Genomic DNA, 72,089 nt, shown 5'->3' on the forward strand with positions numbered 1-72,089 from the left:
TGAGGAAGAATCAGGACAAGATTCTCTTCTTCAGCGTTTCCTGTTAGTCTCATGAGGATGTACACATCTTGGACAGGGAGGAATGCTGGTTTAAGCGCGGAGTCTTTCTCTTTTCACATTTACGTGAAAAGGGAAAGACCATCTCTGATTCGAGGAGGGGGTCTAAGGGTACATCTGTCACCATCTTACAATGCTGTGATTGCAGCCATTCCACCAACTCTCTGTGAATGGGACTCATGACCATCAATCAATGATCAGTGGTTGCTGATCAATAGCCAAGACAATTTGCATATTAATGATCATAAAGTGAGCTCACAGCTCCCTGTTCCTTCAGTGCACTGGTTTCAGTCATCATGCAAATGTGCTGTTTATAAGGTTGGAACCTGCAGTCAGCTGAGACTGAAGGAGTCACAACATGTTGTTTCAGCTGACTAACATAGCGCTGCTCCTCTGAAGGGGATAGAGCAGGGCTGCCCAATCCCAGTCCTCGAGAGCTACTATCCTGCAGCTTTGAGATGCAGCCCTACTCCAACACAGCTGAATCAAATGGTTTGATTACCTCTTCAGCATGCCATCATGTTTGGCAAAGGCCTGATAACAAGCCATTCATTTGATTCGGGTGTGTGGGAACAAGGATGCATCTAAAAGCTGCAGGACGGTAGCTCTCGAGGACCGGGATTGGGCACCCCTGGGATAGAGTGTCTGCACACAGGCTTTATGTTTAGGAAGACAGCGCCCCCTGGAGAAACCTCTTCACACCCACAATTTAAACAAAACAAAAAACAATCATTCAATCCTCTTTGTTTGTCTTTGAGCTGGTCAAAGCTGAAGGTGAGGTCACCTGTAGAAGTGCAGAACACACCATTACTATAAACATGAACATTAAATGAAAAACCTGAAAACACTTCAGTTAAAGTGTCAGTTTAGTTAGTTTATTAGGGACAGCTGTGCTCGGCAGGTATATAACAACAAACTTTAACGTCCTGGTGTATTTTAATGAGTGGCCAAAATAATGCAAACACCTTTAAATACACCTGCATCTGTAAACTGATGCAGCAGAGGCGGAGGCAGACATTTGATACACCCAGGGCTTGGCCCTAAAGGATAGTATGCATGTGGGATTGTGGCTGAAAGATTAATAGCCTCTGTTTTGAGTTTTGTTCAAAAAAGAATGACTTCATATAGGGAAAAATATATATCACTTATGCAGGACACCTTAAATTAGTTTTTTAATTAAGCAGCAAGTCGGGCTGTATCAAGACACGAGGACTAAACCCAAATTCAACCAGACCCAGAACTGATCCGGAATTAAAACAGGACTACAACAGTTTAAAATCAGGACTACTTACGACGTAACCAAGACAGAACCAGAATCAGAACTAGATGATAGTAGCACTAAAAATCATCATAGACCTGCACTACAATAATTTTTTAATTCTACCAAAGTCCAATATTTAGATTGAGAAAAGTTTATATAATTATTTAGCCTTGTTGTGCAAACAAGCTGCATAACTTAATAAATATAGAATTTGAAAAATAACAAACCTAAAAAGAAACACTAGGTACGAGATACATGAGTACCTATGATACGGTGATACTTTTGGTAAACAACCATTTGACTAACATGTGTGTCTCACCTGCTCTTGTTCCTTCTCTGTTCCTCCCTCTCTCTCTCTCTGTTCCTCCCTCTCTCTCTCTCTGTTCCTCTCTCTCTCTCTGTTCCTCTCTCTGTTCCTCCCTCTCTCTCTCTCTGTTCCTCTCTCTCTCTCTGTTCCTCTCTCTGTTCCTCCCTCTCTCTCTCTCTGTTCCTCTCTCTCTCTCTGTTCCTCTCTCTCTGTTCCTCCCTCTCTCTCTGTTCCTCTCTCTCTCTCTCTGTTCCTCCCTCTCTCTCTCTCTGTTCCTCTCTCTCCTCTGTTCCTCTCTCTGTTCCTCCCTCTCTCTCTCTATTCCTCCCTCTCTCGCTCTCTGATCCTCTCTCTCTCTCTCTGTTCCTCTCTCTCTCTCTCTGTTCCTCCCTCTCTCTCTCTCTGTTCCTCTCTCTCTCTCTGTTCCTCCCTCTCTCTCTCTGTTCCTCTCTCTCTCTCTCTCTCTGTTCCTCCCTCTCTCTCTCTGTTCCTCTCTCTCTCTCTGTTCCTCCTCTCTCTCTCTCTCTCTCTGTTCCTCCCTCTCTCTCTCTGTTCCTCCCTCTCTCTCTCTCTGTTCCTCTCTCTCTCTCTGTTCCTCTCTCTGTTCCTCCCTCTCTCTCTCTGTTCCTCCCTCTCTCTCTCTCTGTTCCTCTCTCTCTCTCTCTGTTCCTCCCTCTCTCTCTCTGTTCCTCTCTCTCTCTCTCTGTTCCTCCCTCTCTCTCTCTCTCTGTTCCTCTCTCTCTCTCTGTTCCTCCCTCTCTCTCTCTCTCTCTGTTCCTCTCTCTCTCTCTGTTCCTCCCTCTCTCTCTCTCTGTTCCTCTCTCTCTGTTCCTCCTCTCTCTCTCTCTCTGTTCCTCTCTCTCTCTCTCTCTCTGTTCCTCCTCTCTCTCTCTGTTCCTCTCTCTCTCTGTTCCTCCCTCTCTCTCTCTCTGTTCCTCTCTCTCTCTCTCTCTGTTCCTCTCTCTCTCTGTTCCTCCCTCTCTCTCTCTCTGTTCCTCTCTCTGTTCCTCTCTCTGTTCCTCCCTCTCTCTCTCTGTTCCTCCCTCTCTCTCTCTGTTCCTCTCTCTCTCTCTCTGTTCCTCTCTCTGTTCCTCTCTCTGTTCCTCCCTCTCTCTCTCTGTTCCTCTCTCTCTCTCTGTTCCTCTCTCTCTCTCTCTGTTCCTCTCTCTCTGTTCCTCCCTCTCTCTCTCTCTGTTCCTCTCTCTCTCTCTGTTCCTCCCTCTCTCTCTCTGTTCCTCTCTCTCTCTGTTCCTCCCTCTCTCTCTCTGTTCCTCTCTCTCTCTCTGTCTCCTCTCTCTCTCTGTTCCTCCCTCTCTCTCTCTGTTCCTCCCTCTCCTCTCTCTAACAGGCCCTGTGTCTTCAAAGTACAGGGCCATGTACCATTAAAATCTTGGACCAGAACCTCGTCCCCTCAGCCTGAATGCTGAAGATTGGTTGTGGGTGGGTTTTCCAGGAAGACCTTAAACATAGCACTAAGAGAACAAAGGACCGGCTAAAGACGAAGATCCAGAATGAGGTATTATGCACCGTCCTCACCAGTCTCCTGTCCTCAGGTCGATGAAAAGTCTGTGGTGAGAGTTGAAGCTTCGAGTTAATGCAGAATAGTTTGTCTCCTTTGAAATGAACCAGAAACCATTTCTTTCTTTGTGGGAAAACTTTCATCACATAATGATTTCTTTCACTGTAATTTCCCCAAAGACTTGTTAGACTGAGTCAGTGGTGGTACGATGTCATCGGCACTTGGGTTTGATTATAATAAATGATGTTGTGTTTTCAGTCATTCTGTAGGTTGGACTGGCTTCCAATCTGAAAAATGTTGATTAATACGAACTGAGAAGAATTCGGCTGGTTTACATGCCACCTGTAGGAAAAAAAAATCTTGATGGTTGTTTAGCTGAGTGTGACTTTTAGCTCATCGAGACGAATGAACGATGACCTCGTGCAGCGTTGAGGTACCAGCATTGTCTCTCCACTCCTTCACAGTTCATCTTCACTGTCGGTCAGTGAAAATGAGATTAATTTACCCTCAGACTATTTGCAGAGTTACTCTAATCCTCTATTTAATGGATTATAATTCCCATTGTTAGTTTGTGCAAAACAGCCAACGAGTGACAACAAACCTTCTTCCTCTACTTGACTGGTTACAGTACCAGTGAACCCTGATGATTGCTAATCCTGGTTATATCACCCCTGAAGGTGTTCAACGCCTCAAATTCAACACAAATGTTCACACAGACTCGGGAAAGGTTTTTCCACCAAGACTCAACAAATATTTTTCAGGCTATAACCGAAAGGAGCTTCATGCCCCAAAATGTCAAGGACAAGTCTAAACGGACGAGGCTGGTTGGCTGATAGGCAGATTAAACAGATCTGTGATGGTGGCAGTCGGATGCATATCTAACCTGGCCTGGACAGACCAACATGCTCTTACTTTTGAGAAGTTAAACAGTATTCGTCTGAATAAATGTGGACGTTAACACTGTACCACGAAGCATCCAGCAAAAGACAGACTACTTAAACAAAGAGCAGAGGCCTCGTGCTGTTTTTCTAAATGCTGCTGGTGTTTGGAAGTGTGTTGACGGGTAGGATGAAGAGTGGTGGGGAAACAGAGCTGAGAAGGATTCTGTTGTGTTTGTTGTGGAAACACCGGTGAGCTCTTCCCATACATGAGCATGAAGAGAGACAGAGAAAACAGATATAACATATGTACAAATGAATCTTTTCACAAGTCTATTTTTGTCAAGAGAACATAATTGGTGCTCAGTGGAAACCGTCTGAGATTATAGATTTCAGGGAGCTGGTTCATTATTTTCTGTGTTTGTGGAAACTTTATTGAGTTGTACTCTTGGCTCCTGTTGTGCTCTAAGAACTGTTTATTAGAAAGTGTCTGACCTTAACCCAGCAGCAGAGAAGTTGTGTCCTGGACTCCAAAGAATTCCCCTCGTTCTGGACACGACACTGAGGATCAGGATTTTGTCACAGTCATTCAAACCAGGCAGCAGCAGATTAGTGACTGACCTCGAGCTGTGGACGGACACGTTTGTGTCATTTTAAGCTTCTTCCTGTCCTACAATGGTGTTTGTCTCCATCCTTCACCCAGCGTGATCGTTACTGGGAACAGTTTAACCCTTACCCTCCTGCTTCCTGTGCTGATGATTTTATATTAGCTCTGTAGCTAACCGTGAACTAAAGTTCTATATATCCTGACTTCCTGGACTAAAATCTGAAACTCCAGTCAGCGATAACGGGTATCGTGATTACCAGCCTTCTCTGTTAAGCCGGGCTCTTTGCTTCAGGCTCACATAAAAAAGGTATTTGACACGTCACGTCAGTCTTGTTTCTTATCAAATGATCCCTGTGAGCACCCCCTGCTCAGATGCTTTATCAGATGAGGATAAATAAAAATACAACACCTCTGAAAAAGACAAAATCTAAAAGTAAAATATTTATTTTTTAACAGATTTTTATTTTTTAATTTATTGTCTATTAATTGTAGTTGTTGTAAAATGTATTTATTTTGATTGTAAGCCCAACAAGGGACAATTGTTGAAAATTAGCAATAGCTATAAACTTATGTGCGTTACATCAGTTTCATGTTTTGTACTTGGACTATGTTAAACTGCACTGTCCCTTTTTAGATAAATAAATTAAAATAATCTGACAGCAGCAGAAACTGGTTCATCTAAAGATTTGAATTATTTTGTGTCTGAACGCGCTCAGTGCTGTTTGTTTTTAAGCTGTGAGACTTTAGACTGTATCCATGGAAACATCAAAGCTTCCTGTCACACAGCCTGATTTGTCACAGATCAAAGCGAAGTCTGTGACTTTACCACAAAGTCAGATATACGTGTTAGTGATCTGTGGCGAGCGTAGACCCTCAAGTTCATCATCACATCAGCTGGACCGACTTCACCAACCCTGCAAACACCGTTAGGTTTTCCTCTTCATCGAGGCCGAAGGTTAGAAAGAAATCCTACCATCAGAACACGGGAAACCAGCGAGCTAGCACCCTGACATGGTTAATGAAATCTGTGTGTGCAAGCCACTGCAACCCCCTCTGGCCTCTGCTCCGTAGCTGCTGGGTGACCTCTCGTTTGGGGCTCTACTCAGCTCTTCCCAGGAGGGTGGCACGGTTCCCCCCCCTTTAGTGGTCCTCCTCGGGTCCTCGTACTCTGGGGCCTCTGGATGTCTGGGGCCTGGATCTCCTCCATACCTGCTTCATACCCTGGTGGATGGGGCTGTGGCTCCCCACACTCCCTAGCAGATCGTTACATGGAGAAACCTTCGGAATACAAGCATGCTGATGCACACAGGTGTGCACACAGGTGTACACACGGGTATTCACAGACGCGGACTACAGCTTTCTTGGCTGCTGCCTCAAAGCACATTGTGCGCTGTCTATCTTGCGTGCTGCACAATATCGTTTAATATTTAGTATCTACTGATATCTATTGTTAGCTAGTTTATTGTGATGGTGCTGTTTTTATTATGTTGCTCTTTGTTGTTTGCTTTCTTGTTTTTTTTTTCTCCATACAGGTGACCCAGGTGTTTTGTTTGTTTTTCTTTCTTTCTTCCCCCTTTCTCACAGTCTCTTCTCTCCTCTATTTTTCTTTCTCTCCCTCTTTCTTTCATTCTTTCTCCCTGTCCTATCCCACAGTCATGTCTGTCCCGACTTTAAAAAATGAAAATAAAATAAATTCATAATTATAAAGGTCAATCAAATGGACCAATATGGCAAGGCCATGATGATCCACTTGGTAAAATAAATTCGCTTGGCATCTTTCTTGGCCTTAAGACAACAATTCTGATGGCTAAAGATCCAAACGGGACACACAAAAAAAAGAGTGTGTCGGTGCTGGTCAGTTATCATAATAACAGCGTTTTAGCCTGGGAGATTTTATTGATTCAGTCCTTGGTGTTAACACAGGTGTGAACACTGTCTGACCTCTCAGGTCATTTCTGTCACAAAACAAGCAGCCTCTCGTTGGATCTTCAGTTTTCTCTTTATATTTGTACAATTAAAATCACAGTTTTAACAAAATAGAAAATAAATAACATCAACAATACGAAGAGAAATGCATCGTGTGACTGGTCTGCTGAAGAGGGAGGCATCTCCTGTTTGGAACCTGTGGCCTCCGCCTCCATCTACCAGCGTTCCCATGAAGCAGTGCAGGAAGCGTCCGACTCACAACATGGGCTGCTTTTTTGCACCTGGGATTTCCTCCCGCCCCCCTTCCTGAATGGACCAACCACAGATGAGCCCGGTGGCCTCCTGCAGCTAATCAGGAGCCACAGACAGTGATGAGGTCAAAAGTGAGAGGTCGCAGAGGTCAGCAGCAGCAGCAGCGCCCAGGTAGGCAGCCCCGGTGTGTGTCTGTGTGTGTGTGTGATACTATACTTACAGGGCCTGTTATAAATTTGTAAGAAAACAGATGTGGCGACCATAAACATTCACGTAATGGCAGCGTACGTCTGACTTAAAGAAGATAAAATTCCAACTTCACCTGCGCGTTATTCTTGGTCGTAAACAGTGAAGCGTTCTCCACCCGCACAAACAAAACCTCCTCTGTGTCACTTTTAACAGGTCCTTCTTCTTATGGTCTCTGCGACACGAGGCAGACACAATGTTCATTTATTACAACACAAACGTCCGCCTGCAGCTTTGCACTCTTTACATTTCATCTCTCAGTGATAGTAGTTTTTGGTTGCAGACTAGTTATGAACAATAATCATTATTACTGATTATCCATTCATTTTAAAGACACAGCGGTCACAGCAGCTTCGTTTACTCCGAAACTCAAATCTGTGTCTTTCTGACCATTAATGGAAGGAAAGTATTGATTATTGAACGGTCCGTGTAAGTAAAGTAGCACTGATTCTGTGTGTGTTTTCTAAACTCCAGTGTTTTTATTGCTCTGTGTGTGTGTGTCGGGTGTAATCAGTCTCATTGGGTCATCCTCTTCTGGAAAAACCAGGACGAGGAGAGACCACGGCAAACAAAAGTAGGTGAAATGTTCCACGTTCAGTTCTGTGATATAAAATATTCACGTAGTCGTTTGTTAATCAGTAGTTGGAGGAAGCGGCGCCCCCCTGTGGTCAGGAGTAAAGTCATCGATCCAGCGAACTACCAAAGATGAAGCGTCTCAGGAAGCGTCATGTTTCCAGTTCAAAAACAGAGAAAGGGAACGACGCAGCATTCATCTTTTTCTTTGAACCGCATCATTCCTGAAGTGCGAGGTGGAGTCAGCTGGCTCTGTGAAAGGAGATGCTAAGGAGCAAGGCTGGTAAAAATCCACAAAGAGCTGATGGCACATGTGAATATTTTTCCCACTGAAAACACAATCACCCCAGTAAAACTTCAGTGTCATTCGCTGGTGCCCTCAGGAGCAGGTGGGAAACATGAACCAAAGCAGAGGTGAACCGTGAGGAGGAGGAAGGCAGGGATGGATCAGGGATCAGCTTAGTCTGATTTCAGTGACGTAAAACTCATAAATCACCTAAAATCAATAAGTTCACTGCTATTAAAATTCATCTGTTTGAGCTGAAACTGTTGGCCAGGAGTTTGTCTTAATATTTAACTGCTAGTTTTTAATCACTGCACTGCACTAACCCTGCACATAACAAGGTCTAACTGACGTCAAAGGCCTGATTAAGATTTCAAATTCGAGAAAAATATATATATTTTTATAAACATTGTAAATCTGTTTCCAGGGTTTTTTTTCTTGTTTTCAAAATGATTATCTCCATATTAAGAGAAGGTGACTACAAAAGAAGAAAGAAGTGAGCAGGAGTGTGACTAAAAGGAAGAAAACATGAAGTGGAGAGACGATGAAGATGAGTACGTGGGAAGAGCTGAGGATGGAGTGATGACTGCTTGAAAGATTTGGATGGAGGCAGAGCGCAGGTTGGATGAAGATGTTTAGGAGTAGGACTCGGAGGGCGTACGGGAGCCGCCATGAACCAGCGCCTTGTAGATGTTGGAGGCAAGGAATCGTGGGTAGGAGTCCCTGTGCATCAGCGTGTAGATCTGCAGCTGGGCGTCTTCAAAGGTGTGTGGCGTCGGATCCTGCATCTTCCTGTTGATCACCTCTCGAACCCGAGCATCCAGACTCACCTGGAGGGAAAAACACACTTTGATGCAACAAAGCAGTTCAGGTTTCACTACATAAAGAAACAGTGTGACTAATGAGCCAGCCAACCTGGAGCTGGAGACGTGACTGATAGGAGCTCACGAGAGACTCTTAACCAGGCACACTGCATTGAACAGCTGCTGCTAAACCCAACTCAGGCTACTGTGTCGTCTCCACATGTCTTTAACATGGAAATAACATTTCACTAACTGAGCCCACGTCCTCATTTTAGGTTTGACAGCATTTTAGTAGGTAAAAGTGATGCTTTGGCATGAATTGAGCTGCGGTTTGGGGAAGGCCTCGAAGGAGACTGGCGATGGCTCCCGGGCCTGGCAGATCCCAATGCACTAAATAGAAGTGAAGAAGTTGAAGAATGGAGAAGAAAGAGAGAGGGAGGGTGAGGCACGTAAACGAGAATGATCGGCTTGCAGAACTGGGGGAACCTCTGTAGATGACAGCCGGAAGGAGCGTTTGGAGGCGTGGTCCTGCTCCTGAAATCCCGATACATAATCTCCAATAAAAATGTTGGATGTCTTGATGCTCAGTCATCCAGGTAAGTAAATCCCAAAAGGCTGATTCTGTTCATCTGGACGTTTTCGGTGGGAGAAACGTTTCATCACTCAAGGAACCGACCTCACAGCCCATTGTTCATTCAGTGGGCTGGATTCAGTCATTGTGCAAATGTGCTCTTTATAAGGTTGAAACCTGCAGTCAGCTGAGACTGAAGGAGTCACTTAGACGATCGTGAAACGTTTCTCCCACTGAAAACGTCCAGATGAACAGAATCAGCCTTTTGGGAAAAATGTTGGATGTTGTCTTCAGGAGCTGCGTACCCAAAAGTATAGTGAGAGTGACCTGTGAGAGTCTGTCACAGGCAGAAGACTTTCTACAGAACTGCAGGCGAGGATCTGAATGGATCACGATCCAGAGTTGTGCCTGTGGAGTGGTCGGTGGGTGTTGTGGTGGTGATCCCTGAAGCAGACAGGCCTAAGAAGAGGCCTATGGAGCTTGGTTTACTTGTGGACTCTGGAGGCTGCAGAGCGGTAACAATGGGCAGAACGCATCTCTGGTCATGGTTGAATGAACCAAACCTCTGCTGTGAGAGTTAGGGGAAGCCTTGAGCAAGACTTTTGTTCAGTCTTAAAGAAATTCTGGCAAATGATCAGGCAACTCTGGGGGGAAGCAGATTTATGGTTGAGCAGTGTTTGCTGCCTATAGGCTGCAGACTACCCATCTGCCTGCAGAGAGCTCTGCTGCCAGAGGGAGGCAGTGTACAGAGTCTGTGGTTCAACCATCTGAGAGCCACTCTTGCTCATGTTGTTGTTGATCTTACATACAAAAAGTAGAAATTGAGTATTGACTCCTGTTCCCGGTGAACTCTGCTATCGCTCCCTTCTCTATTCCAGCCCACTTATCAACCAATCAACAATGCAGATACTTACATAATCTACACCCAGAGGCGCTCAGTCAGGATCGAGAAGAGTGCACGGAAATAAAAAAACAAACACGTCGCCCCCTCTGTCCCTTCAAAGGTATCGAGTATCGTCCCTTTGTATGGAGCTATCTGTTCTCTGAGTGTATAACTACAGTCAGAGCCTTGTCTTTGCCTGCAGAAAGTCAGACTGGTTCTTTGTCTTCGTTTATTCCCTTTGTCAACAATTCTGTTTATTATTTTTATGGATGATGGTGGAGAGCCCACAGAGACCAGTTACTGGCCCAAATGGACGAGTTTAACCCTGTAAACCAGGACCTGTCGCTGGCACCAGACAGGTGTTTTCAAATGGTTTTAAAAATCATATTACTCCAGTTCTGACCTCCTTACGCTGGCTTCCATTTGAATTTGGGATCTATTTTAAATCCTTTTACTGGTTTTTAAATCCTTAAATGGTATATTTGCCTTATACGGTTCACTCCGGTCAGCTGAGCAGCTGAAACTTAGAGGAGACCCTGAAGCTCTTCCTCTAGTAGGCGGTCGACTTCAGACGTGGTTTTTAAAAACTCATTTTTATACACTGGCCTTTGACTCAGTGGGTAACTGACACTGTTATTCTATTGTTAGTTATTTATTGTACTTTTTGTTCTTCTGCTGTACAGCACTTGGGCCAGCTATGTGTTCTAAGTGCTACATAAAGGAATTATGGTATGGGAACTGTAACTCCCATGACTGCTTACCAATTTGTTCAATTAAAAGAATCGCAAGTTTCTGACAGCCGCGAGTACAACAATGGACTGCACCAAAATGCTTATGGGTGCATTCCCACCTACATGATACAGGAAGTGAATTTTGTTATTGAAAAATCTGCTAACTTTACACGGGTCTCGCTCTGGGCCCGGGATTCTCTGGGATCTGTGTTTTGGGCCAATCACGGGCCTTTACCTGGCTGAGCAGGTGTCTAGTATAACCAGCTTCCCCTGGCTGAGTGATGTTTGAGGCTGGTGAAGAGGACTGGCTATTTAGATTTGTGTCGTTTGCAGCTTTAACACAATCGCTGTGTGTGCGCGCGTCTGCTCGTTGCATTAAAGACTAACAGGCTATGTTGGGACCAACGCAGGAGCATTAGGACCGTTACACTCCTCGTCCCCTTCATAGACCACGGTACTACTTCTGTTTACATTATACATGCTTCCCTTAGGCAGTATCATTAGAAGACATAGCATACATTTACATTGCCATGCAGATGACACCCAGCTCTATCTGTCCATGAAGCCAGATAACACACACCAATGAGTTAAACTGCAGGAATGTCTTAAAGACATAAAGACCTGGATGGCCGCTAACTTTCTGCTTCTTAATTCAGATCAAACTGAGATTATTGTACTCGGCCCTGAAAAGCTTAGAAATATGGTATCTAACCAGATTCTTACTCTGGATGGCATTACCTTGGCCTCCAGTAACACTGTGAGGAACCTTGGAGTCATTTTTGACCAGGACATGTCCTTCAACTCACATATTAAACAAATATGTAAGACTGCGTTCTTCCATTTGTGCAACATCTCTAAAGTTAGAAATATCCTGTCTCAGAGTGACGCTGAAAAACTAGTTCATGCATTTATTACTTCCAGGCTGGACGACTGTAATTCATTATTATCAGGAAGTCCTAAAAACTCCCTGAAAGGCCTTCAGCTAATCCAAAATGCTGCAGCAAGAGTCCTGACAGGGACTAGAAAGAGAGAGCAGATTTCTCCTGTTTTGGCTTCCCTTCATTGGCTTCATGTTAAATCCAGAATTGAATTCAAAATCCTGCTCCTCACATACAAGGTCTTAAATAATCAGGCCCCATCTTATCTTAATGACCTTGTAGTACCATATCACCCTATTAGAGCACTTCGCTCTCGCTCTGCAGGCCTACTTGTTGTTCCTAGAGTATTTAAAAGTAGAATGGGAGGCAGAGCCTTCAGTTTTCAGGCCCCTCTTCTGTGGAACCAGCTTCCAGTTTGGATTCAGGAGACAGACACTATCTCTACTTTCAAGATTAGGCTTAAAACTTTCCTTTTTGCTAAAGCATATAGTTAGGGCTGGACCAGGTGACCCTGAATCCTCCCTTAGTTATGCTGCAATAGACGTAGGCTGCCGGGAATTCCCATGATGCATTGAGTTTTTCCTTTCCAGTCACCTTTCTCACTCACTATGTGTTAACAGACCTCTCTGCATTGAATCATATCTGTTATTAACCTCTGTCTCTCTTCCACAGCATGTCTTTTATCCTGTCTTCCTTCTCTCACCCCAACCGGTCGCAGCAGATGGCCCCGCCCCTCCCTGAGCCTGGCTCTGCCGGAGGTTTCTTCCTGTTAAAAGGGAGTTTTTCCTTCCCACTGTTGCCAAAGTGCTTGCTCATAGGGGGTCATATGATTGTTGGATTTTTCTCTGTATCTATGAAGCACCTTGAGGCGACTTATGTTGTGATTTGGCGCTATATAAATAAAATTGAATTGAATTGAATTGGATGGATGAGCACCAGGGTACATCCATGCAGCCCCAGCAGGTCCCCGAGGCCATCTGCTGGCTGTGCAGCAAACAAGATCTAAAGGAGTCGGAGCTTTTCCATCAGTGGCCAAACTGTGGCGCTGTCTCCCCCTGAGTCTGACATCTCATTGGGTTCCTTCTCAAAGCAGCTAAAAACCTTTTAAACCTGCTTTTGGGAACTTTTCTGTTTTTCTCTCTGATGCTATCTGGAAAGATTCTATGGAAATACAGTTTGACTCATTTTGAACTGTCAGAAGCAAAAATGATAACTGAAGACACATTTCTGCTCCCCACAGCTTACATCCACTGGTGTGGCTCGACCGACAGATCAGCTGACTCAGAACCCACGGAGCAGACGCTCCTCCACAGCCAGAGGTTGGAGAGAAGTCTCCAGAAGCATGGCCTCAGCTTTGGTGGTGCTGTCCAGCGTGCTGTAACTTGTCATTTCAACTGCTGAAATCAATTAAATATTTTCTTTACCTCCTTAAAGAAAGAAAACCCGAACACTGAGAGTGCCAGTGCTGAAAATCCAAGACGTACGGCTGTAAGGTGCACCTGTAAACACCTGGATTTTAGAAGCTAATGTGGGAGAAATACGCACTCTTTCTGTAGCGTTTGGGATTAAATGAAGAATTTTTTTCCAAAAAAGTCTGGAGTTGGTTTCTTCGAGGATAGCAATGAGAATGCGTAAACAGGAAGTAAATCCTGGTGTCAGAACCTGTATCCAGTGTTTTTGTAACAGAGCGATCACAGCTCTGGCTTAGACACACCTTACATCTTACAGCTCTGTGCACCTGTTGTATAGTTCACACACTGGTCCTCTAAACAGTGAGCACTGGTATAACCCCAGCTGAAAAACAGTCATACCTCTTTTGGTGACAGAATAGAAATGTAGTCTTCATAGATGGAACGAGCTTTCTCCTCAATGGCGCTCTTGTTCATCTCCTGTTTGAGGTCCTCGCAGGCGAGCCAAAACAACATGTTCTCCTCGCTGTACTCTGTCCGCAGGAACTCCCGGAAAACATTTCGACCTGCCGGATTCCTCATCAGCTTGTCGAAGGACTGAGACCACAGCCGGATCTCTTCTAACGATGGTTTGGTGCTGAGGAAGAAGCGGGGAAAGCTTTGTTCATCTTCATCTGTTCATTTGTGTATGTTCCTGGTCTGCAGTTAGCTGATATAAAATTGAACGTACGAATATTTGGATATTTCTGACTTAATTGCAGTTGTGAGGCTAAACACTGAGAGTCTGTAAAGATCCTAGAGCCGTTAATGCAGGATAAACTGATGTAGGCACAGTCAGACCACATCTGTGTTTGAACACGTTTCCTTTGCAGGTAAATAAAACTCACACTCAGGCTCAGCTTATTCCCAAACTGCGTACTACTCCCATCAACATGTTTCACGGCTCGCTGAGCTCAGCTGAGGTCATACTGCCCCCTGGTGGCATTTTTCTGCAGTGCGGAAAAAGTTGTGTTTTTCATGTTTTTGAGGTCGAGCAGAGAACGATCGACTGCAGTGACTCACCAAGCTTCACAGTTTGGAATGGTTTCCATCTTTGTGTCCGGTATCTTCTTCCTCCTCCTCCACCTCTGCCTCTCCTCTTCATTCCTGACAGTGAGACTGACATGATAAAACAGCCTTCAGACAGGAAACGCGCACACACACAAACTCGCACAAACAGCACAGCCACACACGATGAGGTTAAGGGCAGCACTGACCAGGTAAGGCAGGTGTGTCTCACCATGAACAGCTGCAGCAGCAGCACCAGCAGAAGCAGCAGGCGTTGGGCCGCTGGGAATTTTGGGTAGTGGCCGTGCCCCGCCCCCCTCCCGTCCCGGTCAGTGCAGAGGTCTCGCTGCGACCTCCGCCCATGGTGAGCTCCGCCCCTCGCTCGGCCGGAATCGGACCTGTGTACTGTACAGATACATACTCAGGGTGATCAGTGTTGGGAAGGTTACTTTTAAAATGTATTCCATTACAGATTACATGCCCCAAAATGTATTTTGTAACGTATTCCGTTATGCGACTCAATGAGAGTAACTATTCTGAATACTTTGGATTACTTAATATATTATCATGCTTTTTCCAACTACATGAATGTATTGCTGGGTGATTTATTACTGAAGGTTACTCGCCATACCAATACCAACTAGATGTAAAAATCTTAATATAAATGAGTAACAGTAGGTGGACATTAGGTAAGGCTACACTTTTTGCAGCGATCTCGTGTAGAAAACTATTTGGCGCGTATATAAAACAGGTCCGCGGCTCCGAACCGTAGTAAAGGGACCTCTGGCTGATACGTCAGGTTCGTGTCGGGCTCCTAGCCGAAAAATAGCTTTACTTTGTTATCTGGGTCAACTTTGCTAGCGAGAGACAGAGAGAGGCGTTGAAAGGCTGCTCCAACGGAGCTTATTGTTTCAGAGGAAAACACGAACACAGCGTACAGTTGAGTCTTAACAGCTTACTTACAGCTGGGCTCATCAGGCTCTCTTCTGTGTCCTTGGGCAAGACACTTCACCTGTTGCCTACTGGTGGTGGTCAGAGGGCCCGGTGGCGCCAGTGTCCGGCAGCCTCGCCTCTGTCAGTGCGCCCCAGGGTGGCTGTGGTTACAATGTAGCTTGCCATCACCAGTGTGTGAATGTGTGTGTGAATGGGTGGATGACTGGATATGTAAAGCGCTTTGGGGTCCTTAGGGACTAGTAAGGCGCTATATAAATACAGGCCTTTTACCATTTTCTTGGCTGCAGTGGTTATTATTATATTTACATGCTTCCAGCTCCCGTTTCTGCTCCGTGACAGCTCGTACGTTTCCTTTTTTTCCCTCCTCGCTCACAGACACATAACGGGTATGGCAGTCCATTCTCCCTGCAGCACGGACTACACTGCCCATCAGGCTGCATGCTTTAGGGCAATGCCTGTAACTAGGGCTGCCACAAACGATTATTTTGATAGTTGACTAATCAGATCATGCATCCATTGAACGTAAAACGTACAGCTTATTGCACCAGCAGCAGCTGCTCTTATATAACTATCATTAGCTTACAGCTTTCAGTGTTTCAGGTATGTGCTAACTAAAAATAAAGACAAGATGATAGTTTATTAAATTTAAATGAAATTTGCAGATTGTTTCGGTGGAGTTTAATAAACTCACCGGAGTAAATTCTTGAGCATCTCACACTTCTGATGATCAGTTGTCTGCTTGACGTTTATTCAGCTGTGTAAAAACTATAACTTTAATCTCAGCCAAACCGATTTACTCAGAAACAAATAAAACGTCGGAGCGCTTTTGAAAATATGTGGTGTCTTGATAAACTGAGCAGATATTTGAGGTTTCCACAGCTACATTCTCGCCTGAAAATATGTTAAAAGTTTATTTTGTGACCCAGAAAGAATAATAAGAGTAATATTAAAACTAACTAGCTGCCGCCATTGTTGACAACTGAGCTGGGCTGCGCTATGAATTCTGGGACACAGTCTTCTTCTTCGGGGTTTAACGGCAGCTGGCATCCTTGTACATGCAGTGCTGGCATCTTCTGTTTCAGTCCGTTATTACACTCTTAAATCCTACTACTTATTCCTGCGTCTTTTGGGATCTTGCAAAGCTTCAAATGACGCGTCGACTATTAAATTAGTCGTCGACGATTTTGATAGTCGACGTAATCGTGGCAGCCCTACATGTAACACTCTGCCTATTGCCTTCATATTAAACATTTTAAAAAATATTTCTTCATGTCATTATGAGACGCGAGATTGAGACACAGACATTTGAGCCTCTTAATGTGTGTTTTCCTTGGGTTTCCACCAGCGTGTAAATACCAAAAACAGAGAGGGGACAGCCTAATATATGAAACCGCTGTGTAATCCCTTTATTTAAACAAAGTAACTGTAATTTGAATACCACCTTTTTTAAACGGTAACTGTTAGGGCTGTGCGATATGACCAAAATCTCATATCCCGATATAAGAATTCTATCATCCCGATAACGATATAAATCACATAAATGTAACATTTTCTGTAAATTCTGTGAATCTCGGGAAGCTCGTCTTGCGGGAAGTGTTTCCAGCTGCGCGTCATGTATCTGGAGTCGAGTGTTTTAACAGATGTATGAAATGATACATTTTTAGACATAAGTTATAAATGCAATCCATTATTATTATTATTATTATTACATTAATTTGTGCTTCACAACAAAACTATCCTTCATTACAAAGGCTGGAGTTTTACAGAAGAAGGAACATTCAACGTCTGCAGCCGCATGAAGACACTCGTAAACACTCGCAAACGTATTTCCAAGAGTTTCACTTTCAGGAGGATAATATTTCACTCAGTCGCCCAACTGTGAATTAAAAACTCTGTGACACACAATTTACTGCAAATTGAACAAAATCTAAGAGAAAAAAGTCATGGCTGTTGTGTTTGTGATAGTTGCTACCCGGACTGTTTATTATCAGAAGGAAAGCATGATCTGCACTTGGATGCTCAGTCTTTGGCCTTGTCCTGACACTCAGAGCTCACACTCAGTCAGTACAAGTTAGCCCCACCCACAGAAGCCATGAATGCATAAACGCATGTGGCACAATAACACAGTAATATTAGCATGTACCCTATGCTAAAGGAAGTACTGAAGCTCCTTTCCTTAGTATTTGGATAACTGGAACACCAGATACTTCCTGTCACATGTCTCAGTTCGATACCTTCCTAAGCATATTGGTCTATTAGAACGCACTCGGTTTGGCCTACCTGCACAGGTACTATAGTGACTGAGACCACTTGAAAAAGCTGGGAAGAGACAGTTAACCGTTTGAGTTTAAAGCTGCTTCAGCTGATGATCTTGGGCTCAGTCAGGATGTGACGACTCAGAGAAATGACGCTGCTTCCTGCTCAGGTCACAGGACGAAACTTGAGCTTAAAATCTCCCTTCCCAATAACCTTTGTTTACAGTAATGACAGCGAGCTTGCACCTGTAAACAAACAGTGACACATTCTTTTCCATTTGCACCATATTGCGCCGATATTAACAATTGGTGTTCGCGCTCTCTGCGGTAGAGTATCACTTCCTGTTACTGCTCAAACACAGTGATGTTTTTGAGTAGCTTACCTGCTTAGCAATTTAATTAAAAACTTAGATACCTTCTTCTTTCATAGTATAATCTTCACATGCTTCATCCGAAGCACACTCTCTGTGCACTCACTCCCTAATTTATAGCCAAAGTATTCACTCACTGTGTCTTTACTGTTTCAATAGCTTAGCTTAGCTCGCAGCCGACTCGTTAGCACCATGGCTACTTCACCTGTCCCCCCTTCACTTTCCTGCTCATTGTGTCAGATGTTTGGTTACTCCTCAGCCTCCTTTAGCAGTAATGAAATCTGTAACAAATGTAGCATATTTGCAGCTCTGGAGGCCAGGATTACTGAATTGGAGACTCAGCTTCGCACCCTTCATTCACCCGTAGCTAGCCAGGCCCCTGTAGCTGGTGCAGCCGAAGATAGCGTAGGCCCCGCTAGCTGTTCCCCGGCAGATCCCAAGCAGCTGGGGAAAGAGGGCGGCTGGGTCACGGTGAGGAGGAAGCATAGTCCTAAACAGAAGCCCCAGGTACACCACCAACCCGTTCATGTGTCTAACCGTTTTTCCCCACTCGGCGACACACACGCCGGGGGTCAAACTCTGGTAATTGGTGATTCTGTTCTCAGACATGTGAAGCTAGAGACACCGGCAACCATAGTCAATTGTCTTCCAGGGGGCAGAGCAGACGACATTGAGGGAAATTTAAAACTGCTGGCTAAGGGTAAACGTAAATACAGTAAAATCATAATTCACGTTGGCAGTAATGACACCCGGTTACGCCAGTCGGAGGTCACTAAAATCAATATTGAATCGGTGTGCAACTTTGCCAAAACAATGTCGGACTCTGTAGTTTTCTCTGGTCCCCTCCCCAATCAGATCAGGAGTGACATGTTTAGCCGCATGTTCTCCTTAAATTGCTGGCTGTCTGAGTGGTGTCCCAGAAACAATGTGGGCTTCATAGATAATTGGCAAACCTTCTGGAGGAAACCTGGTCTTGTTAGGAGAGACGGCATCCATCCCACTTTGGATGGAGCAGCTCTCATTTCTAGAAATATGGACAAATTCATTAAACCTCCCAAAATATGACTATCCAGAGTTGGGACCAGGAAGCAGAGTTGCAGTCTTACACGCCTCTCTGCAGCTTCTCTCCTCCTGCTACCCCCCCCCCCCCCCCCCCCAAAAACCCATCTCCATAGAGACTGTGTCAGCTCCCAAACAGACAAAAAACAAACTAAAAACCAGCAACAAACAACTTAAACATAAACAATTACAAAGAAAGAACAATAAAGTATCCACATCTGAACCAAAGAGTAAAACAGTGAAATGTGGATTATTAAATATTAGGTCTCTCTCCTCCAAGTCTCTGTTAGTACATGACTTAATAATTGATCAACAAATCGATTTACTCTGCCTTACAGAAACCTGGTTGCAGCAGGATGATTATGTTAGTTTAAATGAATCAACACCCCCGAGTCATTCTAACTACCAGAAACCTCGAAGCACAGGCCGAGGGAGAGGTGTGGCAGCAATTTTTCACACCAGCCTATTAATCAACCAAAGACCCAGACAGACTTTTAATTCATTTGAAAGCCTGATGCTTAGCCTCGTCCACCCCAGCTGTGAAAGTCAGAAACCAGTCTTACTTGTTATCATCTATTGTCCACCTGGGCCTTACACAGAGTTTCTGTCTGATTTCTCAGACTTTTTATCTGATTTAGTTCTGAGCTCAGATAAAATAATTATTGTGGGTTATTTTAACATCCATGTAGATGCTAAATATGTAAAAGAACCCACCCACCACTTTAATCACACTCTAGATCTTGTTTTAACATATGGCATAGAAACTTCATGAACTTCTTCACAAATAAAATTGTAATCATTAGAGGAAAAAATTACCAATAATCATCCCACAGATGTAATATTATCTACAGCTACTCTTAGTACCATTGATGTTAAGTTAGACTCTTTTTCTCCAATTGATCTTTCTGAGTTAACTTCAATAATTACTTCCTCCAAGCCATCAACGTGTCTTTTAGACCCATTCCTACAAAACTGCTCAAAGAAGTCCTGCCATTAATTAATGCTTCGATCTTAAATATGATCAGCCTATCTCTAATAATCGGCTATGTACCACAGGCCTTCAAGCTGGCTGTAGTTAAACCTTTACTCAAAAAGCATCTCTAGACCCAGCAGTCTTAGCTAATTATAGGCCAATCTCCAACCTTCCTTTCATATCAAACATCCTTGAAAGAGTAGTTGTCAAACAGCTAACAGATCATCTGCAGAGGTTTATTTGAAGAGTTTCAGTCAGGTTTCAGAGCTCAGCACAGCACAGAAACAGCTTTAGTGAAGGTTACAAATGATCTTCTTATGGCCTCTGACAGTGGACTCATCTCTGTGCTTGTCCTGCTAGACCTCAGTGCAGCGTTCAATACTGTCGACCATAATATCCTATTAGAGCGATTAGAACATGCTGTAGGTATTACAGGTACTGCGCTGCAGTGGTTTGTATCATATCTATCTAATAGACTCCAGTTTGTGCATGTAAATGGAGAGTCCTCTTCACACACTGAGGTTAGTTATGGAGTTCCACAGGGTTCAGTGCTAGGACCAATTCTGTTTACATTATACATGCTTCCCTTAGGCAGCATCATTAGAAGACATAGCATACATTTACACTGCTATGCAGATGACACCCAGCTCTATCTGTCCATGAAGCCAGATAACACACACCAATGAGTTAAACTGCAGGAATGTCTTAAAGACATAAAGACCTGGATGGCCGCTAACTTTCTGCTTCTTAATTCAGATCAAACTGAGGTTATTGTACTCGGCCCTGAAAAGCTTAGAAATATGGTATCTAACCAGATTCTTACTCTGGATGGCATTACCTTGGCCTCCAGTAACACTGTGAGGAACCTTGGAGTCATTTTTGACCAGGACATGTCCTTCAACGCACATATTAAACAAATATGTAAGACTGCGTTCTTCCATTTGCGCAACATCTCTAAAATTAGAAATATCCTGTCTCAGTGTGACGCTGAAAAACTAGTTCATGCATTTATTACTTCCAGGCTGGACGACTGTAATTCATTATTATCAGGAAGTCCTAAAAACTCCCTGAAAAGCCTTCAGCTAATCCAAAATGCTGCAGCAAGAGTCCTGACCAGTGTTGCCAACTCCTCAGTAAGGAAAATCGCTATTGGTTGTCCTAAAAGTTGCTAGAAGTCGCTAAATGATGTCATCGCCTAATTTGCATAATTGATCATACTAATCTAATTGTACCCTATGTTGTTGGAGAGACAAATAACATCGTGGAAGAGACATAAAGTGAGTAAAAAACGTCCTAAATGCATTTAGAGTTTATTTAGAACTACAAATTAAATTTCTTTTAGCAATTATTGTTTTGTTTAATGTCACATTTCCAATCCTGTTCCTTTACCCGGGCTTGGACTGGCAAAAGTGACCCGAAATAGGCACTCTGGTGGAGTTACTTTGTGTGTGTGTGTTTATAAGTAGTTTTAAACCTTGTGATCCACAAAACAGCATAAGAGTAAAAGAGTAAAAGAAGAACTGACTGCGTTACAGCACCCGCTGCTTGTTGAGAGTAAAAGCAATATGGGCTTTCACGTCTTTTTTTAGCGACTTTTTTTTAGAAAAAAGGTCGCTAAGGGGTCTGAAAACTCGCTAAATATAGTGACAAAGTCGCTAAGTTGGCAACACTGGTCCTGACAGGGACTAGAAAGAGAGAGCATATTTCTCCTGTTTTGGCTTCCCTTCATTGGCTTCATGTTAAATCCAGAATTGAATTCAAAATCCTGCTCCTCACATACAAGGTCTTAAATAATCAGGCCCCATCTTATCTTAATGACCTTGTAGTACCATATCACCCTATTAGAGCACTTCGCTCTCGCTCTGCAGGCCTACTTGTTGTTCCTAGAGTATTTAAAATTGGAATGGGAGGCAGAGTTTTTCCTTCCCACTGTCACCAAAGTGCTTGCTCATAGGGGGTCATATGATTGTTGTTTTTTTCTCAGTATGTGTTACTGTAGGGTCTGCCTTACAATATAAAGCGCCTTGTGGGGACTGTTGTCATTTGGCGCTGTATAAATAAAATTGAATTTTCAGCCACCCCTCTTTGGTTTTATTACTTTCTTTTAATCTTTAAAGTGCTTTTGAGCACCTGGAGCAGGGTGCCGCCGGTGCATCGAGCCACCTGGAGGGCTCTTCAACTGGTGGGGGAGATTGTCACATCTTGCAGGAGCTTTCCTCTCCTCAGGAGCTCCCTCTGCAGGAGGGGGAGATACAGGAGAGGTGGAGGAAGATCTCAGCCTGGGTGTTTATTGTCTTATGTAGTCTGGAAGATGAGTGGATGGTGGGGTGGGTGCAGTTTTCTCTGTGGTGGGGTTGGGTGGACTGTCCCGGGCTCTGTGGGGCCGGGAGGCGCTGCTGCACTGGGCCCCGGTCTGGATGGGCCTGGGCCCCCTTTCCCTGGCGGGTCGCGGAGTATGGGGGTGCCTACTGGGGTCAGCGGGGGAGCTGGCCCCAGGGAGAGGTCACTTGCCCCTCCCTTCCTTCCCTCCCCATCTCCAGCTGCCTCCCTCTTCCCGCTCCACCACAACCACCCACACATGCAGGACCTTGGAGTAGGGGTATGTCACCAGGGTGCAGAGGAGGCTACCCCCCCCCCCCCCCCCGTCCCCTTCTGGCTGCCTCTGCCTCAATTTTATCCCACAACTTAGACATTCACATTACTCACACTCTCATTACACATACATATAGGATCTTGGGGGTGGGCACGATACACGGAATCCAAAGTACCATCAGGGTGTACACCCCACCCCTGGCGTCGTTGCCCACTCTCAATTTTAAATACACGTAGACATTGAGGGCTAGCAGGAGGGACCATGCGCTTACCTGCTGCTCTCTGGCAGGTAGCTCCATGCCCTCCTGGGTTTTAAATGCACCTTAGAACACACATGCATCAACACTACAATGAGCGGGTGGAGGGAGGTTTGGAGTCTTCTCTCACCCCCATTCTCTGCGACCTGCTGGAGCGGGGGGGCTAGGAGGAGGAGTTGGCCGTCCGACTGCGGTCTGGAGTGTGGGGCCTTCCTGCTGCTGCGGAGTCGGGGCGGTCTGCCTCCCCCCACCGCAGGGAAAAGGGTAACACCACCTGGGTCTGGGTGCAGTTCCCCCCTCCAGGGGCAAGGGTACCTAGACCCAGTTTGTAGAGTACGCTTGGGGAGTGTGATCGTGTGTACAGCGTCTCTTTATGTCTGTCTCCACGTTGGTTGAGTGTGGAGTAAGTGTATATGAGAGCATGAGGGTGGGAATGGATGTTTGTATCTGTGTGTGCCTGTATTTCTGTGTCTATATGTCAGGTTGGGTGTCAGGCGCCACCTCTCTGGGGACATCTCAGGCCCTCCAAGGTTTGGAGGCCTATCTCCCCCTACCACCACTTCCCCTGCCAGTGGCGGACCCCCTCAGACATCGGTGCGTTGGTGGTTCTTTGTGTCCGGGGGTGGGCGTCCAGGTACACACCGGCTCACTCCTTGGCGGCCGCTTATCGGGGCCTGGAGCCTGGGGCTCGCTCGGGCCACTTCGGAGGTGGGGTGCCCCCGGCCTCTCGGCCTGGGGCTCGGTCACTCAGGCACGGCTGGCTGCCGGCGGAGCTCACGGGCGCGTCACTGCAACCCCCCTGGCTTCTGCTCCGCGGCTGCTGAGTGAGCCCTCATCTGGGACTCTCCTCAGCTCTTTCTGGGACAGTGGCGCGGCTGCCCCTCTGTTGGTCTTCCTTGGTCTCTTGTGTTCTGGGGGCCTCTGGATGTCTGGAGTTTTGATCTCCTCCATACCTGCTTCATGCCCTGGAGGACGGGGCTGTGGCCCCCCACACCCTCTAGCAGATCATTACATGAAGGAACCTTTTAAAAAACAAAAAACAAGCGCGTCCATGCTCACAGGTGTACACACGGGTGATCACACCCACAAACTACACCCTTTTTGGCTCCTACCTCAAAGCACACTGTGTTCTGTTGATCTTATGTGCTGCACAATAATGTTTAACATTTAGTATTTACTGTCATATTCCCATATATCATTGTGATGTTGTTTATTCTATTACTCTTGTTCTCTTCTGCTTGTTTTCTTCTTTCTTTCTCAGCAGGTGACCCAGGTGATTGATATATGCATTTTTTTTTCTCTGCCCGTTCTGTTGGTTTTTGTTTTTTTTGCCCTTCTCCCCCGTCCCTCTTCTCAGCTGTTTCTCTTTCCCTCTTTCTTTCTCCCCTTCTTTCCCCCAGTCAAGTCTGTCCCGTATTCAGTAAGTGAAAATAAAATAAACAATAAAAGGTGAATCAAATGGACCATTACGGCAAGGCTGTGATGGTCAATTTGGTAAAGTAAATCCGTTGGGCATCTTTCTTTGCCTTTAGACAACAATTCTGATGGCAAAAGAGCCAAACGGGACAGACAAAAAAAAAAAAAAAAAAAAGTGCTTTTGAGCAACAGTTCTCCAGCTTTCTGAAGCTCTTCTTCTTTGGACATCGGCTGCTTTTTTTGTTTTTGTTCAGTCCCTGTACCTGACCCTTTTCACGGGAGTGTTTTTAACCCCTGAACTCTGACGTATGAAGCACTAAAGCATAAAAAGTCTTCTAACTCAAGGATGTACACAGCAGACACCTTAGCAAAGACTTTGACTTTTTGTTACCAGCAGCTGGTTTCTTTAGTCGAATCTGTGAAAAATACCAACGATGACAAAGTCTGAAATAAAATAGTGTTTTTGCACCAAAGGTGACTCCCAAACAGCAGGGAAGGTGAAAACTGAAGAAAGAAGAACAAGTCCAGCAAAGACCTGACACAGGACACTGAGCAATGATCATCTACTTTCCACTGAAACCTCATCAGAAATGGTCTGAGTGGAAGGGCAGCATCAGGAAGCCATAATGAAGGGAAACACAAGGAAAGGCTGAGGTATGGAAATTGCACAAGAACTCAGAAATCAGAGGAACAGGTCTGATGGAGAGATGGATCTTTGATAAACTGATGAGTGTGATCCACCGTGCAGCAGCATCTGGAAACATCAGCTTCATGTTTCAGCATGACAATGATCCAACCACAGTGAAGGCACAGCTGGATAGAAACACACGGGGGAACAGAGCCAGACCTCAGCATGACTGAAGCAGCGTGGGATCATCCTGACAGGGAACAAAACATCCAAAGAAGAGCTTTGAATGTCCTTCAAGGAGCCTGGAAAACTGTTCCTGAAGATCCTCACAGAGCTGACAGGAAGTGAACTACACTGGTTGTTTGGCCTTATGAAGCATCCTCCCAGCTCTGCTCAGGTTAAATCGTTCTGGCTGTTTTGCACAGCCAGTCCTAAATCTGAAATATTTGAGTGGGATGATCGGGAAAGATCGAGGATGTTTCCTACTTTATAAATCTATTATGCAGTAAACAAATGTGTATTCACTGCATGCACCGAAACAGATGCACGACTGGTCATTCATTATTACTGTGAGTCCGACACCAACAATAAAAAGTTGGTGCCTGCAGCCTTCAGTGACTGAAGGCTGCAGGCAGCTGAAACAACACTGAACAAGTAAAAATCAAAAATCAGAACCACAATATGAGAGACGGGAAAAAGACACGCTGATTAGAGGAAGAGAAATACACTCACTGTTTGGGAGAAAGAGAGAAAAAAGCAGGAAAGAGTCAAAGTAACATCAAAAAGGAGGAGAGACAAAAACAAAAGAGGAAACAGAAACCAGGGTTTTACAAAATAAAGGGCGTGAATAGAAGAGAGGAAGAGCAAGAGGAAGTGAAAGAGACCCAACATGTGACACACACTTGTGTGTGTGTGAGTCATGTTTTTATTTCTCACAGTTGAAGAATATCTCTGCTTTAGAGTTTTTCTTCCCCCAAAATAAAAGTTAAAAGTGACTGTGGGTTTTTTCTGTGCCACTTTGGGCTCCCACGGTTCAACATGCATGTTAGGGTTACTCTGTGATTCAGCTCGAGGTGTTAGTGTGAATGATTATCTGTCTCTCTGTGTTAGACAGAAAAGCCACCTGCCCCCGCCTCGCCCCTCGCGGGGGGGGGGGGGGGGGGGGGGCTGGAGGCTCCCGTTTGGATGAGTGTCTGGAGATGGATGGAATGGAAATTCGCATTACTCTGAGATAATCTGGAGGAGAATCACAGCTGCAGTAACATTCATGACAGTTTACTGACATGATGATTTAAATCATTTCTGTGGGTCTGAACGATCGGATTTCTCCAATACTGGACCCACTTCAGTCTGCCTACCAGGCATTGGAGCGGACGATGCCGTCATTCACCTCGTGCATCCTTCCCTCTCTCACCTGGAGACCGCTGGGAGCACTCTGAGAATCATGTTCTTTGATTTCTCCAGTGCCTTTAACACCATTCTTCCCACAGTCCTGAAGGACAACCTGGAGAACTCAGGAGTGGAGCATCACCTCACTACCTGGATTTTGGGCTACCTCACTGACCGACCACAGTATGTGAGAACTCAGGGCTGTGTGTCGGAGAGGGTCGTCTGCAGTACAGGCCCCACAGGGAACGGTTCTGGCTCCGTTCCTCTTCACCATCTACACTGCAGACGTCTCCCACAACTCCACCCAGTGCTTCCTGCACAAGTTCTCTGATGACTCTGCAATAGTCGGCCTCATCACTGATGAGGACGACAGGGACTACAGAGAACTGACCCAAGACTTTGTGGACTGGTGCAAGCTGAACTGCCTCCAGATCAACACTAATAAAACCAAGGAGCTGGTGGTAGACTTCCGCAGGCACAAACATCCTCCACTGCAACCACTGAACATCCAAGGTATGGACATCAAGGCTGTGGACAGCTACAGGTAGCTTGGTGTTCATCTGAACAATAAACTGGACTGGACTCATAATTCAGACGCCCTCTACAGGAAGGGCAGAGCAGGCTGTACCTGCTGCGGAGACTCAGGTCGTTTGGGGTGAAGGGCCCACTCCTGAAGACCTTCTATGACTCTGTGGTGGCCTCAGCCATCTTTTAAGGTGCGGTCTGCTAGGGCAGCAGCATCTGTGCTGGGGAAGAGAACTGAACAGGCTGATCCGGAGGTCCAGCTCTGTTCTAGGATGCCCTCTGGACTAGGGCTGGGCCATATCATACCGTTCCCGGTAATACCAGTATAATGTTGGGCAACGATAACAAAATAAAATATCGCGATAGAATATGAGTAAAACACGCATGCGCAGTGCCTTTGTTTTCATACGCACATGGCCGAAAAAGCATGGTGGCAACGGAGAATGAGAAAGGGGAAAGTGGATCATTTAATGAAACAGATGAACCAGAACTGGTTTGTAAAAATGGTGCAACTTCAGTGATGTGGAACTGGTTTGGTGTTTGTCCGTCAGATACACACACCAAAGCAAATTTTTTTGTAGAACATGCAAGCGGCCGTCGTTATTGCCGTATTTGTCGGACTAAGGTGCTCGTAAATCTGGAAGCAATCTGGGTCCTAAACTCTGTATGCTTCAGGTCCCAAAGTCAAATGAACACTGCGGCATCACTGAGAGTTAAAAACTGTCTAAATTCTTTCATCTGTAATAAAATGATCAGCGTTGCTGCTTTACCAGGTGTAACAGTTAAGTTTAACATCCAGGCATCCATGAAAACAGGATTTATTACATTTAACGGAGTTAGAAGTTAGCAGGAAGTTAGTGGTTAGCTCGCTAGTTTTGCTAGTTACCTAAACATGATATTGCATGTTCTGACTGAGAGATTTCTGAAAAAATTCAAACGTACAGCTCTTCTTCTTGCACACTGCAGTTTAATAATAATAATAATAATAATAATAATGGATTGCATTTATATAGCGCTTTTCTAGGCACCCAAAGCACTTTACAATTCCACTATTCATTCACTCTCACATTCACACACTGGTGGAGGCAGCTACAGGTGTAGCCACAGCTGCCCTGGGGCAGACTGACAGAAGCGAGGTTGCCATATCGAAAGAGCTGCTTTGTGGACGCGCCATCGGCCCTTCCACAAAGCACCTCTTTTTAACTTCGGTGGATATTATACATGGTTATGCTCAGGATATGTCAGCCCATTTCTACTGGAAATGCCTTTTGGTTAAACCTTCAGCAAGGAATTTGCATTTGGTCAGAGGGCCCGGTGGCGCCAGTGTCCGGCAGCCTCGCCTCTGTCAGTGCGCCCCAGGGTGGCTGTGGCTACAATGTAGCTTGCCATCACCAGTGTGTGTGAATGTGTGTGTGAATGGGTGGATGACTGGATATGTAAAGCGCTTTGGGGTCCTTAGGGACTAGTAAAGCGCTATATAAATACAGGCCATTTACCATTTACCATTTGCACTGTTCAATTTTTATATAGCTTTAATGCACATAAAAACAGCTGCTTGATTAAGTGAAAATAAATGGATGGGTTTTTGCGCTAGTAAAGTTGTGGAATTGTATTTTGTCTCGCATCAATTATATCGTCAGTAATATCGTTATCGCAAATTTTCAAATATATATTGTGATAAATATTTTTGGCCATATTGCCCTGCTGTAGTCTGGACCCAGTGAAGGTGGAGAGTGACAGGAGAATGGTGGCTAAGCTGTCATCCCTGTTGGACAACATCTCCTAGACCATGCAGGAGACTGACAGCACTGAGCAGCTCCAAACACGCACACAAACACAGACGCACGCACACACAGACACATGCACAAAAACACACACACACGCACACATGTACACAAACACACGCACACACACACGCACAGAGCTGTGTTTACATAATTAAGTAAATTTCAAATATTAATCTGAGAGATTAGCGCTTCATAATTTCACCATCTGATCAGCAGCAGCACTCTGCATGTGTGTGTTAGGGAGAGGTCCTAATGACAAAAACAGATTAGTGTTGTTCTGTTTTCAAACTGTGTTTTTTAAACAGCAGACATGTGGACAAAGGACACATGGAGCTATAAGGACATGAAGACATGGAGTGTGATACAATGAAAGACATAAATGCAGAAAAGGGGAATAAATGTTTGAGTCATGGTGACTGTAGAGTGTGAACAGTTCTATGTTTCATCATGACACCAGGCTGACAGCACCGGTGGACTTGAGCCTGGGGCAGAAAGGAAAGGAGCTGTACCGACATGTTGGACACACAGGCTTAGTTTCCTTTTCGAGCACTCACACTCGAACGCAGTCAGCGGTGTCTAAATCAGCCGAACCGTTCTGAGGTGACACATTTGAGGTTTTTCAGCTTCAACAAACTGCATCAGACTCAAGATTCAGCCCCTGTCCTTATTAGGAGAAGTCTTTTGAAATATACACACGTTTATGCTCGTGCACGTGCACTCAGAGCGCGCACACACACAGCGTAACCAAGCAGGCTGCCACACGCCCATTTTAAGGCTACAAGGATGTTAGCATTGACTGAAAGGGCTTCAGGCCAAGAAACAAACAGACAGAATTCTATAAAACACTTAGAGTTTAAGAAACAAACACTTTCTGCAGCAGCTACAGAAAGAAGTAAAAGACAGTCTGTATGCATGTTTTTACCTGGACACACTGGGATCTCCTCCCAGCTGGACTTGAAACACACAGGAGACTTCGGCACACTCTCTCAGTAGGAGCAGCAGCTCTAATCTTTACAATTCAGTTTTAGTTTTTTAGCAGCAAATCACAACAATAGTCACCTCAAGGTGCTTTATAGAGCCAATGAAGAAAAGCCAATATTTAGGACATTCCGATAATAATGAATGACAGTAGTCAAGCTTACAAGTAATAAATACACAAATGCACAAATGGAAGAAAGCAGTCTTACATATTTGTTTAATATGTGCGTTGAAGGACATGTCCTGGTCAAAAATGACTCCAAGGTTCCTCACAGTGTTACTGGAGGCCAAGGTAATGCCATCCAGAGTAAGAATCTGGTTAGATACCATATTTCTTAGCTTTTCAGGGCCGAGTACAATAACCTCAGTTTAATCTGAATTAAGAAGCAGAAAGTTAGCGGCCATCCAGGTCTTTATGTCTTTAAGACATTCCTGCAGTTTAACTCATTGGTGTGTGTTATCTGGCTTCATGGGTAGGGGTGGCTCCTTTGTTGGCTACAGCCAACAAAGGAGCTACAATCAGAGATTTACTACAACTGCTTTGTCCTGAGTGCTGTCTACTCACTGTAGCTGCATGCTGGATGCATCCAAACATCCCTGATTCCTCAGAGGAGTTTCCGGGACCACAACAAAGACTCTGGTAAGGGAAGGGGTGGTGGGCTCTGTGCTCATGTGCTTCAGGACAACAACAGTGGAATCACAGACAGTCACTGCACACTGAGATTCCATTCAGTCCATTCAGTGCAGGTGCTTTTATCTACCTCACGGGCTAACGGTAGCCACAGTTACCATTGTTTACAACGCTAGCTCAAGTCTCATCCACCTCCAACTTCTATCAACAGAAAGCAGAGACCCCAGAGCACATCCATGCTGTTGCTGGGACTTTAATAAGGCATTTTTGAAATCATTACCCTGCAAATTCCACCAGCATGTTAACTGTCCTAGCAGCGGGGACAGGACACTGGACCATGTGTACAGGAATAGAGCCACGCTCCTCCCCACATGGGACAATCTGACCCCCTCTCGCTGCTCCTTATCTCTGCATACACCCCCTCTCAGGAAACAAACTCCTCTAAGCACCGGGGTCATTAAAACAAGGCCAGATGTTGTTCTCTTGATCTGACAGACTGATCCGTCTTCGAACTGCAGGACCTGGAAACCTTCACTCAGTCTGTCCTTTTCTACAGTAAGTGCCTTGTAGAGAATGTGACAGTCACCAAACCATCCAGGTTTTTCCTAACCCATGACGAGTGAAGTCCAGGCTCTGATCACAACTCGTAACTCAGCCGAAGGCTGAGAGACAGTTCTTTATACACGACTGCCAGAGCCAACCTGAGGAGGAGGTACAGGAGGAAGACAGGGGGCTTGCTCACCGACAGCAACCCCCATCAGGTGCGGAGAGGTGTGCAAACCCTCATCAACTACAAAGGCCAGAGTCCCCCAACCCCTGACAGCAGCCTCAAACTCGCAGAGGAGCTCAACGTCTTTTTTGCTCTGTTTGAGGCCACCCCGCTAAGCTCACCCGGACCCACAACACCACCACCTGGTAAAGAAGGCCCAGCAGCGGCTGCACTTAGAATAACCTGGAGCAGGAGCTGCTGCTGGCCTTCAGGCTCTCCTCCTGCCTGGTGTTTGGTACTCAGGGGTCAGACAGGCTGCACAGAGGGTCACTATTCCTCCAGACTCACTAACAGCTTCTTCCCCGGGCCATTCGGACTGTTAACACTACTTTCCTGTTTACTCCTGATTTATTTACTATTTCTATGATTTTTACTGCTGCTCAGTCAGCATGGAGTAGCCACCATACTGCTGTACATGTACAATGACAATAAAGGGCCATTCAATTCTATTGTAGTGACTGATTTTAACATGGATTATTACTCATATATATATTAGAGATTTAAAAAATCATATACAGAACTAAATGGGAGCCCAACAAAAGCAGCGGCTTCAGTGCTCTTCCTCAGGGTCCTCAGACGGGTACCACTAATAGTATTAAGGTGTTATTAACGGTCCAAAGACCACATTCAGGCTCAGGAGCAAACACACTCTGAGGGAAGACCTGCCTGTATTACCCCCACTCAGAATATAAAACCAACCTGAAGGGAAACATTTAAGATGGAAATCTCCACAGCCCGGCACAGGTGGGAAAAATAAAGTATAAATACCTTATTACTATACTTATGTACAACTTTTAGGAGCTGTACTTTAATTGAGTAGTTATTTTTTAACCGACATGAGCGTAAACTGTAACACATGAGGCAATCCTACTCGTGTATAAATCACCGGGGTACGTCGCATAAAAAGAGATGAAAGAGGCACAACTGAAGTCAGGGGTTAATGTGGTTTGTTTCGGACCTAACCCCTCACCGAGGGGAGATGTCAGCATCAAGCTGAGAAGCAGGGAGTGGGAGGAGCATAAAGTAAAGTTTTTCAAGTCAGAGACAGCGTTTCTGTAAGCGCAGCAACAGGACAACATTTTACACGTGCAGGTAAATCCAACCGAGTTCATGCTGCCGTGTACACACACAAGCCCTTACTGCCTTTGCTTACATTTGAAAAACAACTATTAAGCATTTCTTAGTTATGTGTTAAACATTTCCCTGTTTATGACTTACTCCACAATTTTACATCTTTATTCTAGCAGAGCATGCTTTATAATCAAAATGAGATAATTTACTGCTCTTTACAGTTGGGGCAGATTTGTATTGAGCATAGTTCAGGTTATTGTTGGCCCGCTCCCGGCGCCAACATGTAGGCAGCTGCTCATGTTCTGCTTCAGTGATTCAGGCTGACTGCATTTATTGCAATGAAAATTCATCTCAAGTAGGTTTATATTCTCATTTTTATACCACAAGGTTGAGTTATGTGTGCGCAGCTGTCAGACGTCCTCCAGGGAGCTACTCTTTCATTTCTTACTCTGTACTTCTTCAAAGAGTTTATTTAGTACTTCGACATTTACTGGAGTATTTTCAAAACTACTATCTGTACTTCTTATTTAAATACAGAATGTCTGCCGCCTCTGCAGCTTTCAAATATTCAACTTGAAAGTCTGCTGGGCCCTTTCATTGTTGTTTACAAGCCAACACATGAAAATCAGCATTTCCCAGACTGTTCAGCTTTTCAGGAACTGAGAAATACAGTTGACCATGATGCATTTTCCACTAAAGACCTTTGCCTTTCCTCGAACACCCACAGATCAGAAATCATTTTTCAAATCTTAGATATGAACCTTCAGTTCGGTCGATAATCAACAGTATCGACAGCATGGCGTGACTCACGCCGTACCTGCATCCATCGTCTTTAAGGTGACAGGAGTGCCCACGGCAGCACGCTAAAGCACACAGAAAGCATTCAGCCACACAACTCACCAGAGACGGGATGATTCAGCGGCGAACGATCGACAAACTAGTCCTTCTTTCTCCTTCCTTTCAGCCGCTCGCTAACAGCCACGACGCCTCCATCAATCAGCACGCCTTCACTCCCGTAAAGGAGGAAGAGACGAAGGGTGGGGGGCAGGAAGCAGAATCAGAGGTATTGTGACACACAGGGGTTCTTGGTTTCTCTCTGAAACTTGATGAATCAGACCTGGCGTCCACACACACACACAACTAACCCTGCCACGAGGACTGCACGGACCTCTTCACACCACCGAGGCAGGAAAAGGAGGAAAAAGCTGCTAAAAGCAGTGTTTACATTCTTGAACTTGTTCATCTCTGGAATCAGTCCAGTCTCGACTTGTCAAAGTTTCTCTCCTTCACAGGAAAACCAACCTGACCACATCCCTGAGGCTAAATCCCCACAGCTCATCACAACATCAGCCCAGCTGTCACAGCCCAGCTGCTCGCTTGGCCTGTGCCCTTGTTCTTCTCAACACATTACAGACAAAACCCTTTACGTGCTTCTGGTCCGAGATGAGCGTCACATTACATCCAGTTTCAGCTCTCGTGCATGTTACAACATGACAGCACCTTCCCTGGTCTGCTGCTGCAGAGTCCATAAAGAAATGATTGTGTGGTGCGCGAGGACAACTCTCACACTGCTGATGGTGATGTGACTTCATTACTGCTAGAAGAGGACGTGTTTGTGTGGCACACGGACAGACGGACACAGAGAGGACACACAGTCAGAGGGCTTTACCAGAACATCCGCCATGTCGAGAGAGCGGCCGGTCGGTTAGAGCGTGCGTCGTCAGCGGTGTTAGCAGGCCGGGCACACGCATGTCATCCTCTCTTCAGCCTCGGACCTCTGCTTTACACACACACACACACAGCGAAATGCACAAAAGCACATACAGTCCAAACACATGGAGATGTTCACAAATGCAACATCAAACAGCACCAACAAATCCACCAAGAGGCAGATTTATTCACAAGGTGTCCACACACACACACACACACACGAAGGAGAGAAAAAAACCACAGTGAGTGTGTGTGTGCAAAAGTGTGAAAAGGACACTGAAAGATTCTTAATGAACTTTATATTTAAACGATTCTGACACGTTGCCGTGTTTTCTGGGCGCTGTGAGGACCAGATGACATCATCACCTCTAATCTGCTGCTCTTACTGACCAAGCATCATTAGGCCGCCTGGACGTATTTGGTCATTTTGGCTGTAATAGGGGCAGAAATCACACTATAAGTGCATGCTTTTGCCCCTTTTTTCAGAATAACCCCAGCTTTAAATATCTGTCAGTCATTTTACATCACTGTATTGTTGTGACAACGCAACAACAGTTTACAGTGGACGAAAATAAAAAACAGACTCTGTGTTTTCAGATTTATAGTTAAGTGGAAACTGATATTCCACAGAAACAAAATGTAACACATCAACTCTAAAAATGAACTATACTAAATATGTACAATGAAGTTTTTGAGCCTAAGCCACTCAGTTTTTTTAAATCTGCAGGCCTTTTTTGGGGCGTTGCCACTTCTTCACACCCATGCATCATCAATTCTTACATGTGATTGGACCATCGGTTGCTCGTGCTTTCTAAAGATGCACCATAAAGTTTTCTCGTCTTTCAGTAAGCGTCCACATTTTCTCTCTAGCATAAACGATGACGGAGTTACCGTCGTTTAAAGAGCGCTTGTAAAATGGGCCTGTCAGCGGGCCCATCGTCAATAAAGGGTTAAACCTCGAACATCGAACAGCAGAGATGAACGAGCTCCTGATGCATTCAATTAGTTGTAAACATTTGGAGGACGTGAGTGTGGCGAGTGTAAAACCATATGACCAAGAAAGCAGCAGAGGGAGCAATGACACCTGTACTAAACAGTCACATTTTAATCCAGTTCATCAGATTCCAGTTAACGAACCATTCAGGCAAACACAGTTAAGTTTTTGTGCACCGTGATTTCATGCAAAGTCTCCGTAAAGACGAGAACTTCACCCACCATCAGAGGTGGAGCTGAGGATGTTTCCACTGTAACACATGGACAGAAAAAAACGAGTAACTGAAATTTCTGGTTCTGAAAATGCTTTTTCTCCAACTCTGGAAGGAAGAAGTTAGAATCAGTGGTCAGCCATCATGCCACCACTCTTTATCACTTTCAATAGGAAAAGCTGACAATGGGGGAGATTAGGGTTAAGGCTAGGGGAGATAAAGGCTGTAAACGGACCCTCACTGCTGTTAGCGTTTCTATATTCACACCCTGACACACCAGCACACAGGAAACCTCTGTGTTCAGGGGTTTGTCCAAGGACAGCATCCAGGACGAAGGAACAGGGATCAAACCTCTGACCTCACATTAAGGAGGCACCACGATGAGTCACAGGCTGACTCCATGTGTATTTTATCATGTGAAGAACTACACGATGTTTGTGTGTCTATTTATGAACGGAGAGGAGATGGAACTCTTTAAAGCCACTTGTTTTTTCTTCAGCAGTTTCCTCGCTTACATGTTGGGTAACACAGAGTCACTTTGATCGTCATCTTGGGTAATGTCGGCTTATCACAAGTTTCTCTGTCAGTCCCACATCTGCTTCATGTACTGTCCAATCTGTCTCCATCATCATCTTCCAGTTATTGTGTTCAATACCTGCTGCACAATCCACTTCGTATTGCCTCTGTCCTTTGTTTATTGTACAGTTAGTATTGTATAGTTAGTAATAGTACCTTTTTATTTTATAAGTTACTATTTTTTGTAATTCCTAGATTTATATCTCTTGGAGATTTATCTTTTATATTCTTATAAATGCACCATGGGGGGAGGGGGGGGGGGTATTTCGGTACGCTGCATACTGTGTATACTGTTGTACTGACAATAAAGTTCTTGTATCTTGAATCACTGCTGCGGTTCTCTGAGTGAATATGACCTTTAACAGGCTGATGAAGCAGCATCGTCTGATAAAAGCCCACAGACGTACGCATCAATGAAGCAAAGATGGCCGGAGTGCTAGAAACACAAGACAAAAGGAGAAACAGACAGAAGGGAAGAAGATGAGCAGTCTGAAAAAGAGGAAGTAAGCAACAGACATAATGAAGAAAGACGCAGGAAGAGGAAGTGTGTACCAACTGGCAACAGGAAGACAGAAAAAGCCGTCCTGCTCCTCGTCCTCCGGCGGCTATCTGAGAGGTGGCTTTATTCAAAGTTGACAAGAGACTTCAAACAAACCAGCACAGCTTTCCTTCCAGAGGCTTCCAAAGACTTTCACATTAAGACACATTATTGCAATGACCCACAACCCTCACCTCCAACATGCTTTTAAGCCTAATATGTAAAACCAAGAGTGACATGAAGGGAGGGCTGGGTGTTCAGAAAGAAGGGAAACGGAGTCGAGGCGAAGCACCCGCAGGTGATCAGTAATGATTACAGACAGGTGTTTGTTCCACTCTGAGGGACTTGGATGTAAAAACTACTGCTCCAAATACGATTCCTTCAATGCAGAAACACGTTATTTCTGCTTTTCAGTGTCTCTTCCTCCTGAAACCAGACCCAGCACCCTATATGGTCATAATGACAACATTCCCATAAATCCCCATACTGCAGCTTATCCTGACGTAAGCTATACGAGTCATCGACACACCAAGAAAGGAAGGAAGCACGGAGGAACACTTTGTGTCTGTTTTTTCCAAATGCAGCTCTAAATTTAAGGAACACGGTTCAATTCTCTCACATGAGCAAGGCAGCAACACTGCTTGGCCTCACGTTTGAATTCCAGGTTAGCAACACATGATCAGGGTTAACCTGAGAAATTCAACAAACCTCATAGTCATTATGAGAGTAAATGGTAAATGCTAGGGCGGGGCTATATCATACCGTTCACGGTAATACCGGTGTAATGTTGGGCAACGATAGGAAAATGAAATATCGCGATAGAATATGGGTAAAACGCGCATGCGCAGTGCCTTTGTTTACATACGCACATGGTGGCGATGCAGAATGAGAAGAGCGAAAGCGGATCGTTGAATGAAACAGATGAACCAGAACTGGTTTGTAAAAATGCTGCAGCTTCAGTGGTGTGGAACTGGTTTAGCTTTCGTCCGTCAGATACACAACAAAGCACTATTTTTGGTAGCGCATGCTAGCGGGCCGTCGTTATTACCGTGTTGTTTGGAAAATACGGCACACTTAAAATCAATCCTTTGATTTTCCTGAAAGTCGATAGCGCCCCTTATAATCCCGTGTGCCTTATGTATGAACTCTGGTTGTGTTTACTGACCTCGAAACGATTTTATGTGCACGGCGCTCGAAAATCTGTCAAATGTTTCAGTACGACTTTGCTGAGCTACGAAGCCACACCGCTTGATGGATTGTCGGAGCATTACGGCTGTCGTAGGCGGAGCCTCGTGGAGTGATACGTACTGTGCTTCAACATAATATTACCGTATTGTGTGTGTATAACCTCTTTTTAAGTTTTGTGGATATTATACATGGTTATGCTGAGGATATGTCGGCCAGTTTCCACTGGAAACGCCTTTTGGTGAAACTGTCAGCGAGGAATTTGCACTGTTACATTTTTATATAACTTTAATGCACATAAACAGCTGCTTGTTTAAGTGAAAATACATTGATTTTTTTTTTTTTGCACTAATAAAGTTGAGGAGTTGTAAAGTATTTTGTCTAGTGTCAATTATATCGTCAGTCATATCGTTATCGCAAATTTTCAAATGTATATGGTGATAAATATTTTTGGTCATATCGCCCTGCTCTAGTAAATGCACTGATTCTTATATAGCGCTTTTCTACTCTTCCGGAGTACTCAAAGCGCTCTATACAATCTATACAACAGACCTCATTCACCCACTCATACAAGCACTTCCTTCTGTACTCTAAGCATTCACACACATTCACACTCCGATGCATCGGAGAGCAACTTGGGGTTAGTTTTAGGTTCTTGCCCAAGGATACTTGGCATGCAGACCTGGGAAGCCAAGGATCGAACTACCAACCTTCCAGTCAGTAGCTGATCTGCTCTACCACCTGAGCCACAGCCACCCCAGAGAGCTACCCCAATATTTCTAACAGACATGATGTGTCAGGCAGATCACATCACCATGAGGACCTTGCAGTCTTTGTAAAACTTGCAGATGTGAGCCACATCTGGGCCAAGCTGTGTGTGCCCTTTTTTGGGGAGTATTTTGGATTTATGGATTTTTTTGGCCATATCATACTGTTCACAGTAACACCAGTATAATGTTGGGCAACGATGAGAAAATAAAATATCGTGACAGAATATGGGTAAAACGCGCATGCGCAGTGCCTTTGTTTTCATATGAACATGGCGGCGACGGAGAATGAGAAGGGCGAAAGTGGATCGTTGAATGAAACGATGAACCAGAACTGGTTTGTAAAAATGCTGAAACTTCAGTGGTGTGGAATACGGGTGGGGGAAAAATCGATACTGTGTAGTATCGGGATATTTTGTTTGCTAATAATGTATCGATACAGGGACAGCAGGAATCGATATTTTGTTACAAAAAAGTTTTTCAGAATCAGAATCAGAATCAGAATGGGGTTTATTGCCAAATGTTGAGCAGGTTTACAACATTAGGAAATTGCTGCGGTGCTTCAGTGCAAACATAGTGTCATAAATAGCACTTAAATAGACATGGAAAAAAATAAAAGTAGGGATAAGAATTAAAAGTGCTACGTGGGAAGATATGTGCATGAGATATACATGAGATATATACATGAGAATAAGAATTATGAGTGCTACGTAGAAAGATATATACATGATATATACATGAGTGCAGGTGGTGATCAGTGCCAAACATGGAATGATGCAGTGAACACAGCGTAGGGTCATGTGTTAGTGGTGGGAACAGTCATATGGTTATTGTTCATGTGTCCAACAGCAGAGGGGAAGAAACTGTTCTTATGGCGAGAGGTTCTGGTGCGAATGGACCGGAGCCTCCTGCCTGAGGGGAGCAGGTCAAACAGACTGTGTCCAGGGTGAGAAGGGTCAGCTGAGATCCGAGCTGCACGCCGCAATGTCCTGGAGGTGTACAGGTCCTGCAAAGATCTGCAGCCAATCACCTTCTCAGCAGAGCGCACAACACGCTGCAGTCTCTGTTTGTCCCTGATAGTGGCTCCAGCGTACCACACGGTGATGGAGGAGGTGAGGATGGACTCGATGATTGCAGTGTAGAACTGCATCATCGTCCGTGTTGGTAGGTTGAATTTCTTCAGCTGCCTCAGGAAGTACATCCTCTGCTGGGCTTTCTTGATGACGGAGGTGATGGTGGGCTCCCACTTCAGGTCCTGGGTGATGGTGGTACCCAGGAAGCGGAATGAGTCCACAGAGGTGATGGGGGTGTCAGTCAGGATGATGGGGGGGAGTGGAGCTGTGTGCTTCCTGAAGTCCACAATAATCTCCACTGTCTTCTGGGCATTCAGCACCAGGTTGTTGTGGCTGCACCAGGACACCAGACGTTCAACCTCCCTCCTGTAGGCAGACTCGTCCCCGTCCGAGATGAGTCCAATAACGGTGGTGTCATCTGCAAACTTGATTAGCTTGACAGACTGGTGGGTGGAGGTGCAGCAGTTGGTGTACAGGGAGAAGAGCAGAGGAGAAAGAACACAGCCCTGAGGGGAGCCGGTGCTGATGGTCCGGGAGTCCGAGACATTCTTCCCCAGCCTCACATGCTGCTTCCTGTCCGTCAGGAAGTCAGTGATCCACCGGCAGATGGGATCAGGCACATTCATCTGGGAAAGCTTGTCTCGGAGATGGTCTGGAAGGATGGTGTTGAAGGCAGAGCTGAAGTCCACAAACAGGATCCTGGCGTAGGTTCCTGGGGAGTCCAGATGCTGCAGGATGAAGTGTAGGGCCATGTTGATGGCGTCGTCTACAGACCTGTTGGCTCTATATGCAAACTGCAGGGGGTCCAGGAGGGGGGCCGTGAGGGTCCTGAGATGGGAGAGAACTAGGTGCTCAAAAGACTTCATGACCACAGATGTCAGAGCCACGGGTCTGTAGTCATTTAGTCCAGTGATCCTAGGTTTCTTGGGGACAGGGATTATGGTGGAGGACTTGAAGCAGGCAGGCACATGACATGCCTGCAGTGAGGAGTTGAAAATGCCAGAAAACACTGGGGCCAGCTCGTTTGCACAGTGTCTGAGGGTGGCAGGAGACACACCGTCTGGGCCGAGAGCTTTTCGAGCATTCAGACTCTTAAACTGCTTCCTCACATCTGCTTCATGAATATGAAGAGTTGTGGTGGGAGGAGGTGGTGTGAAATCCTCTTTTGTGTGGGGTGAGGAGGGGGGTGTTGTAGGTGAAGTGTTTGAAGGTGGTGATGGCTCTATGGAGGGGGGAGAGGTGGGGGAATTAGTGTCCAAAGTGTCTCTATTGTTGGGGTCGTTGAAGGTGTGAAGGCTGCCTGATGGCTCGTCAAAACGGCAGTAGAAGTCGTTAAGGGTGTTGGCTAAGAGCAAGTCATCAGTGGAGTGGGGGGTTTTAGGCTTGTAGTTTGTGATATTCCTAAAACCTTTCCACACAGAGGCCGAGTCATTCTCTGAGATCTGCTGCTGCATCTTCTCAGAGTGCTGATGTTTAGCAATGTCCACTTCTTTAGTGAACCTGTACTTGGCCTCTCTGTAGCAGTCCCTGTCTCCGCTTCTGAACGCCTTTCTCTTTTCCAGCCACAGCTTTTTGAGTTTAGGAGTAAACCAGGGTTTGTCATTGTTATAACTCACCCTGGTGCGTGATGGCACAATGCTGTCCTCACAGAAGTGGATATAGGAGGTGACAGTGTCCGTAAACTCGTCCAAGCTGTTAGAAGCAGCCTTCAATGTGTCCCTGTCTGTAGACTCCAAACACGTGCGAAGCTCCTCCACAGCCTCGTTGCTCCACAGTTTTTTAGTCCTCACGACAGGTTTGGAGAGCTTCAGCCTCTGTCTGTACGCGGGGATTAGGTGGATCATGACGTGGTCAGAAAGTCCGAGTGAAGCGCGGGGCACCGCGCGATAGGCCCCGCTGATCGTGCTGTAACAGTGGTCCAATGTCCTCTCCTCTCTGGTCGGGCATTTAATATACTGCTTATATTTTGGAAGCTCATGGCTCAGATTGGCTTTGTTAAAGTCCCCAAGAGCAATGATGAGAGAGTCCGGGAATGTCCGCTCCGTGTGGAGAATCTGCTCCGCGAGTGCGCACTGAGCTGCCTGCGCATCTGCATCTGGCGGGATGTAAACAGCGGCCAGGATGAATGAAGCAAACTCCCGTGGAGAATAAAACGGTTTGCAGTGGATAAAAAGATATTCCAGAGAGGAAGAGCAGTGCTGAGCAATCACTGTCACATCTGTGCACCAGCCACTATTGATGTAGAAGCAGAGACCTCCACCTTTGGACTTACCGGAGAGAGCGGCCTGCCGGTCCGCGCGCAGCAGATGGAAGCCCTCCAGCTTGAGCGCGCAGTCTGGGATGTTCTCACTGAGCCACGACTCCGTAAAACATAAGACACAGGAGGAGGCAAAGTCTCTGTTCATGCTTCTCATCAGGGCCAGTTCGTCAATCTTATTCCCGAGTGAGCGTACATTAGAAAGGAAGATCCCAGGAAGAGCAGTTCGCAGTCCGCGTCTCCTCAAATGCACGAGTGCGCCGGCTCGCTTCCCTCTCTTTCGGCGTCTCGCTTTCCTGGTCAGAGTCAGCAGTAAATCTGCCGCAGATGCGACAAATATTGGAAATAAATCCACAGGCGTTGTAGTCCTGTAGTTAAGGAGCTCTTCTCTGGTGTACGAGTATCCAGAGGAGTGCCCAGACACAGAAGAAATGCACAAAAACAAAACAAAAGTAACGCACTGAAGCACCAGGGCGACCATCCGCGGCGCCATCTTGGCTCTGACTTCAGAGCATGTTGATCCTTTTTCTGAGCAAGAATAAATTTCATAGTTCAGAATAGCTGTAATTGCACCAGATGGTTGCATTCAGTTAAGTTGGACTAGACTGTAATACAAACTGTTCAGTTTGTCAACAATAAAACTGAAATGAGAGAAAGACTGAGTGCGAGACTTTGATATTAGATAAAATGAATATTGATAAAGTTTACCTTTATGTACAGAATCTGAATATCACAAAATATTTTTAAAAATTGCAATAATATCATATCGTGAGTTAAGTATTGTGATAATATCGTATCGTGGGATGTATGGTGATTCCCACCTCTAGTGTGGAACTGGTTTAGCTTTCATCCGTCAGATACACAACAAAGCACAGTTTTTGGTAGAACATGCAAGCGTGCCGTCGTTATTGCCGTACTATAAGGTGCTCTTAAACACCTTTAATTTTCTCAAAAATCAACAGTGCGCCTTATGTATGAATTCTGGTTGTGCTTACTGACCTCTAACCGATTTTATGTGGTACATGCAGAAATCTGTCAAAAATGTTTTAGTACGCCTTTGGTAAGCGACGAAGGCGCACCAGCTGATGGATTGTTGGAGCATTACGGCTATTGTAGGCAGGAGCCTCGCGGAGTGATACGTACTGTGCTTCAACATAATATTACAGTAGTGTGTGTGTATAAGGACCACAAATGGCTCCTGTTAAGAGACTGCTTATGAAGTGGATTTCAAACTTGGGACTAGAGTAGAACTAGTAGGGACTAGTAGAACATGGGACTAGAGCAGCTGTGAGAGAATTCAACATTAATGAATCAATGGTACAGACGTGGAGGAAGCGAGAAGAATGAGTCAAGTTTGACTGTTTGGTTTTCTTATAATCCCGTTCACCTTATGGTCCGAAAAATACCTATTTGACTTGTTTATTTGGCACACTGCAGTTCCATGTTGCAAAGCGCCAGTTTTTAACTTGTGTGGATATTATACATGGTTATGCTCAGCATATGTCAGCCCATTTCCATTGGAAATGCCTTTTGGTTAAACTGTCTGCGAGGAATTTGCATTTGCACTGTTACATTGTTATACAGCTTTAATTCACATAAAAAAACAGCTGCTTGTTTAAGTGAAAATGGGGTTTTTTGCACTAATAAAGTTGTGGAGTTGTGAAGTATTTTGTCTTGCATCAGTTATATTGTTATCACAATTTTCATTATCATCAATTTTCAAATATATAAATATACATAAATAAATTTTCAAATATATATCGTGATAAATATTTTTGGTCATATCGCCCTGCTCTACGTGCACGTCTCTGATCATTTTCCTGAGTTGTTCACTTTAACTTTGGGCTGTTTGTGGATAAGCCGTGCACTGTAGCCCACAAAGGACGAGCCCTTAATACTTTGATAGTGCCTAAGTTTTCTATTGCATTTATGGTTTGTGGAAAAATGAACTCCAGCTGTGAAAGCGCTGAGGACGTTCTGACATCTTTAATTCAACCTGCACTTAAATCTTGGACTGAATCGCTCCACTCAGGACTGTGCGTGCTGAGCCATTATCAGAGCCATGGCTGAATGAACATACGCACAGCCTTAGACGTGACTGCAGACACGCTGAAAGGAGATGGAAAAACGATAGGCTTCATGTTTGTGTCTCTGCTTACCAAGAGGCTGCACAGACTGCAAACACTCAGCTTGTCTCAAACCTGGTGTCCACAAACAGCCTCAGGTACTTTATAATGTTTTAATCTGATTTTTTGTCCATGTGGTGATGTCAGATGTATAGTTGATGACTTTTCAGCATTTTTACTGATAAAGTTTCTTATGTCTGGTCGCCCCCTGCCTCAGACCTCAGTGTTCCTCCTGTGTGCTCAGCTGTCTCAGTTTGAGTGAACTGTCTGTGGTAGTTCATCACCGAAGATCATCACACTGCACATCAGATCGGCTTCCTCCAAATCTGCTTAAAAATACTTTTAATACTGTTGGGCTTTTATCCACAGATTAATCAACACTTGCCTTGCTACAGGCCGTGTCCCATCATGTTTTAAACAAGCTATAGTTCAGCCTCGTCTTAAAAATCACAATCTGGACCCAACTGTTCTGTCCAATTACAGACCAATCTCAAAGCTTCCCTTTCTTTCAAAAGTTCTGGAGAAACTGGTCTATTTACAGTTTACAGTTGCAGGCTTACCTCGGTCTTAATGAGATCGATGAAAAGTTTCAATCTTGTTTTAAATCAGTACACAACACAGAGACGGCACTTTGAAGGGTTGTTAATGATATTCTCTTAACTCTGCATTCTTGTTGTTGGACCGTGTGGTCCAGGTCAGAACTAACCTTAACTACTCCTGGACTAAAGTGTGGTGGTGACAGAGGCTTCTCTGTGGCAGGAACCAGACTCTGCAATAGTCTTCGTCTTAATATTAGACCTGCACAAACACTAACATTTTAAATCATCACTAAAGACACATTTTTATGGTCTGGCTTTTAACACACGTTAAACATTTTGGTTTTAACAGCCTTAGTTGTTGTTTTTATTTACTTGTTTTATTTTTTTTCCTCTCTTCGATGTTTTACCTGCATCACTGTTGTGCATCTTATTTTAGTGGTATTTTACATTGCACTTTGTGCAGCATGGACTGTTGGTAATGTGCTAAATAAATAAACTTCAGCTTCACACAGGTGTTTTTCTTACATTTACACTACCAGTCGAATGTTTGGACACAGCTTCTCATTGAATGGTTTTTCTGTATTTTTACTACTTTACACATTGTAGATACAAACGTCAAATATATGCATCGAGCTTTATAGAATTATGTAGCAAAGAAAGATTGATAAAAACACTAAATGTGTTTTATATTTTAAATTCTGAAAGTAGCCATCCTTTGCTTTGCTGATTGCAAACCCTCGGCCTTCTCTCAGTGAGCTACATGATGTCGTCACCTGACATGGTTTCACCTCACAGGTGTGCCTGTCAGGGTTCACAGTTGTCAAACACAGCCCTATTTGACAACTGTTAGAATTCATATTATGGCAAGAACCATAATAACTGAACCAGCATGGCTACCACAGCATCCTGCAGACACATGCCAGGACAGCACAATGAGCCCAAACACACCTCCAGGCTGTGTGAGGGCTGTTTGACCAAGAAGGAGAGTGATGTGAGGCCTCCACAGTCACCTGACCTAAACCCAGTGGAGATGGATTGGGATGGAGCGCAGAGTAAAGGCAAAAGACCAACAAGTGCTCAGCATCTCTGGGAACTTCTTCAGGACTGTTGGAAAACCATTTCAGGAGACGACCCCATGAAGCTCATGGAGAGAATGAGAAGAGTGAGCAAAGCAGGAATCAAAGTAAAGGCTGGATGTTACCAAGAATCTAAAACACGGTTCTGAGTTATTTCACCCTTTTTTGTATAAAGAAGAACCATTCAATGAGAAGGTGTGTCCAAACGTTCGACTGGTAGTAGGGCTGCTCGATTATGGCAAAAATGATAATCACGATTATTTTCACTGAAATTGAGATCTCGATTATTTGACGATATTTATTTAACCCTTTAAGACCTACTATAGAACCAAGTCCGCCAGAGCTTATATTATTTTTTTACATGTTGTAGTGCCATTTGTGGGAGCATTTCAAGTTGCTATACAACTGTTATAGCCCATATTTTAATAATATGTATGCATTAAGTCCATAGTAACTACATTAATGGCAAAAAAGTGCAATAAACTACAAAAAAAATTGAAAATCATTTTTGTTTTTTTTACATATATTTCTACTTGGAGAAATTTAAGAGGCTTATCCCTCAAAACTTTAAATACAAAAAAGTTGCAAAAAATAGTTTACAACAACAGGAAATTTATTTTGAGTGTCTTCATAGTTTTATTTTGGAGATACAGCAATTTTTATACACTGCAGGAAAAACAAAAAACAATCCTATGATGCAAATTTGCAAAGAAAACAGCAGGTGCATCAAAATAAACTATTTCCAGCAGTGCAATTCGAGTTCTAAGCATCACAGAAACTATTCAGAAAAGTCAAACATGACCAGTATAGGCTTTTAAGGCCTACAAGTAAAAAAAAACTAAATTTTCCACGAAAATGACGTCACTTCCGGTTTCGGGCAGGAAATGGCGGACATGCGATAGTTCGCGCTGACGTCTGTTTCACTGTGGGAAGTGTTACGAACAGCTGATCGGATCGGCAAAGCGTGTTTCTGGAATATTATGTTTTTGTTCCTGCAAGCGCTTTTTATGCAATTTTTGCAAAACTATATGTGGAAGGAAATCGTGACCGAGGACAAGCTGATGGCATCAGATGTAAGTACAACTCCTCTGGTTTCATATTTAAAAATAGTTACACAACACGGAGCGGGCTGCTCTGACCGGCTTTAAAGGGTTAACAATAACAATGTATTGAATAATGACTTTAAAAAATAATATAAAATAGTGTGCAACACCACTGAAGTTTTTTTTTACCTCTCTTTTCAACCAACGGCAGTCACTCTCTCCTCTCCAAATAACTCCTGCTTAGCTTTCCGAGCTTCCCTCGGGTCCTCTTAATCAGCGGTCTCCAACCTTTTTTGCGCCACGGACCGGTTTATGCCCGACAATATTTTCACAGACCAGCCTTTAAGGTGTCGCAGATAAATGAGGGAGGGGCTAATAATCGGCTCAGTCATTTTTAATGATCGTTGAAAGCGCCTATAATTCTCAAAAAAAAAAAAAAAAAAAAATGATCGTTGAAAGCCCAGATCGTAATCGTGATTAAAATTCGATTAATTGAGCAGCCCTAACTGGTAGTGCACAAAAAGTTTTTGAATGCTGTTTGCACTTCTGTTATAAAATGTCAGTTTTAATTTTACCATGTTTAACTAACTTTATTTGGACTTTTTTAACACATGCAGGACCTTGGAGTAGGGGTATGTCACCAGGGTGCAGAGGAGGCTACCCCCCCCCCCCCCCCTGTCCCCTTCTGGCTGCCTCTGCCTCAATTTTATCCCACAACTTAGACATTCACATTACTCACACTCTCATTACACATACATATAGGATCTTGGGGGTGGGCACGATACACGGAATCCAAAGTACCATCAGGGTGTACACCCCACCCCTGGCGTCGTTGCCCACCTCTCAATTTTAAATACACGTAGACATTGAGGGCTAGCAGGAGGGACCATGCGCTTACCTGCTGCTCTCTGGCAGGTAGCTCCATGCCCTCCTGGGTTTTAAATGCACCTTAGAACACACATGCATCAACATTACAATGAGCGGGTGGAGGGAGGTTTGGAGTCTTCTCTCACCCCCATTCTCTGCGACCTGCTGGAGCGGGGGGGCTAGGAGGAGGAGTTGGCCGTCCGACTGCGGTCTGGAGTGTGGGCCTTCCTGCTGCTGCGGAGTCGGGGCGGTCTGCCTCCCCCCACCGCAGGGAAAAAAGTAATACCACCTGGGTCTGGGTGCAGTTCCCCCTCCAGGGGCAAGGGTACCTAGACCCGGTTTGTAGAGTACGCTTGGGGAGTGTGATCGTGTGTACAGCGTCTCTTTATGTCTGTCTCCACGTTGGTTGAGTGTGGAGTAAGTGCATATGAGAGCATGAGGGTGGGAATGGATGTTTGTGTCTGTGTGTGCCTGTATGTCTGTGTCTATATGTCAGGCTGGGTGTCAGGCGCCACCTCTCTGGGGACATCTTAGGCCCTCCAAGGTTTGGAGGCCTATCTCCCCCTACCACCACTTCCCCTGCCAGTGGCGGACTCCCTCAGACATCGGTGCGTTGGTGGTTCTTTGTGTCCGGGGATGGGCGTCCAGGTACACACCGGCTCACTCCTTGGCGGCCGCTTATCGGGGCCTGGAGCCTGGGGCTCGCTCGGGCCACTTCGGAGGTGGGGTGCCCCCGGCCTCTCGGCCTGGGGCTCGGTCACTCAGGCACGGCTGGCTGCCGGCGGAGCTCACGGGCGCGTCACTGCAACTCCCCCTGGCTTCTGCTCCGCGGCTGCTGAGTGAGCCCTCATCTGGGACTCTCCTCAGCTCTTTCTGGGACAGTGGCGCGGCTGCCCCTCTGTTGGTCTTCCTTGGTCTCTTGTGTTCTGGGGGCCTCTGGATGTCTGGCGTTTTGATCTCCTCCATACCTGCTTCATGCCCTGGAGGACGGGGCTGTGGCCCCCCCACACCCTCTAGCAGATCATTACATGAAGGAACCTTTTAAAAAAAAACAAGCGCGTCCATGCTCACAGGTGTACACACGGGTGATCACACCCACAAACTACACCCTTTTTGGCTCCTACCTCAAAGCACACTGTGTTCTATTGATCTTATGTGCTGCACAATAATGTTTAATATTTAGTATTTACTGTCATATTCCCATATATCATTGTGATGCTGTTTATTCTATTACTCTTGTTCTCTTCTGCTTGTTTTCTTTTTTCTTTCTCAGCAGGTGATCCAGGTGATCGATATATGCATTTGTTTTTCTTTTTTTTTTCTGCCCATTCTGTTGGTTTTTGTCTTTTGCCCTTCTCCCCCGTCCCTCTTCTCAGCTGTTTCTCTTTCCCTCTTTCTTTCCCCCAGTCAAATCTGTCCCGTATTCAGTAAGTGAAAATAAAATAAACAATAAAAGGTGAATCAAATGGACCATTACGGCAAGGCTGGGATGGTCAATTTGGTAAAGTAAATCCGTTGGGCATCTTTCTTTGCCTTTAGACAACAATTCTGATGCAAAAGAGCCAAACGGGACAGGCAAAAAACAAAAAAACAAAAACAAAAAAAAAACACTGTTGTAAATATATTAAATCTTATAGTATAAGATGGCACCTTTAAGTGTGTCGTGTCTTGTTGTGTATTGTAGACTGGACTCTTTATCAGGCTCCTGTATCTATCCATGAGAGCCTCTGTCAGAATACCAGAACATATTTCCTGATAACAGAACCTGTGTCAGAACACTAAAGCATCAGCGGCATCAACACCTCTGTCAGAGTACGAGAACGTCTGTCAGAACATCTGTCCGGACATCTGTCAGAACATCGTAGCCTCCGCTAGAACAACAGAACGTCTGTCAGAACATCTGTCAGAACATCTGTCCGTACATCTGTCAGAACATCGTAGCCTTTGCTAGAACACCAGAACGTCTGTCAGAACACCAGAACCTACGTCAGATCTTCAGAGCCTCTCTTACAAGGTCAAAATCTTTCAGAACATGAGAATTAGGGCTGGGTATCGTCACTGATTTCTAGAATCGATTCAATTCCGATTCACAAGGTCCCAAATCGATTCGATCCACGATTCGATTTAATTCGATTCGATTCGATTTAAATCTGGGAAATTTTGACAGGCAGAAGTATAATTCAGATCAGAACATTTACATATTTTTGTATCTATAAAAAGGAAGCTGACACTCGCAAGACTTTATCAAAGGTGTGAGCATCACAGCAGATGCCTTTGTGTCAAAGTAGCTGAAGATAAAACACAGAAAAACATGAAGGTGATTTTCCTGGCCTGGGATTTTATAAAAATATTCTGCAGTACATCAAAAACGAAAGAAAACCATTAATTAATGAACATTACCTCTGACGTTACAGCGGTTTTATTAGACACACGGCTAAGCATTTTGCATTTTGAATAATATTAAAAAGTTTAAATTTGTTCAGTATTGAACAGCAGAAATGAGGTTTTCTTTTCGGAAGAATGTAAAAGGGAAAAAAACAGCGGCCGACAGCGCTGTAAACAACAGTAGACTTGTGCGTAACAAGCAAGCGAATAATGAAGAAAGCGAAACTGTTCGAGAGAGAGAGAGAGGGGGGGGGAGGGAGAGAGGGGGAGGGAGAGAGGGAGAGAGAGAGAGCTGCGCATCGCAATGGAAGCAAAACAGAGTGAATTCATGACGATGTTTATGTGAAGCGTTTGGATCTTCTTTTGCTGCTGGTTCGGTCAATATTGTTTGGAGAGAGATCAAACTAACAGCTTTAGAATCAGCGCATAAAGGGCGTGAACACAAAGCGCGGACCCGGATCAGCGAGCTGTCGGCTTTCAGCCCCGACTGTGAGAAAGGCGACATCTAACTGATTCTGATCCGCGGGTCGCGCTGTGTGTTTAAGTCTATGTGCAGAATCCCTGTACCTGCTCTCATTTACTGTTTGGTGGTTCTTGAAATTTTGTGAGATGTCACCAGAGATTCTGGCATTTCGGACAAAATAAATTTATATTAAAAAATCGATTCAGGATTTTAATGAATCGATTTTACGTTATCCAAGCCAGAATCGATTTTAATCGATGAATCGATTATAAAAACCCACCCCTAATGAGAATGTCTTTCATGACAACAGAACTCTTGTTAATGCACCAGAACGTCTGTCAGAACATCTGTCAGAACATCTGTCCGGACATCTGTCAGAACATCTTAGCCTTTGCTAGAACACTAGAACGTCTGTCAGAACAACTGTCAGAACATCTTAGCCTCCGCTAGAACAGCAGAACGTCTGTCAGAACATCTGTCCGTACATCTGTCAGAACATCGTAGCCTCCGCTAGAACACCAGAACGTCTGTCAGAACATCTATCAGAACATCTGTCCGGACATCTGTCAGAACATCTTAGCCTTTGCTAGAACACCAGAACGTCTGTCAGAACATCTGTCCGTACATCTGTCAGAACATTGTAGCCTCCGCTAGAACACCAGTACGCCTGTAAGAACATCTGTCAGAACATCTGTCAGAACATTTTAGCCTTTACTAGAACACCAGAACGTCTGTCAGAACATCTGTCAGAACATTTGTCCATACTTCTGTCAGAACATCTTAGCCTTTGCTAGAACAACAGAACGTCTGTCAGAACATCTGTCAGAACATCTTAGCCTCTGCTAGAACACCAGAACGTCTGTCAGAACATCTGTCCGTACATCTGTCAGAACATCGTAGCCTCCGCTAGAACACCAGAACGTCTGTCAGAACATCTTTCAGAATATCTGTCCAGAAATCTGTCAGAACATCTTAGCCTTTGCTAGAACACCAGAACGTCTGTCAGAACATCTTAGCCTTTGCTAGAACACCAGAACATCTGTCAGAACATCTGTCCGGACATCTGTGAGAACATCGTAGCCTCCGCTAGAACACCAGAACGTCTGTCAGAACATCTGTCCGGACATCTGTCAGAACATCTTAGCCTTTGCTAGAACACCAGAACGTCTGTCAGAACATCTGTCAGAACATCTGTCCGGAAATCTGTCAGAACATCTTAGCCTTTGCTAGAACACCAGAACGTCTGTCAGAACATCTTAGCCTTTGCTAGAAGACCAGAACATCTGTCAGAACATCTGTCCGGACATCTGTCAGAACATCTTAGCCTTTGCTAGAAGACCAGAACGTCTGTCAGAACATCTCTCCGGACATCTGTCAGAACATCGTAGCCTCCGCTAGAACAACAGAACGTCTGTCAGAACATCTGTCACAACATCTGTCCGTACATCTCTCAGAACATCGTAGCCTCCACTAGAACAACAGAACGTCTGTCAGAACATCTGTCAGAACATCTGTCAGAACATCTTAGCCTTTGCTAGAAGACCAGAACGTCTGTCAGAACATTTGTCCGTACATCTGTCAGAACATCGTAGCCTCCGCTAGAACACCAGAACGTCTGTCAGAACATCTGTCCGGACATCTGTCAGAACATCTTAGCCTTTGCTAGAACACCAGAACGTCTGTCGGAACATCTGTTCGTACATCTGTCAGAACATCGTAGCCTTTGCTAGAACACCAGAACGTCTGTCAGAACATCTGTCAGAACATCTTAGCCTTTGCTAGAACACCAGAACGTCTGTCAGAACATCTGTCAGAACATTTGTCCGTACATCTGTCAGAACATCTTAGCCTTTGCTAGAACACCAGAACCAGTTTTGTGGATATTATACATGGTTATGCTGAGGATATGTCGGCCAGTTTCCACTGGAAACGCCTTTTGGTGAAACTGTCAGCGAGGAATTTGCACTGTTACATTTTTATATAACTTTAATGCACATAAACAGCTGCTTGTTTAAGTGCATTAAAGTAGTGCATTTTTTTTTTTGCACTAATAAAGTTGAGGAGTTGTAAAGTATTTTGTCTAGTGTCAATTATATCGTCAGTTATATCGTTATCGCAAATTTTCAAATGTATATGGTGATAAATATTTTTGGTCATATCGCCCTGCTCTAGTAAATGCACTGATTCTTATATAGTGCTTTTCTACTCTTCCGGAGTACTCAAAGCGCTCTATACAATCTATACAAAGCACTATTTTTGGTAGCGCATGCTAGCGGGCCGTCGTTATTACCGTGTTGTTTGGAAAATACGGCACACTTAAAATCAATCCTTTGATTTTCCTGAAAGTCGATAGCGCCCCTTATAATCCCGTGTGCCTTATGTATGAACTCTGGTTGTGTTTACTGACCTCGAAACGATTTTATGTGCACGGCGCTCGAAAATCTGTCAAATGTTTCAGTACGACTTTGCTGAGCTACGAAGCCACACCGCTTGATGGATTGTCGGAGCATTACGGCTGTCGTAGGCGGAGCCTCGTGGAGTGATACGTACTGTGCTTCAACATAATATTACCGTATTGTGTGTGTATAACCTCTTTTTAAGTTTTGTGGATATTATACATGGTTATGCTGAGGATATGTCGGCCAGTTTCCACTGGAAACGCCTTTTGGTGAAACTGTCAGCGAGGAATTTGCACTGTTACATTTTTATATAACTTTAATGCACATAAACAGCTGCTTGTTTAAGTGAAAATACATTGATTTTTTTTTTTTTGCACTAATAAAGTTGAGGAGTTGTAAAGTATTTTGTCTAGTGTCAATTATATCGTCAGTCATATCGTTATCGCAAATTTTCAAATGTATATGGTGATAAATATTTTTGGTCATATCGCCCTGCTCTAGTAAATGCACTGATTCTTATATAGCGCTTTTCTACTCTTCCGGAGTACTCAAAGCGCTCTATACAATCTATACAACAGACCTCATTCACCCACTCATACAAGCACTTCCTTCTGTACTCTAAGCATTCACACACATTCACACTCCGATGCATCGGAGAGCAACTTGGGGTTAGTTTTAGGTTCTTGCCCAAGGATACTTGGCATGCAGACCTGGGAAGCCAAGGATCGAACCACCAACCTTCCAGTCAGTAGCTGATCTGCTCTACCACCTGAGCCACAGCCACCCCAGAGAGCTACCCCAATATTTCTAACAGACATGATGTGTCAGGCAGATCACATCACCATGAGGACCTTGCAGTCTGGGCCAAGCTGTGTGTGCCCTTTTTTGGGGAGTATTTTGGATTTATGGATTGTTTTGGCCATATCATACCGTTCACAGTAGAACACCAGAACGTCTGTCAGAACATCTGTCAGAACATCTGTCCGGACATCTGTCAGAACATCTTAGCCTTTGCTAGAAGACCAGAACGTCTGTCAGAACATCTGTCAGAACATCTGTCCGGACATCTGTCAGAACATCGTAGCCTCCGCTAGAACACCAGAACGTCTTTTCATGAAAGCAGAACCTCTGTCAGAACGCCAAAACATGGCTAACAACACCAGAATATCTGTCAGAACATCTGTCCGTACATCTGTCAGAACATCGTAGCCTCCGCTAGAACACCAGAACGTCTTTTCATGAAAACAGAACCTCTGTCAGAACGCCAAAACATGGCTAACAACACCAGAACATCTGTCACAGCAGGAGAACAGAAGTCTGCTCTAACCCATTAAAGTTTGTCCCTGCTGGTCTGCACCGGGCCTTCCTCACTGAGCCTCCGCAGGTCTTTGGCACACATGAGAGCTGAAGGAAACAAGCACGGAGTGAAGGAAAGAGGACTAAAGAGCTGCCTTCCTCTCCTCACTCCTCCCCCAGAGCTGTCGGTCCAATGTCACTGAGAGAGGAAGCAGGAAAGGAGACACGGGTCCTCCTCTCCCCCCACCCCCGCACACTGGCCGCTCGTTGGCAGGGGGGGAGGGAGGAGCAGCGTGGCCGCGGACGGGAGCCCGCACGGGGGTTGAAGTGAAAGCGCGCTCCCCGCCCCCTCCTCTGCAGCTCATACTCACAATCTGGGCTTGAAGGAGGTCCGCGGGGCGGCTTCCGCTGCGCTTCCGGAGACACATCCGCGTGCGTCTGTCTGCCTTCACCGCCGCGCACCGGGAGCTTTTTATCATTTACTCCAATCAGAGCTCACCGCCGCCGGAGCAGAACAAGACGGAGAAGAGGAAGGAGTCCTCCTCCTACTTGGGTTTTTCCCACAGAGAGAGAGAGAGAGAGAGACACGCAGAACAGGAGAGAGATCACCGCCCTGACGGACACGGGCGCCACGGCGCATGCGCATATACATAACGTCCATGCAGGCAGGAGAGCTGGAGTTGAAAAAAAACTTTATCAACTGTTTACTCACGTTATTGAAGCACGCGGTTAGTTATTACACACCAGACAGCAAACCACACCTACCTGTCCAGTAATACACACACACTCCTGCAGCTGTATCAGCACGACGTTTGAGTAAAACAGGAAACATTTGTATCTGATCCGGTGTTTAAACTCTGGCCAGCGCTGATCCTTGGCATTAATATCAGAGAGCAGTTTATTTCAATCAGATAACGGAGATAACTAATAGCCTCGGTGATGTCACTGCCTACACACCTGTTTTTGTTGTTATTGTTGTTTTACCTTGTCTTTAAATCATTGTTCAGTTTCGATGCTGATATTGTTACAAATGTCCCTACAGCTTAAAGTGGGAGGGGGGTCAGAAAGTCATGTTTAGTCCTGAGTTTTCTGTTTCAATGGAGATGCTGCGGGCTTGAATAACTTTTACGTCAAAGAACCAGCTGGACAGCTTCCTGTGGCTTCTGCAAACAGACACACACGGTGAACAGCAGGGGGCGCCATCCACCAAGGAGAGGGCAAAGAGCGATGGGAAGTTTTTATGAATTGATTTCCTTCCTGGTTTCCATTCACTGATCATTGCCTTTAACTGCTGCACAGATGAGGTGGAGTTACTGACTCACCTGTGTAACACTGAATGAGTGCACACACCACACATTTGTAAACCACAGCTGCAGGAAACAGGAAACCCTTTCCTGCCTCTGGCTGTGTTTTGGCAGCAGCCTTCACTGACTGATATTAGGGTGACCTTTGAACCCAGCCTGCATTGTGTTTCTGATATCAAATTTGTTTCCACCACCTGCAGCTGCTCTGCTGCTCACTGACTCAGCAGGCGGTCTTTCTCAGGTGTTCTCAGCCTGTTTGACACACACCGACTCACAGGTGAGCTGCCACCAGCACACTGTGCAGTTTACCCTGTCACCACATGAGGGCACTGACAATGCACACTGAGTTTCTGACACGCTCGCAGTGTTTAATGCAGGTTTGTTTCTGCAGCAAACATCAGCTCAAACAGCTGATCCTGGGTCAGTTTATGAATGTAACTCACCTGAGAGCATCAGCTCAGAACAGGGCTGATTATTGCTCAGGTGCAAATGTCTCCTGTCATCATCACAGAACTTGACATATCTGACAGCCAATAAAAACTAAACATGTTAGCTCCGCCTACACTGGTTCTCCCCTGACTTTGCACTAAGTGAAGGCATGTCCATGTTTCAGCTCTGTTTCGCTTCCAGTGTGTGTGGTTTTCAGAGCTCGAGGCATGCATTGTTTGTATGGTTTGTTTTACCATAAACCAGAGTTTCCTGCACAGCCAGACACATGTTTATTCATATGCAAATATCTGTTTTTGGAAATTATGGGGACAAATTAAAGGTTTGGAAAAGCAGAAAAATCAAGTCTCTGCATGAACATCCTGTTTGGGTCAGATTGACTCAACAGTGAAAGCAGAGAAACATCCAGAAACAACACACACACACACACACACACACACACACACACACACACACACACACACACACACACACACACACACACATACTGCAACTTTAACTCATCTGCCACATTCACAGAACCAGAGTCCAACCAACTCTTCTATTTTTTTATCTACAAAGCTGCACAGGCCAAGGTGGAAGTGAAACCTGGACACAAACACACACACACACAAACGCACAGCACTACTCTGTTGTGTTGATTGTGACTCTGCAGCAGTAAACTGTCAGACATCCCAGTGGGAGAAGTCTCAGTGAGCTAACATTGTCTCCTGCAGCTCCTGTGTCTGGGCAGAGCCTCCTTTGCTCAATAATCTGTATTTTCTATCAAAGTTCTGAGATGTGGTTCCACATTAGAGATAGAAGGTAAGCAATCACAGTCTGCTGACCAATCAGATCTCTGAAAAATAGTGTCATGAAGATCGCTCAGTGTTCCAAAGTCTTTGTGTTTGATGATGGACATCAGTGTTTAATATACACTGTTACACTTGCTTTAGTTTTATTGAACTATAAACATTAATATCTGATCTGAGAACATCAGCTGGTTGCACCTGCTGGCCTCAGATCAGGTTTAGTCTGATCTTGAGTTTGATTACAGTTTTTATTGTTTCAGAGTGTTAAACTCCAGCTGAGAGAATAAAAACTAAAAATCCCTTTGATCGAGCTGTGACATTGACCAGTCTGTTCACTCACAGTCCTCATTTTTACCAGGTTTCTTACAAATATGCTAAACTTCTTCATAAACCAGCTCTTTTACAGTCTGAACGACTGAAGGCTATAAAGAGCTCAATTTTAATCACTCTGAACCAGACACTGCTGTCCTGCCTTCAGTCTGTAGTCTGTGTAACATCTTCACATCTTTCTATTATTACAGCTATGCCACTCCTCAATAATGTTTGGTCAGATGCTGCCAGCCCAGCCTCTTTCATGTGAACTGCAGGTTAAACCCTTGTTAGCTTTGCCAGCTGATGACCAATTTGCTGTGATCATCCTGATGTTACTGTAGGTGATCCTGGTGGAAACTGGACTTAATATTTCATATTTCCTCCAAAGGTTCAGAAAGATTTTGTTCCTAAAATAATTTAAAGCTTATTTTAGGAAGCTTATTTTTAGCTTAAGAGCTCCTCGAGCGCGAGTCCTCTATGAAGAGCAGCCTTTCCTTATGGCCAGCAGCCACGGCTGCTACAGAACGCTGGTGGGCTTGTTTCCCTGGGACTTAAAACTGCAAAGGCACCACAGCGCTGTCACGCAGATGGTAAAGACACTGCCCTTTTCCACCATGCCACAATGCCAGCCACAATTGATGAGTTGGAGGCTCCCAGGAGAATCGGTGTGGGCGCAGGAGATGCTGTCGGTGAGTCGGGAACTATCGCCCGGATGCCGAAGCTCCTGGTAGCCAGTTGAATGCGATCAGCTTCTTCAGCGAGAGGGGGGTAATCCTTTGCAGCCAGCAGCGGGGAGTTGGCGAGGTCAAGTCATACCAAGCCACTGTCGGAGAAAGACGTGAGTGAAGAGGAATCCGCCGTCATCCGTTCCTAGCAAGGACAGCGTGCTCTCCATGAGCTTGAGAGCGGCACCATCACCCACGCCCGAGAGAGAGAGAGGAGTTTCATGGCCCGCTCTATGTAAAAGAGGGAGTAGCGCCGCAGCAGCGGTGTATTGAGAGCTGTGTATTTCCCTTGGCTGGGGGGATCCCAGAAGAGGGTCATCACATGGTGGGTGGACAGTGGATCCAGCAAGGCCCCCACATTTGGTGTTGTTGGCTGAAACGCCACGAAGAGCAAACGGAGCTTTGACGTACACGAACTACGAAGGAGGGTCGTGAAGCCAACATTCCTGCAGCTTAGCCGCAACAGCAAAATTTCAAACATACAGCTCTGCTGTCACTTCCAACATAAATGAAGACAGAAAACTAAACAGCAGTGACGTTTGTAGGGTTACTGAAGTTGGGCTAGCTGGTATATAACGATGTGCTACGTGATCGCTAGTGACACAGCTATGTTAGCATAACATAAACAGTGAAGCTGGAGGATGAACGCTAACTTTTTTCCACTCATAAAAGTTAACGTGAAGGATCCTGATGGTTAGAGACAAATGCAATTGCATGGCAGGATGCTGTAAACGGACCAAGTGAGGAGAACAACTGCAATATAAGATTCTACTGCTGCATGGGCTGGGCTGGAGTTACAGCCTAAGGGTTTAAACACTGAGCTTTAAAATTAACAGTGGTGATAAAAACCGAGAGGCCGACAGTGATCACTGACTGTTTTTAGGGGCTTGTTCAGATTAAATAGAACAAGAAACAAAACACTAAAACATGTTAAAAACACAACAGCCTTAATAAATGCAGAGTAGTTTGGAGTCATCCAGGGTTCATACATCAGCACTTAAAGATTGGCTATCCCACCTGCTGTCAATGTTTTGATGCAGTACAGTTGTTATTATTATCACGTGTCACATCCTGTTTATGACATTTACAATAAATAACATTGATATAAGAAATAAAAGTGTCTTGTGTAAACTGTATGTGGTGTTAAACAGGCCTATACTACTGCACTTTAATGTCGGTCATTAGGATGGTACTTCAAGAGCCATTTATTTTATGAGGTGTCGTTGCTGTGAAAAGTTTGAGAACCACTGAGCTATATCACATTGTTTTGGAGTTATGACGCCCTCTAGTGGTCAAACGTTGACCTAATTATAATGCAGATGTTTGCATCATGATTACTGAAGTGAAAACTCCACGTGTGTTAACTGGATGCATACATGTACTATGTATGCACATTAATTCAATTCAATTTAAATTCAATTTTATTTATATAGCGCCAAATCACAACATAAGTCGCCTCAAGGCGCTTCATAGATACAGAGAAAAAAACCCAACAATCATATGACCCCCTATGAGCAGCACTTTGGCAACAGTGGCAAGGAAAAACTCCCTTTTAACAGGAAGAAACCTCCGGCAGAACCAGGCTCAGGGAGGGGCGGGGCCATCTGCTGCGACCGGTTGGGGTGAGAGAAGGAAGACAGGATAAAAGACATGCTGTGGAAGAGAGACAGAGGTTAATAACAGATATGATTCAATGCAGAGAGGTCTGTTAATACATAGTGAGTGAAAAAGGTGACTGGAAAGGAAAAACTCAATGCATCATGGGAATCCCTCGGCAGCCTATGTCTATTGCAGCATAACTAAGGGAGGATTCAGGGTCACCTGGTCCAGCCCTAACTATATGCTTTAGCAAAAAGGAAAGTTTTAAGCCTAATCTTGAAAGTAGAGATAGTGTCTGTCTCCTGAATCCAAACTGGAAGCTGGTTCCACAGAAGAGGGGCCTGAAAACTGAAGGCTCTGCCTCCCATTCTACTTTTAAATACTCTAGGAACAACAAGTAGGCCTGCAGAGCGAGAGCGAAGTGCTCTAATAGGGTGATATGGTACTACAAGGTCATTAAGATAAGATGGGGCCTGATTATTTAAGACCTTGTATGTGAGGAGCAGGATTTTGAATTCAATTCTGGATTTAACAGGAAGCCAATGAAGGGAAGCCAAAACCGGAGAAATATGCTCTCTCTTTCTAGTCCCTGTCAGGACTCTTGCTGCAGCATTTTGGATTAGCTGAAGGCTTTTCAGGGAGTTTTTAGGACTTCCTGATAATAATGAATTACAGTCGTCCAGCCTGGAAGTAATAAATGCATGAACTAGTTTTTCAGCGTCACTCTGAGACAGGATATTTCTAATTTTAGAGATGTTGCGCAAATGGAAGAACGCAGTCTTACATATTTGTTTAATATGTGCGTTGAAGGACATGTCCTGGTCAAAAATGACTCCAAGGTTCCTCACAGTGTTACTGGAGGCCAAGGTAATGCCATCCAGAGTAAGAATCTGGTTAGATACCATATTTCTAAGCTTTTCAGGGCCGAGTACAATAACCTCAGTTTGATCTGAATTAAGAAGCAGAAAGTTAGCGGCCATCCAGGTCTTTATGTCTTTAAGACATTCCTGCAGTTTAACTCATTGGTGTGTGTTATCTGGCTTCATGGACAGATAGAGCTGGGTGTCATCTGCATAGCAGTGAAAATGTATGCTATGTCTTCTAATGATGCTGCCTAAGGGAAGCATGTATAATGTAAACAGAATTGGTCCTAGCACTGAACCCTGTGGAACTCCATAATTAACCTCAGTGTGTGAAGAGGACTCTCCATTTACATGCACAAACTGGAGTCTATTAGATAGATATGATACAAACCACTGCAGTGCAGTACCTGTAATACCTACAGCATGTTCTAATCGCTCTAATAGGATATTATGGTCGACAGTATCGAACGCTGCACTGAGGTCTAGCAGGACAAGCACAGAGATGAGTCCACTGTCAGAGGCCATAAGAAGATCATTTGTAACCTTCGCTAAAGCTGTTTCTGTGCTGTGATGAGCTCTGAAACCTGACTGAAACTCTTCAAATAAACCATGCCTCTGCAGATGATCTGTTAGCTGTTTGACAACTACTCTTTCAAGGATGTTTGATATGAAAGGAAGGTTGGAGATTGGCCTATAATTAGCTAAGACTGCTGGGTCTAGAGATGGCTTTTTGAGTAAAGGTTTAACTACAGCCAGCTTGAAGGCCTGTGGTACATAGCCGATTATTAGAGATAGGCTGATCATATTTAAGATCGAAGAATTAATTAATGGCAGGACTTCTTTGAGCAGTTTTGTAGGAATGGGTCTAAAAGACACGTTGATGGCTTGGAGGAAGTAATTATTGAAGTTAACTCAGAAAGATCAATTGGAGAAAAAGAGTCTAACTTAACATCAATGGTACTAAGAGTAGCTGTAGATAATATTACATCTGTGGGATGATTACTGGTAATTTTTTCTCTAATGATAAAAATTTTATTTGTGAAGAAGTTCATGAAGTCATTACTAGTTAACGTTAAAGGGATTGTTGGCTCAACAGAGCTCTGACTTTTTGTCAGCCTGGCTACAGAGCTGAAGAGAAACCTGGGGTTGTTCTTATTTTCTTCAATCAGTGATGAATAGTAAGATGTTCTGGCTTTGCGGAGGGCTTTCTTATAAAGCAGCAAACTATTTCTCCAGGCTAAATGATGATCCTCTAAATTTGTGACACGCCATTTCCTCTCCAGATTACGAGTCATCTGCTTTAGGGTACGTGCTTGAGAATTATACCACGGAGTCAGGTACTTCTGATTAGAGACCTTAGTTTTCACAGGAGCTACAGTATCCAGAGTCGTACGTAGTGAGGAGGTGAAATTATTAACAAGATAATTGACTTCTGTTGGAGTAGCGTTCAGATAGCTGCTCTGCTCTGTGTTGGTACAGGACATTGAAGATGATAACAGTGGGTGGATTATATTCTTAAACTTAGTTACAGCGCTTTCAGAAAGACATCTACTGTGATAAAGTCTACTCTCCACCGCTGTGTAATCAATTATTGTGATTTCACATTATCATCTGTAAAGTCAAATGAAGTGTGTACACACTAATCTGCACTAATAAAATGCAATTCTAAAGCAGATTTAAAACCCAGCTTTCACTGTACAAAGTAGCTATACCTACAGTGTATATATACACAAACATGTAATTACATTAAAAAAATCAGAAGGGGACACACAACACAGAATTAAGAGGCCTTCAACAATAAGCAGATACATAAACACAAAAACACATCAGGAGACAAACAGAGTTATAGCTATAACAACACGAGAGGTTGGTGGGCTGAAAGCCCAAAGAGTAAAGGTGGGTTTGATCCCACATGTAAGGGCAAAGAAGGAGGGCACTCTTTTTACATCAAGTGGTAACTGATTCCAGACTCGCAGCGCAGCAGGTTTTTATTTGAGGCGTGACCTTGAAAGATGTAAGAGATATTTGCCAGTGGATGTGAGAGACCCGAATGTGAATGAATAAGATTTGTAACACAATCTACAGGCAGGCCTATGACGAGCCTCGAAAAACCATCAGTAAAATTTTAAAATGAATTCTAAAATGGACAAGAAGACAGTGCAGAGAGCACAGCACTGGAGTGATGTGCAGCAGACAGCAGTCGGCTCAATCTGCACCATCTGCAAGGAGATGGAGGTAGATGGAGTTACAGTTATCCAGATGTGAAGTAATAAAGGCATGGATGACTTTCTCGAGATCATGAATAACATAAAAAGATCAACTATTTGTGACAACAAAACAAATTTTTTTGTCAAAGCAAAACAAAACTAGGTCTTTTGCATGAGTTTTTAAATATGGGGCGAACTGACCTAGATGTAGAAGACCCAAAGATGATGACCTCAGTTTTGTTTAATTGGATAAAGATTTTAATAATCTAGCCTGTAATATGTTCAAGACAGTTCAAAGGACTCTTTCATGTCATATAATCTTCAATTCTACTCAATTCAATGTTATATGTATAGTACCAAACGACAACAACAGTTGTGTCTGTCTCCTGAATCCAAACTGGAAGCTGGTTCCACAGAAGAGGGGCCTGAAAACTGAAGGCTCTGCCTCCCATTCTACTTTTTAACTTGCCTTAGTGTGCCTTATATTGAAAGGTAAAGGCCCTATAATAATAGAAAGAGAACAGGACAAAAAAAAGAACGCTCATACAACCCCTATGAGCATGTCCCATATGGAAATGAAATAGTAAAAACATATATGATTTACTCATGAAAGTGGCCACTTTCTCATTACTTTCATATATATTTTTAGTAAGTATACAAAACATACAAGTTTCATTATATAATTTTTTCAAGGGATCTTATATGTGTTTTCACTCTTGTATGCTTTTCATACAAGTTTCATACAAGACAGATAAAAACTTTATAAGATTTATATATATCTTTTCCATATGGGGTGGCTCCAGCAGATTCAGGCTCCTCCCCTCACCCCAATGGTCCAGCTGGGGTGAAGGGAGGAAGACAGGACAAAGACTATAGAAGAGAGCCAGGGATGAATAATAACTAATGATTAAATGCAGAGTGGTGTATAAACACCAACTGAAAAACAAATGCACAAACACCATGAGAATCCTCCCAGCAGCCTAGACCAATTGCAGCATAACTAAAGGAGGACTTAGGGTCCACCTGATCCAGCCCTATGTCAGTAATGAAGCAAAATGCCTGGATTACTAAATTGATATGCCGGTGTTGTGTCCTGGCTACTACCTGACCTGACCCCACTCTCCATGACTAATGGTATGGGACAACAGTGATGGAAGTCTCAAGACAGTCTCCTCAACTGACTCCTAAATGGTAAGTGGTCCAAGATGAAATGGGATGGCACACAGAAATGTTCCTCAGGGTCAGAACTAGCCCACTCCACCAAATGCTGAAACCTCCAGCCCTGACAGCGTGACTCCAGAATCCGTTGACCAGTGATGGCAGGATCCCCATCAATGATTCTGGGTGGGGGTTCGGGGATGTTATTCTTTGTCCCCACTGACAGGGACTAGAAAGAGAGAGCAGATTTCTCCTGTTTTGGCTTCCCTTCATTGGCTTCCTGTTAAATCCAGAATTCAAAATCCTGCACTTCACATACAAGGTCTTAAATAATCAGGCCCCATCTTATCTTAATGACCTTGTAGTACCATATCACCCTATTAGAGCACTTTGCTCTCACACTGCAGGCCTACTTGTTGTTCCTAGAGTATTTAAAAGTAGAATGGGAGGCAGAGCCTTCAGTTTTCAGGCCCCTCTTCTGTGGAACCAGCTTCCAGTTTGGATTCAGGAGACAGACACTATCTCTACTTTCAAGATTAGGCTTAAAACTTTCCTTTTTGCTAAAGCATATAGTTAGGGCTGGACCAGGTGACCCTGAATCCTCCCTTAGTTATGCTGCAATAGACGTAGGCTGCCGGGGGACTCCCATGATGCACTGGGTGTTTCTTCTTCACTCACTATGTGTTAACAGACCTCTCTGCACTGAATCATATCTGTTATTAATCTCTGTCTCTCTTCCACAGCATGTCTTTATCCTGTCTTCCTTCTCTCACCCCAACCAATCACAGCAGATGGCCCCGCCCCTCCCTGAACCGGAGGTTTCTTCCTGTTAAAAGGGAGTTTTTCCTTCCCACTGTCGCCAAAGTGCTTGCTCATAGGGGGTCATATGATTGTTGGGGTTTTCTCTCGATGTATTATTGTAGGGTCTACCTTACAATATAAAGAGCCCTGAGGCTACTGTTGTTGTGATTTGGCGCTGTATAAATAAAGTTGAATTCCAAATTAAATTGTCTCATGGACCTGATAATATTTGTCGTTGTTTGCTCAAATGTTGTGCTCAGCAACTAATTCCTGTATTTCATTATATTTATAACAAGTCTTTACGGGCATAGCACGTACCTATTGTGTGGAAGGATGTTTTATGTTGTATGTTTTAGTGCCTTTTCCTAAGACAAGTCATCCCAAATACTTTAGTGTCTTTTTCTGCCTTCCCCCATCCAGCAAAGTCAGATATGACTGAAGCAGTCTCCACATATTTTAAAGTAATGCATTAACACACACACACCCCTGTCTGCACAGGTGTGGGAAACATCTTGAGGGTTATAGATATAAAACACAGCCAGGGCTGATGTGGACAGGATTATCATCTTCACTGCAGACATAAAATGATCTGACCTCCACACACACACTAATCCTGTCTGAATGCAGCTCACAGTGCAGCACAGAATGACACACTGGATCACTGATATCACGTCTTCGAGATGACCCACAGACTGACCATTTATCAGTGAGGAGCTGATGTATCCAAAAATCCTCAGGAAAGCACAGAGTGTCAGCAGATATGAGATTATTTTCATTGGCAGGTGTTAAGTTTATCTCATTCTGACAATGCAGAGCTTTATGAAACTAGAGCACAGAGAAAATGAAAAGGTCATTTTTGGATGAGGCAGCCTGTGCTGACAAAATCCATAAAGTACACATTAATAATTTATATATGATGAATACTTTAATCTAGTCCACTGATACCTAATAAAACTACTGTTTGCCATGAAGAACTCCTCGGTTCTTTAAAGTCTGTCTGCTATTCAGCTCAGATGTCAAATAAATAACCATGCATTATGGATATGACCAAAGGAGACTTTTCTACTTCGATTGGTTCGGTTCATTCTTTAACATGAAAGTAAGGAAATCTTTGGTCTACACACATTTTTATATTTCTTTTAAACCAGTGAGCTTGTCTGATAGAAATGTTAACGATTCAGATCTAATTTATTTAAATGGACGACATGTAGCATGGAAGGATAGAGGAGAATGTTCTCCTGTCCGTCACACTTAAACTCAGATTAGATTGAACTAAGCTAAGTGCTTTGAGTGTGACTCACTCGGACCAAATTAATATGTGTGTGTGTTCATTAGGTCTCAGCTTTAATTTGTGATCCTCCATTATCTCCTCCAGTTTCTGCCTCCGGAGAGAGAGAAGGTGGTGAGAGCGTGGGTGAGACAGGAAGACGTTTGATAGAAAAGAGAAACAGAGAGGAGAGTTGGTTACGGAAATAGACCTGACTTGGATTGACAGTCAGTCGAAGTACTTAATGGGTGTCTAGACAAAGTTGCAGTGCAACATGTGTGGAGGTCAGATCAGCTCCCACAGGTCCAATTCAGGAGGAATCTGATTAAATAAGAGATAAAATACTAAGATTTCCACATCAGAAAAGTCTCAGCTGTGAGTAGTAAATGTGGTATAAAGTAACCTGTACCACAGATCAACACTGTTACCCAGAAGCCACACGTGGCATAGACCTAACGTGTAATGACTCAAAGTGAAATGATCTTCAATGTAAAGAGAAGAGAATCCTCTGCAAACAGTTCCTTGAGTGAGGACGCATCGGCGCTGCTTCTGGTTGGTGTGGGCCAGTCATTTACTGCCCTGATCTGCCCAATAAAGAGACAGAGTGGGTGTAACTCACACTTTTCTCCGCTTACAAAAAAAGTATTCTCCAGGAGGCGCTGCAGGACCAGATGGATGTGGGACTCGTGAAAAGATAGGTATGTCATCTAGATATACAAAGACAAGCCTTTTAAGTTTGTGAGTCCAAAGCCCATGAGCAGGTATTCAAAGTGTCCCAGTTTAGCATTAAATGCTGTCTTCCACTGATGGAGATCAGTGTGATCTCCATCTTTGATGCGCACTGGATGGTATGCGTTCGGTAGGTCCAGTTTTGTAAAGATTCAGCCAGGTTCAGCAGCTAAAGATGTATCCAGACAGCTCATAGTTAAAGGCACTCAAAAATGGGTCTCAGAAATGAAGTTCATTGAGTTTATTTCTTTTAGAAGGGACAAATCCACCGTCTCTCAAGCACATAGCTGCAGGAAGGAGGTTGGTCAGGTAATCAAGTCCTCTGTTCGCCACATGCCAAAGTCCACCATACTGATTTTCCACTCCAGCTTTCACACAAAAACCTCTGCAGAAGGGATGAGGAGTAAAAAGAAGGCAAGCATGACAACAGGTAAACAGACTTAGAGCATGTGGGTGACTAACTACCACAACAGGTTCAACGCTCAGGCAAAGACTGAAGGAGCTTCCCCAGATTTTAAAGGAGCCTGTTGATTGCCAGATGATTAGCAGGGGGTGATTATCCTAGGTGTGTGTGGCAGGAAGGCGGGGATCCCGGAGGCCACTGTAAAGTAAGGAGGGGTCATGCTTTCACACATGAACAAACACACACACAGACTCATGGAGAAAATGAGAGAGGCAGAGAAAAGGGCATTACAGCACAGGATGGCACCATAACAGAGAAGCTCTGCTCCTTTTTACTGATTATTCTCATTATTGCTCTAAATTCATTATTATCAGGAAGTCCTAAAATCTCCCTGAAAAGCCTTCAGTTAATCCAAAATGCTGCAGCAAGAGTCCTGACTGGGACTAGAAAGAGAGCAGATTTCTCCTGTTTTGGCTTCATGTTAAATCCAGAATTCAAAATCCTGCTCCTCACATACAAGGTCTTAAATAATCAGGCCCCATCTTATCTTAATGACCTTGTAGTACCATATCACCCTATCCGGTTGTTCAGTCTGACGTCACTAGCCGTGTCTGGACCTAAACTCTGCTGCAGGTCCATATATCAAACGATCACTATGGCATTACTGAGAGTTGAAAAACTGTCTAAAGTCTTTCATCTTTAATAAAATGATCAGCGTTCTGCTCTACCAGGTGTAACAATTGAGTTTAACATCCAGGCACCCATGAAAACGGAATTTATGACATTTAACGGAGTTAGAAGTTAGCAGGAAGTTAGCTCGCTAGCTTCTATCTAAATACAATATAGCATGTCCTGACTGCGGGGTATTGGAAACAAATGAAAACGTACAGCTCTGTTATCACTTCCAGCATAAATGAAGACAGAAAACTAAACAGCAGTGACGTTTGTAGGGTTACTGAAGTTGGGCTAGCTGGTATATAATGATGTGCTATGTGACCGCTAGCGACACAGCTATGTTAGCATAATATAAACAAGCTAACTTTTTTTCCACTCGATAAAAGTTAACGTGAGTGTTCTCGGTGGTCAGGAACAAATGTAATCGCATGGCAGGATGCTGTAAAAGGACCAAACTTCAGCCAGGAGAACAACTGAGATAATCCATCCACAATACGAGGTTAGTGATTCATATACTGCTGCATGGGCTGGGCTGTGGCTACATCCTAAGGTTTTAAAAACTGAGCTTAAATAAATGATTAGCGGTAATAAAAGCCGAGGGAGGTCAACAGGGATCACTGACTGTTTTAGGAGCTTTTTGAGATCAAATATAAGAAAATACAAAACATTAAACATGTTAACAACACAAAAGGCACATTAAACACAGACTACTTTAGGCTTGGAAGTAGGATTCGTCGCGTCATCACTGAACAACCGGATTAGAGCACTTCGCTCTCGCACTGTGGGGTGCCACAAGTCATTCGGCGACGGACCGGCCAGCGGAACACGGCGTCCCGACGGCAGGAATAGCGACAGTGGGAGGTGACACGTGAAATCCACAGCAGGGCAGGGGTGTGTCTCTGCCTGCATCTGGCGGTGCTATGAGGGAGGCCATGTTCAGGTGTGTGGCTGGACTGTGCAGTGACGCGCTGTCAGGAGGAGACAGGTCTGCGACAGGAGCCTCCTCCTTGGTTTTTTGGCGTGATTTCCATCCCGGAAGAGGAATTCCTCTCCTGGGTTTTTTTTCTTTTTTTTTCAGATTTACCCGAGTGTGGTTGGACTGTGGGATTACGGGACTGTGGGGGGAATTTTAGCATATGGGAAACGTTGTAGCATTTTTTTGGATAGTGTATATTTATTTCTGCCGGCAGGGTTTGTAGCGTATTGAGAACGTTCTTTTTATTGTATAGGGTATTTTGAAATTGTATTTGTAATTCTGGTTTTGCCTTTTTCCATGGAAATAAATGGTGTGTTTAAGGCTGATTTAGTCTCTGTGCCCTGAGCGCTGACCCACTCAGTCCCCTTCTTCTTGTATGTGAATGGACTTTGTGGTGAAGATTTAGATCCACCAGTTTTAGCAGCTACATTTGTCCCTGTCTGATCCTGGTTCTGTTTGAGGTCTCTTCTTGTTAACACAAGTGTTGGTAAAAGGTTGTGTCAGAACATGTTCTTCATCTGCCTGCCATCATCTCACATTTAGCGGGAGCTTCTCTGTGATTCACACCGATCTGAGACCTGATGCCAAATCCTCTTTTTGTGGTTCGATTTAAAGTGTCTGTGTTGCATGTTGTTATCATGTGGCAGCAGATCTAAAGACAAAGGCAGCGACTGAGCTATAAAGATCATGATTGGAAAGAGGAAAAGAAGACGAGTGAGTAAGTCTCCTAAAATGGCAGTGCTGGCTGTAGTCACTTATCAGTCTGTCCTTTGTTTCTGACTCACTTTGGCTGTTTTTCTCCAATTAGATTTAAATATTTGCATTTCTGTGTGACTTCTCCTCATCGATGTGTTTCTACTGTGTCTTCATACTCATATGTTAAACTCGACACCTTCCTCTTCTTCCTCATTACTGATGGGATTTCCGGCTCTTTTTAGAGAGCCAGCTCTTTCGGCTCCCAACTGGATCTTCAGGTTGTTTTGTTGCTTTAATTAATGTATTATCAACGGACGAGCCCCCATTTATGTTACGTTCTAGGTCTAGGCGTGTCCTGAACGCAACAAAACATTGGCCCACCACACTCCACCCAAGCAAGAACACAAACAACAATCTCTTTTAAAAATGCTAAGCAGCCATTTATTTGCTTCAGCAGTGAGCAGTGCCAAAAATAACAAACAAAACTCCCTAATGGTCCCTATGCTCACATAACAGTCACGCCTAACACAAAACACTGACAACATTGGATCGTAACAAACAATATAAAATTATGCACAAAAAGAATTACTAATGTAAAAAAAAACATGGTTTTATTTATATATGTTTATATATAAAAATATGCGGTGGCCCCTAGAGACAAAGCGCGTACAAACTCCAAAACACATTTCTAGCATTAACTGAACTTCAAAACAGAGCTACTACATCACTTAAATTACACAATTGAAAGCATATGTGTATGGTTTGTTTATTTATACAAAAGCTCTCATATATATTCAAATAATTTAAAAAAAATGTTCATTTACCTGTTACTGCCACACACCAAATCCGGTCAGTGGTACTTCCTGGCTTGTGTAGCCACTCGGTAACAAAAGCTCAACACTGCGCCCTAGCATCCTGGAGCACTTCTGTTGTGTTTTGTACGTGTTGTGGAGTTTCTACGTGTTTCGGAGTTTGTCCCTCCCGCTCTGTTCCTGTGCTACTGCGAGTGTAACTACCGCCCCTCCCCCCTCTGCTCAGGTCAAGCACAAGGCTCGCGTGCAGAGTGAAGCGGGAAAAAAGGGCGAGAGAAAGAAAACAAACCATGGCTCCCAATAAGGAGCCGGCTTGCGTCGTTCACTTCAAAGATCCGGCTCTAAGAGCCGTTTCGTTCACAACCGACACATCACTATTCCTCATCTCTAACCTCCTTTATTCTTCCCCTGCAGTGCTATGCTGAATCCAAGAATAAGGATGCACCTTTATGTAAAAGAGACCAACTGTCACGGTCTGGGTGGCAGACCGTGGGGGATGTTGGAGAAAGGACCCAAACGCTGGACTTAGTGGAATGAGCAGTGGGTTTATTTACAGTGAGGTAAATGTACACCACACATTAAATCTCCAAAAGTGCTCCCTCGACTCCCGTGACGTGTCTTCTCCTAAGTGCTGGTATTTCGTGCTCTCTGCCCCTGTGCCTTCGCACACCCCGTGTGTCTTGCAGTCCTGTGTTCCGCTGTCCTCCTGAGGAAAAACAACAGACACAGCCGTTATGGCACCAACTCCAGCAGGCATACACTGAACAGCACTTTAAACACTGACATGGAGTCTAACTCAACGATCCTGCGCCGGAGGAAGCTCCATCGCTCTGTAAAGTAGCTCCCCCGACGAGCCCGATCAGAAACAGGTGTGTGAGAACCTAGGCGTGACCGGCAGCCGGCAGGGCCACGCCCATCAGGCCTGCAGGTGGCTGTCCTTCATCCTTCAGTCACACCCGCAGACACACACACACACACACACACACACACACCAGCATGGAACACAAGAGCACAGTGCAGCAAACATACATCCAATACACTAATAACAATAATAATAACAACAATAACAATAACAATTACGGTCCACACTGTTCACGAACCCCGAGTCCCCGGAACCGGGTCCGTGACACCAACAGGAACAAATCAGTCGTATTTCTCCACCTTTGCTCAGTTAACTTAGTAGGTTAGTAGTTTCTCTGGGTTCACAGCCACAGTTATTTCTCAGCTGGAAACAGCTGCGGTCGTGTTAAGAACTCAAGTTAATGTATTTCATTGAATGGTTATTTATGTTAGACCCTGGCCTAAAGGGAACATCTAAACAGCTTAAAGCTTTCGTCTCTCCTCAGCACTAGGGCTGGGTATCGTCACTGATTTCTAGAATCGATTCGATTCCGATCCACAAGGTCCCGAATCGATTCGATTCAATTCGATTTAAATCTGGGAAATTTTGCTTCAGACAGTCAGAAATATTATAATTCAGATCTGTACATTTACATATTTTTGTATCTATAAAAAGGAAGCTGACACTCGCAAGACTTTATCAAAGGTGTGAGCATCACAGCAGATGCCTTTGTGTCAAAGTAGCTGAAGATAAAACACAGAAAAACATGAAGGTGATTTTCCTGGCCTGGATTTTATAAAAATATTCTGCAGTACATCAAAAATGAAAGAAAACCATTAATCAACATATGAACATCACCTCTGAAGTTACAGCGGTTTTATTAGAGACACGGCTGAGCGTTTTGCATAATTTCCAAAAGTTTACATTTGTTCAGAAACCTGTTGAACGGAAGAAATGAGGCTTTCTGTTTGGAAGTAAGTAAAAGGAAAAAAAACAGCGGCTGACAGCCTGTAAACAACAGTAGACTTGTGCGTAACAAGCAAGCGAATAATGCAGAAAACAGATTTTTAGACGGGAAACTGTTCTTGAAGTACAGAGAGAGAGAGGGAGCTGTGCATGAAGTGTGGTGGAAGCAAAACAGCAAAATTCAGAGTGAAATCATGACGATGTTTATGTGAAGCGTAGTTTGGATCTTCTTTTGCTGCTGGTTCGGTCAATATTGTTTGGAGAGAAATTAAACCTGCAGCTTCAGAATTGGCGCAAAAAGGGCGTAAACACAAAGCTCGACCCGCCGAAACATCAGAATCAGCGAGCTGTCGGCTTTCAGCCCCGACCGTGTCCGTGCAGTCGTATGAGAAAGGCGCTGTGTGTTTACGTCTTTGTGCAGGACCCGTGTTCCTGCTCTTATTTACTGTCTTAGCTGTTTGGTGGTTGTTGAAATTTTGTGAGGTTTAACCTGAGATTCTGGCGTTTCAGGCAAAATAAATTAATATTAAAAAATCGATTCAGGATTTTAATGAATCGATATCACGTTATCCAAGCCAGAATCAATTTTAATCGATAAATCGATTATAAAAACCCACCCCTACTCAGCACCGGGGATTCAAAGGGTGGACAAACAGCCTTCGCACCTTCACAGCTACTGATGTCATATTCACAAACACTACTTAAAACTACTTTTCTCATCATCAACCCTTTGATTTTATTCTTATTACTACCACCATTGTCCTTGGTTTTTGGGTGGTGAAGGATTTGGTGTCTTGTCCTTTTGTATACTGTTTAGTCTGTGCGCTGAGTTTTCGGTTTTGACTTATGCAGTTTGACTTTTGAGCCTTTTATTAACATCAAGTCTGAGTATTAATGGAATTTGTTTTTCTGTGTTTGGTTGCTTTGGTTACTTTCCCAGCCTTCCCTAGCGTTCCTTTTCCAAGTTTCTCTATGTTGAGCTTTTGTTCAGCATTTCTGCGATGTGTTACTTCCTGTTTTAAGTTTTATTTTCTCCCAGTATTTAAGCCCCAATCTTAGTGTTTGTCATTGGCTGTTGTCTCTTCTCCCAGTTGGATTTGATTTTTGTGGTTTTGGAGTGCTATCT

The 72,089-nt window shown here is 44.3% G+C and overlaps 1 protein-coding gene across 5 annotated transcripts; it reads right to left on the reverse strand.

Annotated features, from left to right (window-relative positions):
• Positions 1 to 6,609: 6,609 nt before the first annotated feature.
• Positions 6,610 to 54,274, reverse strand: LOC113013148 (regulator of G-protein signaling 17-like). Of its 5 annotated transcripts, XM_026153817.1 has the most exons (6): positions 53,763 to 53,822; positions 33,556 to 33,663; positions 14,464 to 14,636; positions 14,247 to 14,342; positions 13,587 to 13,821; positions 6,610 to 8,739 (listed from the first exon to the last, which is right to left on the reverse strand). In XM_026153817.1, the coding sequence occupies exons 2-6, from the start codon at positions 33,568 to 33,570 to the stop codon at positions 8,545 to 8,547; spliced, it is 714 nt and encodes a 237-aa protein (XP_026009602.1). In that variant the 5' UTR covers positions 33,571 to 33,663; positions 53,763 to 53,822; the 3' UTR covers positions 6,610 to 8,544. The 5 variants fall into 5 exon arrangements, with proteins under 5 accessions (XP_026009602.1, XP_026009599.1, XP_026009600.1 ...); XM_026153814.1 differs by lacking the exon at positions 33,556 to 33,663 and having other exon boundaries at positions 53,763 to 54,274; XM_026153815.1 differs by lacking the exon at positions 33,556 to 33,663 and having other exon boundaries at positions 14,247 to 14,330; positions 53,763 to 54,270.
• Positions 54,275 to 72,089: the final 17,815 nt, after the last annotated feature.

Source organism: Astatotilapia calliptera, chromosome 20, assembly GCF_900246225.1.
Source record: "Astatotilapia calliptera chromosome 20, fAstCal1.2, whole genome shotgun sequence".
Taxonomy (NCBI): Eukaryota; Metazoa; Chordata; class Actinopteri; order Cichliformes; family Cichlidae; genus Astatotilapia; species Astatotilapia calliptera.

Excerpts from the sequence above, each read along its gene's own strand:
- LOC113013148 (XM_026153814.1), bottom strand. The coding sequence starts at position 53,870 with ATGATAAAAAGCTCCCGGTGCGCGGCGGTGAAGGCAGACAGACGCACG. Across the intron at positions 14,343-14,463 it reads TGCTGCTGCAGCTGTTCATG|TCTCACTGTCAGGAATGAAG; the intron begins GTGAGACACACC and ends TTATCATGTCAG. Across the intron at positions 13,822-14,246 it reads ATTCCAAACTGTGAAGCTTG|CACCAAACCATCGTTAGAAG; the intron begins GTGAGTCACTGC and ends CTTCTTCCTCAG.